Source organism: Plecotus auritus, assembly GCF_963455305.1.
Source record: "Plecotus auritus genome assembly, chromosome: 6".
Taxonomy (NCBI): Eukaryota; Metazoa; Chordata; class Mammalia; order Chiroptera; family Vespertilionidae; genus Plecotus; species Plecotus auritus.
The window spans coordinates 42,641,316-42,713,404 of record NC_137773.1 but is presented as its reverse complement, the minus strand read 5'-3'; the positions used below and the strand labels follow the sequence as shown (position 1 = coordinate 42,713,404).

Here is a 72,089-nt window from a genome sequence, read left to right as displayed (position 1 = left end):
AACTTCCCATGATTTTTCACCTCTTTAAAGTTTTACAAAACTGGGCAAAAATGCAGAAGAAATAAACTGATCATTTATCTTTTTTTAAGTAAAGGATCAATCAAGCAATCCCTAATTCATGTCCTAATTCAAGTTGTTCTGTAGTCCCTTTTTATAGTTCTTCTAAATTATTACATATCTTTTCTGAATATAAAGTACAGCTATTTTTCATTGAATCAAACATTTAATTACTGAGCTATATATTTGATGGGCACGAGAGATTAGCTTTACCACTCCATATTAGCTATAATATAGCATCTTTTGCTCATTGTAGTATAAAATAATACAAGTTTTTACTGACTCATAGGAGTTTGAGATTTTTCACTGATGCACTGTCTATTCTTTTAACTTTGCGTAATCTGAAAGTTACTTCTTTCCCTGATTTATCAAGAGTGTAAAGTGACATCAGCAAGGTGATGGGATAGGAGGTTTCTATCCTCTTCACCCCAAAGAACACCCATCTGACAATCACTCACAAACAAGAATACATCTCAGGAGTCTAAAGGCCCAGCTAAGAAGTTCCAGCACTCCATTGGAGAAAAAAAAAAAAAAATCTGAGGTTAGACACATTGAAGATGGTAGGAAGTAGCGTTTTACTTTACTCATGTCAACCCACCAGAAGGCATCGCAGCTCAGTGCCAAGAGAGATCCCCTTGCCTGCAATTTTCCTGATGGGGGAAGTGAGAGTGTGTGAGCATCTGGCTTCCCACTGTGTGGGATGCTGACCAAGAGGCTCACTTCTTTCTTGCTCCATCCAGGATACTGAGGTGATCTGCATGACTGGGGGTCAAGAAGGGGCTGGAACATAGCCTAAACCTCACTAATCATCAGATAAATGCAAATACAGAACACATTGAGATATCACCTCACATCTGTTAAGATGGCTACTAACAAACAGGTAAGAGATAACAAGTGTTGGTGAGGATGTGGAAAAAGGAAATCCTACACATTGTTGGTGGGATTGTAAATCGGTGCAGCCATTATGGAAAAGAGTATGGAGGTTCCTCATGGAAGTAAAAGTAGAACTACCATATGATCCAGCAATTTTCCTTCTGATATTTATCCAAAAGAAATGAAATCAGTGTCTCTAAGAGATATCAGCATTCCCTAGTTCATTGTAGCTAAGATATGGTGACAAAGTATGCATAGACAGATGAATGAATAAGGAAGATGTGATGTTATTTATATGAATACACACAAATACATAATGGAATATTCTTCAGCAATAAAAAAACAAGGAAATCCTGCCATTTCTGACAACATGGATAGACCTAGATGACATTATGCCAAGTGAAATAAGTCAGAAAAAGACAAATACTATATTACCACACTTATAAGTGGAATCTAAAACAAAAATATCAAACTCATACAAAGAACGAAAAGGTGGTTACCAGGGACTCAGGAACGGAGTAACTGAGGAGATGCTGATCCAGTGATACAAGCCTTCAGTTATAAGATGAATAAGTTCTGGGGATCAAATGTACAGCATGGTGACTACAATTAATAATACTGTATTGTGTACATAAAATTTGCTAAGAGAGATTAAATCTTAAGCATTCTCGATTTGGAAACAGCCTAAATGCCCATCAAGCAGATGAGTAGATTAGAAAACTGTGGTAGATCTAAACAATGGAATACTATGCTGCTGTAAAAAATAAGGAATTCTTACCATTTGCAACAGCATGGATGGAACTGGAGAGCATTATGCTAAGCGAAATAAGCCAGAGAAAGATAAATACCACATGATCTCACTCATTTGTGGAATATAAAGAACATTAATAAACTGATGAACAAAAATAGATACAGAGGCAAAGAATCATCGAACAGACTGTCAAACTATAGTGGGAAGACAGGGGAGGATTGGCGGGGGCAGGGGGGGGCGCGGGTAAGAGATCAACCAAAGGACTTGTATGCATGCATATAAGCATAACCAATGGACGCAAGACACTTCGGGGCGGGGGTGTGGTCATGTGCCGGGGGTAGGGGAGGCCAGGGGGAAAGTCAATGGGGAAAAAGGAGACATATGTACTACTATTTGTAATACGTTAAACAATAAAATAAAATTTTAAAAAATCTTAAGCATTCTCACTCCTCCTCCTCACACACACATACACTCACACACACACATACACACAGTACCTACGTTAGGTGATAGATATGATAATCAATTCACAATGTATATCAAATCATTACATTGTACACTATAAATATACATAAATTTATTTATTCAATTATACCTAAATGAAGCTGGGAAAAATATGAAAGAATAAAGTGATGGTAACTGTAAAAAGGAAGTACTGTGATATAGACATGAATAAAGTCTTAAGGAAATATAAGAGAGAGTATATTTTTAAACGTTAAAGGACATCTGGAACAAAAAGACAAATGAGTTAATGAGCACGACAGCTGTGTAAGGGCCATTAATTGCATGTTAGGTGGATTAGCATTTAGCTTATACACTAGGATTGGTAAACTTTTGCCCATGGACTAAATCTGGCCTGCCTCCTGCTTCTGTAAGTTTTATTGGAACACAGCTATGTTCATTCAAGTAATGGCCATGACAGCTTTCACACTCTGCACGCAGGGTTGGTAATTATGACAGAGATCATGTGGGCTGCAAATTCTGAAATATTAACTATCTGGCTCTTCACAGAAAAGGTTTGCTGACCTTTGCTATAGATGACAGCATCAAAGCGAAAAATGTTGAGCAGAGGAGTAATAAGATAACTTTTAATTTAATGTGGTTTTTTCCTTAATATTAGTTTTTAGAAATATAATATTTTTATTATTACTTTAGAAAGATAGAGAGGGGAAATATTGATATGTTGTTCCATTTATTTATGCATTCATTAGTTCGATTCTTATATGTGCCTTGACTGGGAATCAAACCTGCAATCTTGGTGTATCAGGATGATGCTCTAACCAGCTAAGCTACCCAGCCAGGACCCAAGAAAAAGAATTCTTCTAAATAAGTAAAATGTAGGTACAGTCATCCCCCTTTACCTTTAGGGAATACATCCCAAGACCCCCAGTGAATGCCTGGAGCCCTGGATAGTACCGAACCCTATATATACTATGTTTTTCCTGTACTAGTACATACAAGCCAATTACAACGTTTAATTTATAAAGTAGGCACAGTAAGAGATTAACAACAATAACTAAGAATCAAGTAGCACAATTATAACAACATACTGTAATGTTATAACAGTTATGTGAATATGGTTTCTCTCTCTCAAAGTATCTCATAGGATTGTATTCACCCTTCTTGTGCCGATCTGAGATGATAAAAAGCAAAACCTCTTCTGAATCTGTGTAGCCGTCCCTTACTTGCAGCAAATGCTTGGGCTCACCTGATTCAGGGCTCCCTTGCTGAAGTCTCTGTACCCGCTCATTGCTTTCAGGTGCAAAGCGTTGCAGTCAAGCAGAGCACATTTTCCGTTCATGTCTTCTACCCACAAACATAATGCCTTTTCCATTTTAACGAAGCATGTGTCATGCACTGTGGCCATGACTTTGGCAGTCTGAGGTGCAACAGCAAAATTATCATGAACTTCTTTTTCCTTAATCACAGCTTCATGAATAGAAGATTCATTCATGCCATAGATCTTAGCAACTTCGGCATACGACTTTTTTCCTTTCCTTATTAAGTAGAAAACTTTTCACCTTTCTCTTAAAGGAAGCACTTTACAGCTTCTCCTTGGCGTATCTGAATCCCCAGCACCGATGCTCTTACACATTGGGCCATTATGAAGTAAAACAAGGGTCAGTTGAACACAAGCATTGAGATGCCGAGACAGTCAATTTGATAACCAGGTGGCTACTGCGGGGCCAACAGCGCCGTGCACGCGAAAATCAGCGGGGAGACGCTGGCAAATGGGTGGGTCACGTCTCCGGAGGTCCTGCGAGATTTCATCACGCTCCTCAGAACGGCATGCGATTTAAAACTCATGAATTGTTTATTTCTGGAATATTCCATTTCATATTTTCAGACCATGGTTGAAGGCTGCTGAGACTGCGGAAAGCAAAATTGATGCAGGGAGGGGCTACAGCAGTGGTTTTATGTGTATTTTCTCGTTTAGAAAAACTGCAGAGCAAATATTAATTTATAAATCCATTACCTTGGAGTAGGTAGCATCTAATCCATCAGATAAATATAAATATATATATGCATTTACTTTAGCAAAAATTAAGACAATGAAGAAATCAAAGAGACAAATAATTTTTAGTGGAAAATGAATTGGAGAGGTGACAAGATAGAAGAGCAGGAAAATAGGTGTTACTTAGAGAAGGGAAGTTTCCCGCAGGTCCAGAAAGAAGCCAGCAGCAGCTAGATCCGCAGAGGAAGAGACTGGGAAAGAAGTTGCTAATGAAAATTGGATGAGTCATGAGAAAGAGGTAGGCTGCTGAAGAAGAAAAACCACCCACATCACAATTTCCCTCGAGTTTACACTGCATTTACTTTGATGCTTGAAAGCGTTGCCTGTAACAGCTGTAAAGTGTTAAAATTAATTAAAACTTCAAGAGCTGATGGTTGTTTTTCAATACAATAGGAAAAGCTCCAGTTAGCTTCAATGTCACGAGGAGAAAGAAGTTGATGAATCTTAAGAAATCTTTGGCAGAAAACTTGAAAAGCGTATTAATGCAGCTCAACAAACCATGACCATGAACAGCTTCTACAGAAACATCCCCACAAATACGGGGATAATATAATCTTGATAGTTATTATTTTAGTATTTGAATGATATTTTTATTCTGATAATAATAAAAGCTTACAATAAAAAATAGATGAATTTGAGCAAAACTCAATCACAGCATCCAGAAATATCACTGTAAACATTTTGATGTATATCTTACCAAATATATTTTTTGTATACAGAGTTGAAATTACACCATACAATTACATATCTCACTCTTTCTATCTGCCATTTTGCAAATTGAGCAGACCCCAAGTTTTATTTAAACCCTGTAATACCATTTGATAACACAGTATTTCATCGTCTCAATATACGAAGCCTTTTAACCATTCCCCTATTCTCGACATTTAGGTTGCTTCCAAAGTTTCACAATTATAAATTATACAACTTGGTAATGAACATCTTTATGCCTGAATCTTTAACAAAATTTAAAATTACCTCCTTGGGCTAGATTTATGGACGTGTGATGATAAGATAAAAGGCTATGGCCCTGGCCTACCTTGGTTCGAGCATAGTCCCATATGCTAAAATTTCGGGTTTGATCCATGGTCAGGGCACATTCAAGAATTAACCAATGAATGCATAAGTAGGTGGAACAACAAATCAACCTCTTTCTCTTTCTCTTTCTCCCTCCCACCCCCCACCTCCTCAATCTCTAAGTCAATAAACAAAATTTAAACAAAGAAAAGAAAGATAAAAGGCTATGGATATTTTTAAGCATTGCAATCCTTTATGCCAAAATGTTTCCCAAAAGAGGTGGATCATCTTACATGATCTCCTCCCAGCAGTGCAGGGGAGTTAAATAGGCAGCATTATGATGTGAGTGAAACCAAGTTCAAAAAAGGAAAGACAGAAATCGAATTCACTAGCAAATTTTAGCCTAAAGGGAAAGGTCAGAAAAAGGGAGTGAAGCTTCACCTTTTACAAAAGGGTTATAGAAATAGAGCCTGCCAGGAATTTTTCCAGATGCAGTAGAGAAGTTACCTGCTTTTTCCTCTGCTCACCAACCTGGGTGACTCCCTATTTTCACTTCTCTTAGGACAGAGGACTGATCAATGGCACCAGCCAGCCCCCCTGGGGACAGATAGCCATGCCCATTACATTCATCATCCCAAAAGACAGTAGGAAGAGACCTAAAGATTCGTCAATCCAATCCCTCACTTTATCAGATCAAAGCCTAGGAAAAATCATGGCAAATAAACATAAAAAGGTGCTCCACATCATATGCCATCAGGGAAATTTAAATGAAAACAACAAAGAGACACCACTATACATCTATTAGAATGGCCCAAGTCAGAAACACTGACAATACCAAATGCTGATGAGGAAATGGAGCAACAGGAACTCTCATTCATTGCTGGTGGGAATGCAAAATAGCACAGACATTTTGGAAGACAGTTTAGAGGATTGTACTAAACTAAGCTTACTCTTACCATACAATCCATCAATCACACTCCTTGGTATTTACTCAAAGTAGTTGAAAACATATGGCCACATAAAAACCTTCACATAGATGTTTATTGCAGCTTTATTCATATTTGCTAAAACTTGAAAGTAACTGAGATGTTCTTCAGGAGTGAATGGATAAATAAACTGTGGCATATCAGACAATTAAATATTACTTAGCACTAAAAATAAATGAGCGATCAGGCCATGAAAAGACATGGAGGAAACTTAAATGCATATCACTATGTGAAAAAAGCCAAGCTAAAAATGCTGTCTGATTCTTTAAAAGACAAAACTGTGGAGTAAGTAAAGGATTAGTGGTTGCCAAGTGGTTGCCAATGAATATGTAGATAGGAGAGAATTTTTAGGTTAGTGAAACTATTCTATATATTGCTATAATGATGGATACATGTCATTATAATTTTGTCCAGACTCACAGAATGTACCACACTCAGAATGAACCCTAAAGTAAACTATGGACTTAGGGTAGGCAATGTTGATAATGGGGAGACTATGCATGTTGGAGGAAGGGGTTTATGTGAAATACCTTCCTCTCAAATTTGCTGTGAACCTAAAAGTGCTCTAAAATATAGTCTTTTAAAAATAAATTGAAATAAAGTAATAAATCAAATTGCTTACCTGAGACAGGGGTATTATTGCATGGAGGGGCTATGATAGACCTTTCCAGGTAATGGTAATGTTTGTTCCATATTTTAATGGCGGTAATGGTTACAGGGGTATATACATTTGTCAATGTGGTACAATTAAGATTTGTGCATTTTATAATATGTAAATTATACTTTGTTAAAGTTGATTTTTTAAAGTAAAAGATGTAATTGCCAAATGAAGAAAAATTTAATAGCCTCTATGAGATAAAAGAGATAGATACTCTGAATAAGTAGTATATAATAGACAGAAAATATTAAAGTATAGGGGACTGATAAAAAAAAATACCTTTCCCTGGTACAAACCATGTTGTCAATATGGTAACTCTCCTCATAGAAATAGTTAATATTACTCAAAAATAAATAGGGACCGAGTCTTAGAAGGGGACTGTGCTAAAGGGAAGAATCCTGAAGCTTAAGAATCATAAGCTTCCATCTGGTATTTACATTTCTCATGAGTTGAAATGAAAATTCCATAAAGTTATATCCTGTGAAATCTAATTTAGTAGAACCTGCCTAGTTCAGGTTTTTAATTAAAGTATGCTTATGGCCCCATTGCTTTATAATGAGAATAATTCCAAATAATGATATTAAGTTTCATTTTATTTGTAAATAAAATTGAGAGTTAAAGGCAGGGAGAAAGGAAAAGTTTGCTCAATTAAATTTGCAGTGTTGTAGCCTAGGAATTAAAAGAAGTCAATGAGAACTGGTTTGTGATCTTTTTTTTTTTCCCTTTTCCAAACACATTGCATCATTCATTTAACCCCATTACTAATCCTACTTAAAGTGTTTTCTTGATGTGATGTTCAAAGGATTTTGGGTTTCTCTTTTCTAATCTAGAGAATGAAGTCTCTAACAATGATGTAACAAATATTTTCAGTGAAGTTCTAAAGTATGATAAGATAAATGTAAGTGTTATTTCACACAACAAGACCATCCCAATGTGAAAACATTTCTCTAATAGCATGGAAATTGCTTGCAGTAAAGTGGGAGCAAGAGGAAATAAGAAAACACAAACTACCATTTTAACCTCTCTGGCCTTTTCTCCACTATGTATTCAAGTCAATTAAAAAAGAGAGCAAAAAGAAGTCTCAATGGCATATCTCTTGTAAACAAATAAAATTAGCAATTGGGAACCAGGAAATGAGCCTCCCTAAGTTTAAGATGGGAAATGGTGTTTTATAACACAGACCTTGTAAAAAAGAAAAAAAAAAGCTAAACTATATTGAATAATCTGAATACAACTTGCAACAAAAAATAATTGATTGTATATCTGCATTTAGATCAGTTACTACTAAACTTTAAAGATAAAGTAAACCAGTGGTTCTCTTGGCAAAAGATGGCAATCCACATCACAGTCTTTGAAAATCCCCACCTACCTCAAGCTGTTTTCCACACTATCTTCCCTGGCTCCCCCAAACAACCTAGATTACTGGAAAGTCCTGGTGTTGGGTTGATGACATTGATGTATTTGAATGGAGGTTGGCACACAGGATAAACCTCTGTGCCAATGTTTGTTTCATTTTCCCCTTTTGCTTCCAAAAGCCACTATACGAATGGACACATTGTGCTGGGATAGAGAGAGAGAAAATATGATAACCCTAGAGATGGCCCTCGATTTTTAGCACATTGGCACCAATAGTTTAAATGTTATTCTTACTGTAGACATGCATAAATTAAAGAAATTAATTATAAAGCGAAATGGTTGACAACACTAACTGAAAAGTATGTCTGGCCCAGAATTGGGAGATAAGATTGTAGACATCAGAGCACCCTAGGAAGCTGCTTGAGCCAGGAGGAAGGAGAGTCATGAAGACCAAATGGGAACACACCACATCTTTATCTTTGAGTGGCTATGCTGTTTATGATGACATCACTTTAAAAGTGTTTTTAAATTTCAGTTGTATTTATAGTGTGTGGATCATATTTAACATGTTTCTTTAGAAAACAAAAATATGCTTATTGATGATGTAAGAAAATAGAGTTCAAATGCAAGAATAAGAAAATATTGAATTCCTGTTTTTACTATTAAGTACACAAAAGTCAGAGAATTTCCAAAGGAAATCAAGGAAAGATTTTGTTATAATGTTTTTAAAAGTGGCTGTAACTGAAAGCAAACTGGGCCTTGCATACATTTTCTTATTCAGAGCCTGTCCTGTGAAGCGTAGCTTTCATTGTTTTATTTTCTAAACCACTTATTTAATTAAATGCATCAGCAAACTAAAGGGAACTTTAAAATTATAAATACACATAATGGGGGAAACTCCAATGGTTCATCAAACATATTTTGCCATTTCCCCAGCGCTGTGAGTTTATGAAAAAAAAAAAACTACATCTGGGTGATTCATCTTCTAAAGTCTTATTGAGATATTATCTTTTCTTCTTTTTTTCCCACAATAGAAATACACATTTCTTAAGAATATATATATATATGATAGCATATTCTTTAGGCATGTATTCTGTGCAAAACTGTCACAACAAACCTCAGCACCATACAAGCCAGGTCACCAGAATAGTTCCTACAAGCTGTCCTTGCTGTCCTGAGTCCATTAGAATTATGAGATTTTACTTTTTCCTCAGTCAACACAGCTCACTGACTGCAGAATCTTTTGTTAGCTAAATGGGATTTATTTTTTTAAAAAGAATAATAGTCCTTTAAAAAAAAAAACAACCCACTTTATTCATAGGAATTAGCATAGTGATATGCCCAGGAGGTCTCTGGCCTGAGCAGGCCAGTCCTGGCCATGGTGTGCCACCATCTCCTGCAGGGGATAGTCTAGCAGGATGAAAACTTTATGCAGAGAAAATTACAAAGTAGTAATCAGAGGTTCAGTATTAAATATCACAGAAGAAAAGCAGAATGTGAAATGAACTTAATTTAGCTATTGTGTGGAAATAAAGCTTATAATTTGATGATAGTAAGATGTATGGAGTTTGTTAATATTCTGAAATTAAGAGTATTACTGGTCTATAAGGTGGGAACCACAGATAGGATATTGCCCAATTCAACAGTCATGGTATAAAATATATTCACTTTTTTATTGAAGTATAATAGTTCTTACTATTTGATATATTTTTTGTTAAGAACATAAATTTTGCATATCATCCCAGGGACAGACACTCCTTCATCCTTTCACTTTAACAGTTGCAGATTTTAAGAGCATTGGGATGAAAAAATAATGTTACTCATTATTGAAAAAAAGCCAGCTTATTTGTCCTCATCATTGAAAACAAACATAAATATGTTTCAAGGTGTCATATTTAGAAACTACAGAATGTTATGTTGTTTTCTTAATTTAGTGAAATAGTACATTTAGGCAAAATTTAGCATTCTATGTGTGGTGTTGGTTACAAATTTTACTTTTTATTACTAAAGGAAATTGAAAGTCTGGCTTTATTATTGTTAATTTATAGTCATTATTCATGGCTATTCCTTTGCAGTGAACAAAGATAATGTTTTTTATACCCCAAGAGATGATTTGACAATTGAATATATGAGTTAAAATTTAAGAAATAAAGAGGTTCATATCCTATAATTCAAATTAATTTATTCCTCAATTCATTTCCACAAGAATTTATCATGTGCCTATTGAATGACTGTATGAAATACATTTTGCTATATTCTGTTTTTAAAATTTATTTCTATTTTTATTGATTTCAGAGAGGAAGGGAGAGGGAGAGAGAGAGAGAGAAACATCAATGATGAGAGAGAATTATTGATCAGCTGCCTCCTGCACACTCCACACTGGGGATGGAGCCCGCAACCAGGGCATATGTCCTGACCAGGAATTGAACCATAACCCCCGGTCGATGCTCAACCACTGAGCCATGCCGGCAGGCCTCCACCAGATTCTAAAGGCACACATTAAAAAAAAAAAATCTGTGTCCCCAAAGGGTCTAATAGCAAAGTAGATAAACACAATGCAATTGCTTTAATGAGAAAGACATACACAGAAGAAGAGCTCAGACTGCTGGAGGAATCAGGAGTGGCTTCACAAACTTACAGCTGAAATGTAAGAGTTTTTCTGGTGAGTTGAAGATGTCAGAAGAAAGAATTCTACAGAGAATCCTCTGCAGGCATGGAAGTATTAAGAGCTCAAATAATTGAGTGTATACAAAGCATACATGGGAAAAAAGCCAAAAGATAATGTGGACTGCCAGTTAGGTGCCCTAACAGGAAGAGCTATAAATAGGTTAGGGGGAGCCAATTAAAAAAAAAATTAACAAAGGAGCAAGATGTCAGCTTTTTGTATTCCACAGATTATTTTGCAATAGTGTGGGAGATGGAATGCATGAGGTTGAGACTGAAGTAGGAAGACCAGGAGAGATGAGAATCTGAACTAAACAGTAACGATGAGAAGCAGAAGTGAGGACAGATATAAAAGATAGTAAGGAGAAAAAAACAGAGTTTAGTATGAAGAGTAAGAAAAGGAAGACGTGTAGGGTGATTCCTAGGTTTCTGTCTTGGGCAACCAAGTGAATAATGTAGCCAAACAGTAAGAGCAAATCCAGGACGAGGAACAGATTTGCTTGGGATGGGAAGATATGATCATTTGAATTGCAATGAAAATATCATGTTCTGGGTATATTAAAGGAGGTGGCTTTTTATAAAAGTAGTTATGTGGTTGTTTTCGTCATGGTACGTTTATGTATTTGACATTCTTGCTGAGGAATTACAAGCCAAGGGTAATGGGTGGGGGTGGACAGTACCATAAGCAGTGTGCATGGTCCCTGCCCGTCAGCAGCTTATCATTGGATGGGAGAGTGGCAGTAAACCACATGCATCAGCAGCTTGTATCAGAAGAGGTGTCCAAAATGGTGACTGTGAGAATTCAGGTTTTTCGTGAGTGGTGTGATCAGCCCCTGTTTCCTGCAGGAGACTGTGGGATGCTGAGAGTCTCCTTTTATGTCAGATGCTTTCTGTCCCTTTTTAGTCCCAGCTGGCAGTGCTCCTGGTGACAAAGTATCACCAAGCACCTTGTAGCTTTATGTGGATTTCAGGGGAGCTCACCCCCTTAGACAAAAGGCTCATCCACAGATTTTTTTGGGGGAAAATAATTCCATTTCTATTTTGGGCTTCAGCTGAGATGGCCGAGGGACACTGCCAATAAGCTTTTTGGAGGCTGCCTGCTTTGATTAGGATCTGTGAGGCACATCTTTAATCTCTTGTGATTGAATACCTCTGATTTTTTTTTTTTTTCTTTCTCTCTCTCCAGTATTGCAGCAAAAGGTTTCACAGCCACCTCACAGCTTTCACTCTGTCCCAAATCAAGTCCTGGTTCCTTTTGGTGTAACAGTTCTTTCTTCAATTTCTTTCTCTCTTCTCACATTTTACTAGAAGTAGAAAGAAGAAACCAGGTCTCACCTTCAAAACTTTGCTTAGAAACCATCTCAGCTCAATTGATATTCAAGTTCATCATTTACAAATTCTGCTCACTACCGCAGGTAATTTTTCTAAACTTCCCACTGCTACCTAACAAGAATTTCTCTTCCTCCAGTTTCCAGTACATGTTCTCACTTCCTTCTAAGCCCTCACCAGCAGTATTTGGAGTGTCCTTATTTCTACTAACAGTCTTTGCAAAGCAAACTACACTGCTTCTATCATGCTCTTCAAAATTCTAACAGCCTCTAACAGTTCACTCCCTGATTCCAAAAACCCCTTCTACTTTTGGGGGTATCTTTCATGTTAATTCTCTCAGTACCAAAATCTGTATTAGTTTTCTATTGCTACAAAATAAATGATGACAAGCACAGGAGTTTAAAACAGCATCCAGCCCTAACCGGTTTGGCTCAGTGGATAGAGCATTGGCCTGCGGACTGAAAGGTCCCAGGTTCGATTCCGGTCAAGGGCATGTACCTTGGTTGCAGGCACATCCCCAGTAGGAGGTGTGCAGGAGGCAGCTGATCGACGTTTCTCTCTCATCGATGTTTCTAACTCTCTATCCTTCTCCCTTCCTCTCTGTAAAAACTCAATAAAATATATTTTTAAAAATAAAATAAAACAACATCCACTTATTATTTCACAATGTCTGCACATCAGGAGTCCAGGCAGGCTCAAGTGGGTTTATGTATTCAAGGTTGAAATCAAGATGTCTACTGACTGTGTTTTCATGAGGAACTCAAGGTCCTCTTCCAGGCTCATTCTTTTTTTCTTTTTTAATATATTTTTATTGATTTCAGAGAGGAAGGAAGAGGGAGAGAGAGAGAGAGAGAAACATCCATAATGAGAGAGAATCATGGATTGGCTGCCTCCTGCAAGTTCCCCACTGGGGATCGAGCCCACAACCCGGGCATGTGCCCTTGACCAGGAATCGAACCTGGGACCTTTCAGTTCGCAGGCCGACACTCTATCTACTGAGCCAAACCGGCTAGGGGCGGCTCATTCTGGTTATTGGTGGAATTTAGTTCTCTGCAGTTATAGGAACTAAGATCCCCATTTCATTGTTGGCAGTTAGTCTGGGGTCACACTCAGCTCTTTGTGGCCACTCTCCTACCCTTGTAAAGGTCTCTCCATCTTCACAGTCAGCAATGGTGCATCAAATCCTTCAAAATGGAGTTTTTCATTTCAATTTAGTGTATAATTTGTGGACTTGGATTCTGATATAAACTCCCTACAATGAACTTTTCAAGAACTGTTTCTGCCTTGATCTGAGAGCATACATTGATTAAGATATTTTCCTCTCTCCAGACTCTGGGTCTTGTTATCAAACGGCAGCACCTTGTTGCTCTCAAATTTCAGGAACCCTGTGAGGGCTTCCTTTATGCGACCGGTGTACATATTTAAAAGTCTTGCTTTTATCTTATCAATGACAGATTATAGACTGAAATGCCAGGCACTTACTTATATGACATTTCTATCTTCTCTGAGAGCAAATAATAAATGTATATAAGCAAATACAAGTAATAAAATAAAATAGTCATCATTCATTTTAATTGGAATTTAGCCAAATTAAACTACCATTTGAAATGTGACCAAATATCATAATACAATAAATATTATATTAGATATATATTTCAAGAATATATTGCAGATGTCAGTTATTAAGTGTGAAATTATTTTGGAAATGTACATGTTGATGTACATTTCAATACACACTAGTTAATTTACTCATTTATTTATTAATAATTAACCAAACTAAGCAAAAACTCTACTTGACTTTCCTGTTTGAAGGAAAAAATTCCTTCAACCACCAATGACTAAAGAAGGCAAAAATTTGTTTTTAACCTCTTTAAAATAATGTAATCAGAGATAGAGTGATAGGCTAGTTAAAACCAATACTTTCTTATAGAACTAGAAAAGAGAATATTGTCAAAGTCAAACAAATGATCAATCTCTGTTCAACTATGACATTCAAATTTTCTGAACCTTAACTCTTGAAGGTCCCATTATGTTGAATAAAAACATAAATTTTGATAAACACAGAACTAATACTGAGAAGAGTATCAGTGTAAATGTATATATATACCTATATATATACACACACACATATATTTGGACTCTATTCCTATTTATTCATGTTAAGTAGCTCATTGAATTTAAGAGAAGCTGTTTCTTAATCTGGAGTTTTGTGACACAGAAGGGCATTATTCCTTTATAATAACACAGATTATATATGCTTGCACTTTTTTTTCTGGTGGAAAGTTTAAATTATGTGTCAAATCCTAAAAGGTTTCCATTTGTGGTACTTCAAAAACATGACCGTAATATTTTGCACCTCATTCCATCGAAAGGTGGAGTTTATTTTGCCCCTTGAGTCTGGCCTGTCCTAGTGAACTGCTTTGACCTACAAACTTGGCAGAAGTGACGCTGGGTGAATTCCAGAACAAGGCCTCAAGAGGCTTTCAGATTCTGCTTGGGCGCTCCTGGAGTTCTGAGACCACCTTGCTGTGAAGAAGCCATGGGGAGAAGACACATACACCTCCCTCTCTGCAGCCACCCCCCTACGCGCCCCCCCCTCCACCCCAGTGAAGCCAGCTGAATGCAAGTGCATGAGGGAGCACAGGGGAGACCATCTGGAGCCGCCCAGTCAATCCCCACATTGTGAGAAATAGTAAGTCAGTTTTGTTTTCAGCCACTAAGCTTTAGGTTACGCTATATGATGTAGCAACAGATAACTGGCACACCAAAAGCCTTATACCCCACAAGAGGTTGATTTAGAGGCAAAAAACAAGTTTTACTTCCAATACTACCGAGCCTTTTTGGCAAATATGCTAGAAAAGACTTTTGTCAACATTTTAATGATGCTTTCTTCTACTACTAAGTCAAAATGTGGTAATATTGATTTTCAAAAAAATTTGATTAGGACAGTTTCGGACTTTTAAAAATATTTTTAAATTAATTTTTATTAAACATTTAATTAATTTTACTAAAGATTTTGTTCTGTTTGTATAAAGTCAAAGTGTCCAGGATCATTTTATCAACACAAGTCATATTCAATTTCTTCAGATTAGGCAGCCACTTTTACAGATATATTTGCTCCACTCTATTACTGTCCGAAAGGTAGAAGGCGGATGCCATCCAGGCTTTTTATTACATAAGAGAAACAAGCCCTTATGTATCAGACCATTGGAAGTGGGTTTTGTTAAAGGTGCTCAAACATGATCTGGAACTGCATCCACTACCTTGAGACACTCTGGTCTGTGAAGTGCATCACAGTCCATTTGATTGGTGCCACCTGGGGTTGTGCAGTGCACAGCCTATGCAGGTGTATGTGGTGACTCTGGCCCAAAACATACTTTCCTAAAGCATGAACCTCCTAGTGTTGCCATGATTCCACCTTACAGACAAGATGTAGCAACAGATAACTGGCACAGATAAATGGGCGGGCGGGCGGCGGGGGGGGGGGGGGGGACGGGGCAGAGCCATAAATATGAAATGTAAGATAAACTTGAAATAAAAAAGTCTAAATGAGTCTGAAGATTAATTACAGTTTAGCTATTCCTTATGTTATTTAAAACAGCATTCGTGATGGTTAGTTAGCATTAAGAAAATAGCCCCACTTCTCTATTGGGCAGAAATGATTTTGATTACATTAGCAAATAGTTTTAATGGAAATAATATCATGTAAATATTTCTCATTTAATTTTTTTTTCTCTAAACATAATTTAACAGCCATGAACCGGAGGGAGTCAATGACTGTAAAGCTGCATGCAAACTAGGTGTATAAACAATTGACTTGGTAATGAAAAGTGCTTCAGTGAATGTAAATAAAAACTGTAGATTTTAAAAATTAATTTGCGTCACTCTAATTCTAGAGAATTAGTCTTCTGCCTTTTTCTGCTTGTGTTTTGGAAAACAACCCCAGAATTCACAGTAAATGAATTACAGTTAAATATTACGATCAATAGACAATGGATGGGGAGTAAAGAGAATGGGAAAATAAGCACACCCCGTTTTTCTAAATATGAAAGCTATACTTTGAAATTCCTAAAACCAGATGGAAAATAAAGCTTAATATTTGGGAAATAAACATTCAAATTAATGAAGAATTGGAGATAGAGCGCATGGTTTTAGCAAAATAACATAGTACATTTTCTACTCTATCAGTTGACAGTAAGTACATTTACTTTCCCAGCAGAAATCTGAAATCTGAATAATCAGGTCCACCGGAGTGCAAAGTCTAATCCTAGACGGCCTGCTTATGGTCCGGCCCCCTGGGGCGCTTCACCTAACTCTACCTCTGACCTCGACCGTGGCCTTTCTCCCCTAGAGCGGCCTCTGGAAGCCATCAAACTGTCCAGGAGGGCAGGGGCTGAGACCCAGCGACCGCTTCAACCTCCGTCTGGTGGAGGCCATGTCCTTTTCCTGAGGCGGTGGTAAGGCCACCGCAGACCCCTGCTGTTGTTATTTGTACACTTTCCAGTCTTTTGCTTTCTTCTCTTAGTTCCAGGCTAAGAAAGTAAAAGAATCACCGGAATTTAATGGATTGAAAGGCAACCCGACGACTGAAGAGGACGAATCTGGAGTGGCCCTTTGGGACCGGCGGCTGAGGGGCAATCCCCCAGCCCAGCTGCCCGTCCTGCGAGCGGATATGGCCCCCAAAGCCAGCACGTCCCTGGGGCCTGGAAGACAAAGGAAGGCTAGGGCCGAGCGGTGACGGGAGGGTGGGAGCAGCGACTCGCGTGAGCTCGGGGACGTGAGAGCGCCGCCCCCGCCCCCTTCCCCTTCCCCTTCCCCTTCTCCGCCCCGTCCCCGAGAAAGGAGGGGCCTCAAGGCCACCCCGAGAAAGATCTCCCCGCAACGCGAGCCGAGGGTCCCGGGCGGCCACACGCGTCCCGGCAAGGGCGGCGCCAGGCCTGCACGGTGCGGGAGGGCCGAGGCAGGGGGCGGAGCCGGCGGCGCAGACAGCGGCCGGCGGGGGCGGGACCTGAGTGGTGGGCGGGGCCTGGGCGGGGAGGGGCGGAGCCGGCCGGTCGGGGCTGCTTGAGACAGTCACTGCCCTGGCGGCGGCGGCGGCGGCGGTTGGCCGTTGGGGGCTGGGAGGAGCAGGACCCTGGCTGTCGGCGCAGCTGGAGCTGGCAGCTGCCGGGGCCAAGCGGAGGATCCGGCGCGGGGAGTGCGCCCCAGGCCGGGCGGAGTCTGCGGCTGCAGCGGGAGTGCCGGGCGCGCTGGCCTCGGCGGCGTCTCCAAGAAGCAAGTGTCTGAGGCTGAGATTCGGCGGCGGCTGGGGCGGAGGTAACCGAGGGCGGCGGCGGTGGAGGCGAGGCTCCTCCTTGGGTTGGAAGCCTGGGGGCTGCGGCCGGGTCACGGACCTGACCCACCCACGCGCTTTCAAGGCTGGGACCCCGGACGGCGCGGATCCCCTTGCTCCGCGGAGGGCCAGGCGGGGGCGGGATCGGCGCGCGGGTTGGGGGCGCAGAGCGGGACGCGGATTCGGAGGCGACCCCTCGGCAGGGATTGGCAAGGACGTGGGGCACCCCTCCCCCTTCGAAAGACACACCCCAATCTCAGGGCGGGGCGGGCTGCCGAGGATTTCCCAGCCTCTGCGAGGGAAGACCTCCCTGAGGAGGCTGCACCTCTGTCTGCGCCCCCCCGCTCCCTCCCGAGGTGGCCCCCTGTGGCTCTTTGGGGCTGCTTAAATGGAGGTGGTTCTGTCGCTGGGAATCCCGGAATTCCTTTTGTCTATCAGCCGAAACCAGCGGCCGGAACTGTAGGCAAACACCCAGCAGCGCTGAAGCACTCCACTCCGTATCCCTTTTCTGCCCGGGAAGGAATTCTCCCCGGCAGCCTTTTCTCCGTCCACAGTAGTAGATTGCACTCCTCACCCCCATCCGAAACCTTCCTCTTTGGCACAGAGCAAGGAAAGATTCACGTTGTACCTGTGTTTGGATTTATCATTCATGTGAGATCATCCCCCTCCGCCCCTCTTTTTTTTTTTTTTTTTTTTTAACCCTTTGCCATCCGGCCTCCGCCCTGGTAATCATCCCCCTAGATTTTGCAAACTATCAACAAAGAAGTGTGGCTAGTCGAGTAAACAGAGTCCTTGACTGGCTGGGCTGTGCAAGTTAATAGCGCTTCCTTAACTGGTGCTATTCTAACCAAGCTAGTGGAAAGATCTTTTTGGCTAGGCTTAAGGATGTTACTCTATGTGCACATCGTCTTTTTTTCCCCTCTTCAAACCTTTTACAAATCTAGGGTAACGATTAGACTGTAGGTCTTTGGGAAGCATGACCATAGTGGAAGAAAAATACAGAAAGAAAAATGTAATCATTATTTCAGGGTAATTGTCCAACTTTTTGAAAGTGCCAAAAATGAAAATATGAATTTTGGGAATTAGCTGGTAAATTGTATCTTTTGATAAGTAAGCTTTTAATATATATTTTGCACGGATATTTTTGTTTGTTTTATTTCATTTACTTGTGGAAATTGTCGATTACCCAGACACCTTATAGGAGGAACCTGTGAACAAGTTCATTAAGAATTTGTCTTGGAAAATGCATTTTATGAATGCTTAAGAGGTGTTAATAGTGGCTTGTCATTTATGCCATATAAGAGACCACAACCTACACAGTTGCGTCCCTGGCAGTTGTCCCTGTCCCTGAAAGTGGCAGGATCTAGTAGTTTGAGGGGCTATTCTTCAACAAGAAGTATAGAGCTACCTACCTACTGTATTACTATAATCTCTGATGACATTTACTATAATGGACACCTTTTCTGATCTAGTTCTCAGATACAGAATTAACAGTTTGAATCTGGAGAAGCATTTTGTACAAATTGAAAGATTGGGCTTTCTCTTTCGTTTTCCAGATGTATTGTCTCATGTGCATACTTGAAGGATCTACAATCACATAAACTCGCTTGTAACCATGGAGCCATGTGACCCATCAAGATATAGAAAAAGTGCTGCTGAGCTTGGGAACCAGGCACTTGTTCACCAGTTCAACCATTAAAACTAACATATTCTCTGCTGACAATCAAGAATAAAGAGCCAAGTAAAGTCCTGCACATTCTATTGACAAATGGACTCTGTGGCTGTTGAATTTTACTGTAACTGGTTACTCTGTCATTCCAAGTCAACTTACCATGCCAGTTATGTCCTAGTGGATGTAAAGACCTGTGTTGATGTATTCTGATGTTAGCAAATGTTGAAGATAAGAAACCTATTATGACTAATCCTTGGGAAGAGAAAGTCTGCAAAATGGCTCAAACGAGTTTACTGCAGGGGAAGCAGTTTTACTGTAGGGAGTGGGTTTTCCACAAGCTTCAGCATTGCCTCCAGGAGAAAACCAACTGCTGCAACAGCACTGTCAACACACCACCCCTCTTAGTGAATTCTGGGAGCAATGCTGGTGTTGTTTCTGGAAAAGGCGCTGCCTGGGGTGTGTTGTTGGTAGGAGGGCCTGGCAGTGGCAAGACAGCCCTATGTACTGAGCTCTTGTGGCCAAGTTCACCTACAGGCTTGCAGAGAGGTTTACATCGCCAGGCTTTGGCCTTTCACTTCTGCAAAGCCCAGGACTCTGACACGTTGTGTGTTGGAGGGTTTATTAGAGGTCTTGTTGCCCAGATTTGCCACAGTGGGCTACTCCAAGGATATGAGGACAAGCTAAGGGATCCAGCAATCCAGAGCCTCTTACAGCCCGGGGAATGTGAGAGGAACCCAGCTGAAGCATTTAAAAGGTAACAATAAGGATGTCATGGTGTTCTAGTTTCTATACAAAAATGAAAATTAAATTTTTTAGATTATCCTAGTTTTTGTATAAAAAACTTCGTGGAGTACCTGTACTTCTGCTATAAATTTGGGGATAATCTGTGGTTGTGAGTGAACATGTTTATTTGAATATTGAAGGAAACAAAATTTAAGCTCTGTTTGCACAGGATATGGACTAAAAATGTCTTTTATAACAGAATTTGAAGCACTGTAGAAACAAATTGTTTTTCAAATGTATGCCAAATATTTATTTGCTTTTCTAATATTACTTGTAATTGGTAAGAGATATCTGTTCTTATGGTAGTAAAGAACATTTAGCTACTTGTAGTGAAGAACATATAGCTACTTGGAAACTGGGCTGCATTTTTTGGAATGGCAAACTATACCTGGTCCTGAGTTTAGAGGAATTCTCAGCATAGAATCTACTGTCTTCTTTGTCTACAGTATTATTCCTTTAAATAAGAAAAGTTCTCTTTGAAAGAGACCATTGAGAATCTGAAGAAAATCTGCTAATATGTTTTGAAGTAAATGAAAAGTTGACTGATGAAATATGTGATCTTTATAAAATAATGGAAATTTGTCATCATTTTTAGTACTTTTAGTGAGTGATACAAAAAAAACAGCCAAAAAACAATTTTAAGTTCTTTTTCAGAGTGGTTCCAGATCCAAAATGTGTTTTAAAAAAATGATTACTTGAAATTTTTTTGCATATCACCCCTCTACTCATTGTAAAAGGAGGCAAATAGTTATTCTGTGCTTGCTGTTATTGCCTCCCTGCTGCTTTAGTCATTTTGTCATATACTTTTATTCCCTACACAATAAGTAGTTCTTAGCTGGCAAAGTTTGTTTCCCAAAGACAGGTATACCCTGCACTGAAGGTTAGTGTGCGTGTGTGTGTCTGGACTCATTTGAGCAGGCTTTGAATTGCTGTGAAAGTGATTTTGTTCTTTTGATGTCCTCAGATCTAATGGTATGAAATCTATTGAAAATAAGAATAATAGTAGCAAGCACTTTGTGTGAGTTGCTGTTTAAGTGCTATACCAGTATTAAATCATTCAATCTTCATAACAGCCCTGTGAGGTAGATACAGTTATTAGTCCCATTTCATAGATAAGGAAACTGAGGCACAGCCTAAGTAACTTGTACAAGGTTACAGGCTAGTAAAGGGCAGAGCTGGGATATGAAAGACGTGTGTATGTGTACAGGTTTGTAATCATAGACATCCTTTGGAGGACTTATGGGGAAGAGGAATAGTTTTGAAGTTAGTGGAGAATGGATGTTTGTCACAGTTGTGGTTTGAGTGTAGTTTTCAGATTACCCAATATACGTGATCAGTAGTTAGTCTGGAATGATCGTTATGAATAGAGGCACACAGTTCCAACAGGTGAGGGGTTTATGAAATTCAGCCAAAGGGTTGTGTCTTTGAGAAGTATGATATTCTTGTAGACCTTTTAATGTACAAGTGCCATCCAATCAAATCTATTATCTTTTGCTGTTAGCAATCAAAGTCTGGGTTGAAACTATTATATCATTCATAAATCAATGAGGAAATCTGCTAGCACAAATATGAGATGCCAGGTTTGATGGACAATGTTTAACATGGACTCACTATGTCCATATGGAATTAATAATGTAGGCTTTATTATAAAACTTTACTTTTTAAGAGACTGCAAGCCTCTGTACATAAACAACTCTTCTCTTAATGCTTTTTCTGAAGATACTATCACTAGTTGAAGAGGAACTGAATTTGCATTTCATGTAAGTCATTTCATAAGCTATTTGGATTTATTGACACCATAGAAAATCAGTTTTAGAGTATAGTCTAACTAAATTTAACTTAGCCTAACAAATATGTAATTTCTTTTATTGGAACTCATATTAAATTTTTGATACTTTTAAATATTTGAAATCATGTCTGATAACTGTATATTTTTATATATTCTGATCCTGAGCAGATCTTTATAGTATTACAGATTTTCCTGGAAAAGATCCTTCTACTCAGAGGATCCTCTTATTTTTGTTTTCTTGTGTGAATTTTAGTGATTAGCTAGTTGGAGAGAAATAAGAAGCAATGGAGCTGTGTGTAAAATCCACACCAGTACGGATTATCTGATTGGTGGAAGGAGCTAGCAGGGGTCCTCAAACTTTTTAAACAGGGGGCCAGTTCACTGTCCCTCAGACCGTTGGAGGGCCGGACTATAGTTTAAAAAAAAAACTATGAACAAATTCCTATGCGCACTGCGGGCCCGGGACGAGTCTGCTGCTAAGCAGGACAGGCAGCAGCACCCAGCGGGCGGGATAAATGTCCTGGCGGCCGCATGTGGCCCGCGGGCCGTAGTTTGAGGACCCCTGAATGAATGCTTTGTATTCCTAGTCTCTATTTTGGTAGAGAAAACCTAGTGTTTCTACTTGGGCCATTGTGACGCTCTAACTTAATCTCCTACTAGATCTTTCAGAAACCTGAGTCACTTTTTTTTATCATTAAAGTAATCAATCATTCAATAAATTAGGTAATTTTGGTATTGGAACAACTGTTTCTGATAATTCATTAGATATATACTTCCTCTATGATTGGGAGGCTGTAATATAATCATAGTCAAATGTAAACATGAGAACACAATTCAAAGTTAAAAAATACTTTTGCATAGTCTATGGCATTAGATGGTTGTAGGCCTCTACTTTTGGACAGATAGTCAAGGTTTTATTGTAGGTTCGGTTAGTGACTGCAACTGACTTCTTAAATAGGTCCTTCAGAGAATTTTAATCGGAATGTATTTTATTGAGGCTAGATAGAGGTAATTCAACAAGTAGACAATGGGGAGAAGATCGTTTGATCATTGTTCTCAAGGAGTTAACAGTATTTTGTGGGAGATGGAGATCCAAGTAGCTAAATATAAGGGAAGGATAGAGGCACCTGAGTTAGGGAATAAGGGGGTGGGGCAGTGGTTTTGGGTCCTGTACCTGGTTTAGAAGCACAAGTGAAGATGGTTATTTAATTCATTCAACCATAAACTCCTTTTTGAACCTGCTGTCTCTATTGTCATGCCTTGAAGCCAAGGGTCTTTTTGGAGATCTAGATGTATGTGTCCTAACTTTTATTTGTTTAACAATCTGCAAGACCAGGTGTGAGTTTTCTGTGTATGATGTCAATTTTCCCCACGTTGAGTAAAAGACTGTGCTCTGTGTGATGATAGGAATGGCTTGTTAGGATAGGAAACTGGAAGTCTGAACTCTGTTTTTTATCTTTAATAGGTATCCTTAAATGGTGGAATCTTTTCCATTCATCTCCTTCTCCTTGAACATTTATACTTATTCCTGCATATCTCTTTAGATTTTAACTTCTTTTGTAGTTATTTATGTATGTATCTTCTGTTATTTCCTCTATTTGGCATATGCTTCTTCATGACATTATTCATGACTAATTAATTTTTCATAGTTACCATTGTGCTTTGAACAGCACTTTTCATATAGTAATTGCTAAATGATTATCATTTGAATGACTGAATCACGCTACTTACCTATCTAGAATATGTTTGAATCTAATTGAAGGACAGCTGAAGTTCTTGCATATGAAAGGAAATTGAAATGTTTTATCATTTAGGTCAGTTTTAAATGCAGACCAGAGTGGTGTAGTGATTATTAATTTATTAACCTGCTGTCTGTTCCTTAGCACGTGTGTATATGGCATTGTTCCAGATAGTTTTAAGTGGCCAGATGTCTATCTTCTGTCTCTACTGGCTCCAGGTATTTTTGACAAACTCAATAAAGGGATGAAGAACAGAATGGGACTAGGAAGGGTGCTTCCTTCTTAACCTCACTGGTGGGGTATTTTCAAGGCAAAATAGTCCCTTTTAATGATCTGCCTTATATAACTAATACTATTTACGATAACTGTTATCCATTCTTAAATAATGTCAGATCAAAAGATCTTGTGAAAGTGTTTTTACTGTTCACATTTTGAATAAAATAAATGAATAAATATAATTTTCATAATCAAAATTCCACATTTCCTTTAGTCTAAGATTGTCACTTTTCAGTGAAATGTCTGTTGTTTCCAATATTTAACTGTTAAACTTATTTTAAGATGGACTTCCATTCATTCAGACTCTTCTTTCTCTTCCTAAAATCTTCCCTTTCTTCATTGGATGGGCTTTCTCTTTTATGCTTCATGTCGAAGTGCTGTTTCCTTTGGTCCCTGGTACTCTATTCTTCGCTGAACCAGTCCTCAACCTTTATTAATCAAGTCTGCATTATAATGGCACAACATATTGCTCCATACTTATACCGTGTAATGTTAGCCACATTCTTAGTTCTGCTTGGCCATGCTTTTATTTGTGTACTTCTCAATAACTCAGATTGTTTTTAGACCAGAGAGAGTAAAGTGGTGCCCTACAGGGTGAATATGTTTTTTACCCAATTCAGGAAATTTCACACACATATCCAGATTTTTGTTTTTTCTTGAGAAAAAAAAAAAGGAAATTTTGATAATATTAGGCTCTAATTTCTTTGGAGCAATAATCTGGTTGAGCTGAGTTAGCTGCTGTCTGTAGATGGGCTTACACACTAATTTGATCCAGTCGTCCCTCACCACCCATCATTCTATCCAAGACCATTTCATTTGTTTACATGTGCCAGCCAGGCTCCAATAGGCATTTTCAAATATGAACATGTTTCCTATTCCTTTGAAAAAAAGAAACACTATATGTTTATCTCCCCCTAAATTTGCCTTCATGTTATCACAAATTTGTGTATAGAAGTGCTTCTTCCCTATCACCTTGCTTCCTAACCTACTGAGACCTGACTTCTCTCTCTACATGTGCACAGAAAGTTGTTTAGGTATGGTAGCTTCTGAACTCACTGCTCTATCTTTAGCCTCAGATGGTATGTTTTAAAACAACTTTTCATCATCTGTACCTTGTTCCTTTCAGAATCCCCCATCCAACTGTTTTCTTTAGTGGCTGTTCCTCTGGATTGTGCCTGGGTGTTTACCCAGCAACACTTAGATCTTCTCTCCTCATACTCATTCCTTCAAACATTGTATTTACTTACATGGATACCAATGCTTGTATCTATTAAGATAGCAATCAAAGCTGCATCAACACTCTGATTAATATATATCTTTTTACTGGAGTGTCCCTCAAGTACCTTCCAGTGTTCAAATCAGCATCTCTTTCAGCATTTCTGTTCATTGACTCATTCATTCATTGCTTAAATAAACATTCAGTTCCTGCTATGTGCTCAATATGTGCTGAGTGACAGGGCTAAAGAGGTGAGCCAAACAGGACACTGAATTAAGTGTGTGTGTGGGGGGGGGGAGGGGGGGAGAGACAGGGATTGCATTAAATAAGAAATTATAGATATAAAAATTCAGCTTTGATACATGCTAAGAAGAAAGGATGATTTAAAAACATGTTATGAAGCTTGATCATTACTGGGAATTCTGGGAAAACTAATTATCTAAGTTGTTTCATAATTATTCTTATTTTTAAACCCTTTCTCCTTAAAAGTGTGATCTTAAGATTAACATGTTGGCAACTCCTGGGAGGTAATAAGAAATGCAGAATCACAGGTCTACTGACTCTGAATCTGCAACCTCAATCTCCAAGTGAATCCTGTGCACAGTGACGTTTGAGAAGCATTACCCTGGGCTAGATTTTAGGGTGTTCTCTATTTTCTATTATGTTAAATTTAAAAGTATTTAATCTTTTTCTTGGAATGTTTCTTGAATTCTTTTACCCTAATCTAGAATGTTTATTCATCTACTCCTACTTGGTCTACTTAATTTTAGCCCCTTTTTATTCTGATTCACTTGGTTACAGTTGGACAATTAACCACAGTAAAGCAGTGCTTTCTTTAGGTCATTCCTTGGAGCCTGTGATAATCTACACAAGTTCAAATTTCTCTGTCTGGCTTTAAAAGCTCTTGATAATTTGGTTCTGCTCCATCTAAAGTATGTATCATGTTTCCAAACTTCATCAAAGCACATTAAGCTCATTTATTCTTTCAAGAAATATTTCTAAGCATCGAAGATAGTATTAAGTTGATAGGGAGATATGACTAAATAAGAATATTCTTATTCTTCTTACTGTTTTAGTAAGACTTCACATATATAGTGAAGATTTGGCCTTTTGTTATATAGGTTGCAGATTTTTTGGTTTGTTTTTTAGCCCTTCACTTTGTTTTTAGCAATTTTGCTTTCTTAAAAGAGTTTTATGAAATAAAATGGTTTTTATACAGTAAAATAATTTGATTTTATGAAGTAAATACCTAAATACTTATTTTTCTGTCCTTAAAAATCTTTGAAGTGTATTCTGATTTGTGACCTGACTTTACCCTCTAGTTGATCTAGTGATGTCTTTGACCACATATAATTGTCTTAAATTTCAAACCACTTTCTTTCATGTCCCAATCTCAGAAATACTGCTAATGTCATTTTTCTGTTATATACATGTATAACTAGTCTTTTATTATAAAATACACTTTGAAAATGTTCATGTAATTGCTTAATTAAGATAAGCATCAGTTAAGAGAACTAATTATGTCTTACCTATGGTTATCTTGAAAAAGGATTTGGAGCTTTCCAGAAACCGGTGACCTTTTACAATTCTGACTCATTTGCATATGTAGAAACTAGTGCATGGACTCATTTGCCTTTGTTTTCATGGGCTCCATGCACCCTTACTCTTTGCCATGCACTATCGCTGGTCCTTGTGTAGAGAACTGTGCTGCTCTGCCTTTTTGTTTGGGCTCAGCCCTGTGGTTTCCTTTGGCCAGTGGGATGTTAGACAAGATTCAAACAGGTTTAACATGCGAATATGAGTGGTTGGGCCTGACCTCTGTGTTGCCATCATGTGAGGGGGATATGTTCTGGCGAGCTTGTTGGTTCAAGGAGGAGGAGGAGAGAGATGTGGAGCAGACAAGACCCATCCTGCAGCATGACTCCAGATCTAGAGTAGATCAACAACAGACACAGGAGAAAGCACAAATGATTGTTATTTTAAGTTAAGCCACTGAGTATTGGGATGGTTTGTGATGTAACAATAATGTGTAAAAAATTAACAATACAAAACCTAAGGAAATAATATTTTAAATAGGAAATCATTAATTTTCACAAAAGATTTAGGAGTCCTTATTGATTCCTCAGTTTTACTCACCCTCTACATTGATTCATCAGCTACCTTTGTTCTGTCCCGAGATAAAACAAGTACTTCCACTCTTCTCCATCTCCCTGGCTGCTGCTCCTATGATCTCTTGCCTAGACTCCTACAGTGGTTTCCAATTTGGTCTTCTTGTTGCTATTGTTGTCCCTCTTCACAGAGCAGTTAGAGTAACAGATCATGTTACCTCCCAGGCTTAAAACTTGCCCACAGCTTCTCACTGCCTTTAGAATAGTCTAAGCTTCCTGTTGTCCAGGCCTTGCCTAGCCTTTGACCTCAGCTTGTACCCCTTCCACCCTTGTTTATTGCTGCTCATCCACTCTGCCCTTATTCTATTCTGAAGCAGGTCAAGTTCTGGCTGGCAAATTTTGGGGTGGCTACTTGCTCTGGTATCACTTGGGTGTATCAACTTTATTATTACCTCCTCAGAGAGCTTCCCCTGTCCACTGACTCTTTAGAATACTCCATACCTGGTCATTTTTTTAAATCACATCAGCGCACTTTGTGTTCTTTGTTCCTTAATTTTCAGTGTCTTTCATGATTTGGAATTATTTTCTGCATTTGTTTAATTGGACTTCCTGCCTGTTTACTGAGCAGAGTACTTGCCTGTCTTGTCCCTTTGTATCTCCTGGCTTACAGGGGTGGGCAAACTTTTTGACTCGAGGGCCACAATAGGTTCTTAAACTGGACCGGAGGGCCGGAACAAAAGCATGGATGGAGTGTTTGTGTGAACTAATATAAATTCAAAGTAAAGGAGCAGAGGGGAGAGCAAGAGAACCAGATAGAACAGCCGGATCCGGCCCGCGGGCCGTAGTTTGCCCACGGCTGGTTTAGAATATGGTAGAGACTCCGTTTAATTTAAAACATGATGATTTGTCACATTGATAACTTGTATTTTATCATTTAAAATTCATATTCATTTAGAAAGGAGAAAAAACTTTTGTAGCTTCAGTCTTAGTTACTATGTTTGTTAAATTGTCTCTTTAAAGAGAAGCAGCTTCCAAATCATGGACTTCACAGGAATTGAAAGGGTAACACTAATGGCACCAAAGGGGAAGAAACAGTTGTAGAAAACTTTAGTTTATGGGGCTTAGGAATTGTTCCACCCCCAAAGTGTTTCAGTTAGTCAGGAAAGTAAATAAATAGGAAAACAAACCCATTTTGCCACATTTGCTTTAAGTCTGGATTTTCTGTTTTGTTTTAACGAAAAATAATCCACATTGCAAGTCCCCCAGTCCTCTTCCTAATTCTGACCTACTCACTCCTGATATGTGGCCTCTGCTATGGATTTATGTGTGGTTTGGTAGTCTATGCAGTTTGAGTACGCAGGGAGACCTGCGTGTTGACACACATACTTGTAATCTGCTCCTGTTTTGTATACTTTGGATTTCCTATCAGTAGTTCTCAAACCTTTTTATTCTAGGTACCATTTACACTCTTAAAAATTATTTAGGATCTCAAAGAACTTTTGTTTTGGGGGGTTATATCTATCAATATATGCTTATTTGAAATTTAAAACATAAATTTAAAATGTATATTAATATAGTTAATAATTATAAATTTATTATACATTAACATAAATAATATTTAATAAAAGAAAAATATCTTGTCCAAGACAAAAGAACACTTAAGAGTGGTATTGTTTTACTTTTTTTTTGGCAAATCTTTTTAATATTAGGCAAAATAAAAGACATGTGGAGTATCATAACTGCTTCTGCATGCAGCCTCTGGAAAACTCCATTATATTCTTGAGAGAGAACCAGAGTGAAAAAGGCAAATAACATCTTAGTTTTATTGTGATCTTGAAAGGGTCCAGAGAGTAGGAGACTCCTAGGATACCCAGCCCACACTTTGAAAACCACTATTCTGTGTGAATGGTGTCTATTCTGCAACATTTTGTGCCTAATACTATTCTTGTTGTTACCTATGGGTCTACGTGGTATGTAATTCATTGTGGTTGTCATATTGACACTCATTTAAGATGTATTTAGCTTTTTAACCTTACAGCAGTGCTGCTGAGAACATGTTTGGGTGTCCTCATGGTTACACTCTGGGGCAGGGAAAACTGACTCCCAAGTTGCATACTCACAAGTGAAATTGTGGATGATATGGTGGTATGTTTATCTTCAACTCTGAGACAGTACCAATTACCCTTTAAATCATATCAGCTTACACCATTGTAGTAGAGTGTACTTGGATTTACAGACTCTACTTAGGTCACCAACACTTGCTCTGTTACAGTCAAAGTTCTTTATGTTTTGGTTTATGCATTCATTCATTGGTTTATCAAATATAATTACCAGGAATATACCAGCTGCTATTAGTACTGGGATATGTTAGCAAATAAAAGTGGCAAGTGTAATCGGTGTTTGTTAGAATTTTAGGGTTGGTGTGTGTGGTTGGTAGAAAAATGAAAACTTAGCATATCGCTTGGCAAGCGGTGCTATGTGGAAAATGAAAGTAGAGTAAGGAGATAGGACTGAGGTGCTGGCTAGGTTGGGTAAAAGGGGTTGCCATTTAAGTAGGAGGGGTTAGGGTGCTTTGAAGGAAGTCTCTGGCAAGAGCATTCCAGTCCTGAGGTGGGAGTTGGCTTAATATTATCCAGGAAAAACAAGTAGAGCCTGTGTGGCTTAAACAAAGTGAACAAGGGTTGAGGAGCAGGAGACAAGTAGAGAAGTAGTTAGGAGCCATCCAGTGTGTGGACTTGGAGGCTGTGGTAAGGACATTCATTTTTATTTTCACTTTGAGAAGATTGGAAGCCATGAAAACTTTTTTTAAACAGAGGAGTGACATAATCTGACTTAAGATTTTAAGGCTCACACTGGCTACTGTGTTGAGACCTGTGGTGGTGAAGGTGGAAGCAAGGAAACCAGGAAATGGCTGGTTGGTGCTTGAACTTGGGTGAAGTGGTAGAGGTAAGCAGAAGTGTTGTAGTTTTATTTTTTCCTGTCTAATAAGGTTTTTTTGTTTTGTTTGTTTTTTAAATATATTTTATTGATTTTTTACAGAGAGAAAGGGAAAGGGATAGAGAGTTAGAAACATTGATGAGAGACAAACATCGATTAGCTGCCTCCTGCACACCCCCTACTGGGGATGTACCCGCAACCAAGGTACATGCCCTTGACCGGAATCGAACCTGGGACCCTTCAGTACGCAGGCTGACGCTCTATCCACTAAGCCAAACCAGTTAGGGCATGTCTAATAAGTTTTGATTTTATGTTAGCCAGTGTGTAAATGATTGTAGAGTTCCAGACAATGTATTTTCATCAGAGAAGGTTTCCCTTTCTTCGGCTGGCAGACAGGATAAGGGGATAACACAGTCAGGATCAAGCTAGGCCAGTGGCGCCTTTGTGGTCTTAGTGAGATCACTGGCTTATTTCTGTCATTTTGGTGTGGTCCTTCTGAGCTTGAGAGTTCTGAAGAGACTATTGATAATTCATTTCTTCCCCCACAAATATTTGTCCCTTGACATTAATCATATAGTAATTGTAGCAAAATTATTAGGAACATCTACCATCTACTAATTTTCTGGAATTTCAGTATTGAGGCAAGTGACTTTTAGTACAGAATCTGTGGCAAACAGACATGGATGTTCAATACTCTCAGGAAAGTAAAATTTGAAAAGTAGTATATTCAGTTAGAAGATCTTAAAATATATAATATTGCTTTTCTCATGAAAATGTTTTCAGGTAATTTAAATGCTAAAAAATTAGCCACTTACTAATTTAGTCAGGTTGCTCTAAGAACTTTACTGTTTAATTGGATCTTAAGCTCATATGTATATATAACTTTTTGATATTTTCCTAAGCAGTTTAACATAATAATTAAGAAGAGGAACTTTGAAACTTATCAAATTCTATTCCCACTCTGCCACTTATTACTTGTTTCACTTGGCAATCTACTTTCCTCTGTACCTGTGTTTCTTCATCTGTGAAATAGAAATGGTAATAGTATCTCTGTTATAGGCTTGCTGTGAGGGATAAACTGATAAATCCATAGAGATTACTTAGCATCATGCTTTATACTTAGTAAGCACTCAGTAAATGTTAGGTTTACTATGTTTTTTTGTTTTATTTATTTATTTATTTATTTATTTATTTATTAATAAATCTTTATTCAGATTATTACAATTGTTTCTCCTTTTTCCCCCCCATAGCTCCCCTCCACCCGGTTCCCACCCCACCTTCTGCCCTTACCTCCCCCCCACTGTCCTCATCCATAAGTGTATGATTTTTGTCCAGTCTCTTCCTGAACCCCCTACACCCCTTTCCCCCTGAGAATTATCAGTCCACTCCCTTTCTGTGCCCCTGATTCTATTATATTCACCAGATTATTCTGTTCCTCAGGTTTTTAATTCACTTGATTTTTAGGTTCACTTGTTGATAGATATGTATTTGTTGTTCATAATTTTTATCTTTACCTTTTTCTTCTTCCTCTTCTTTAAGAATACCTTTCAGCATTTCATATAATACTGGTTTGGTGGTGATGAACTCCTTTAGCTTTTTCTTATCTGTGAAGCTCTTTATCTGACCTTCAATTCTGAATGATAGCTTTGCTGGGTAGAGTAATCTTGGTTGTAGGTTCTTGCTATTCATCACATTGAAAATTTCTTGCCACTCCCGTCTAGCCTGCATAGTTTCTGTTGAGAAATCAGCTGACAATCGTATGGGTGCTCCCTTGTAGGTAACTAACTGTTTTTCTCTTGCTGCTTTTAATATTCTCTCTTTGTCTTTTGCTCTTGGCATTTTAATTATGATGTGTCTTGGTGTGGTCCTCTTTGGATTCCTTTTGTTTGGGGTTCTGTGGGCTTCCTGGACTTGTAAGTCTATTTCTTTCACCCTGTGGGGGAAGTTTTCGGTCATTATTTCTTCAAATAGGTTTTCAGTATCTTGCTCTCTCTCTTCTTCTGGCACCCCCATAATTCTGATGTTGGTACGCTTGAAGTTGTCCCAGAGTCTTCTTACACTATCTTCAACTTTTTGGATTTTTTTTTTTGCTTTTTGCTTTTTCAGTTGAGTGTTTTTTGCTTCTTTGTATTTTAGTTATTTGACTTGATTCTTGTGTTCCTCTAGTCTGTTTTTGGGTCTCTGTATAATATTTTTTATTTCAGTCAGTGTATGTTTAATTTCTAGTTGGTCTTTTTTCATATCTTCGAGGGTCTCATTATATTTATCGGCCTTTTCTAGGATATTCTCGAAAAGCCTTATAACCGTGGTTTTGAATTCTATATCCAGTCGTTTGTTTTCCTCCATTTCTTTCGTTTGTGATCTGTTTCTTTGACGCCGCATTTTCATTGATTCCCTGAGTTGGTAGGGTAGATTTGTGTGCTAGGTTTCCTATATGGCCCAGTGGGTCGGCCTCCCCAGTTAACCTGAGGTGGACACTCTTGGTGCATCCCTTTGTGGACTGTGTGTACAGCCTTGTTGTAGTTAAGTCTTGATTGTTGTTGGTATCACTGGGAGGAAGTGACCTGCAGGCCAGTTGGCTGTGAGGATCAGCTTTGTCTACACTGGGAGAAGTTCAGTGCTGGAGACAGCCTTATAGGATTAGACTTGCCAAATATCAATAGTCTCTGTGCTCAGCTTGGATGGGGTGGAGTCTCAGGGCGGAGCAGACAGTCTTGGCTTCCCATCTGCCTTGCCCTTGAGTGCACACGCGCGCCTTCAGACCTCTGCCTTCCCCGGCTCCCGAGTCTCCGCCCGAGAGTTCAGACTCCCCCCACAAGAGCGTGGGTCCCCAGGGGCTCACCTGGAACTGGGGTTCAGTGCAGTCAGAACTGGGGCTCAGTGCAGTCAGGAGCCTCTGACTCCCTTCCACTAGGGAAAGCCTGTGGCAACCTCCGCAGCCTTTGTGCGCACTGGCATGCGCGCGCCTTCAGACCTCTGCCTTCCCCAGCTCCCGAGTCTCCGCCCGATAGTCCAGACTCCTCCCGTAAGAGCGTAGGTCCCCAGGGGCTCGCCCGGAACTGGGGTTCAGTGCAGTCAGAACTGGGGTTCAGTGCGGTCGGGGGCTTCCTTCCCCCTTCCGCCAGAGAAAGTCAGCCAGGCTCTCAGCCGCCCTTCCTCTCTGCGCGCACAAAGACCCTTTGCCGTACCTCCAATTCTCTGTGAGCTTTTCTCTTTCCTTCTAGTTGTAGAATTTTCACTCAGCCAGCTTTCCTGTGGTTCTGGATGGTGTCCGTTCTGTCTTTTAGTTGTAGTTTTGAAATTGTTGTGCAAGGCAGCAGTTTAGGTGCTTACCTATGCCGCCATCTTGGTTTCTCTAGGTTTACTATGTTTATTTCCCATTTTTATATTTTAAATATTTGTTTTCCCAAATAAAACAAACATACATTATATATAAACTAGAGGCCTGATGCACGAAGATTCGTGCAAGAACAGGCCTGCCTTCCCCTGGTGCCGGCACCACCTTCACTTTGCTGGAGCTGCCTTTTCACCTTCCCATACTGCCCAGAGGCACGGAGCCGCTGGGGCAGTGCGGAATGCCTGCATCGTCACTATGGTGATGACGCAAGCGTCCCACCCCGCCCCTGGCCCCTTGGCGCCTGTGTATGAAAATTAGCCCTTCATCTTTGTTGGGTTAATTTGCATTCTCACTCCTGATTGGCTGGTGGGCGTCATGAAGGTACAGTCAATTTGCATCTTACTCTTATTAGTGTAGATATATATATTTGGTTCAGAAGACAGATGCATTATTACATCCTCTACCATCAGAAAGCCTTGCTGTTTTAACATAGCTAACAGTTCAGTCATTTCCAGACCTGGATCTTAGTTTCTGACTTTGAGTGTTAGTACCTGAGAATTTTGGTTTGTTACCAACTTCTAGAAAAAAAGCAGCTTGAATTAATATACTGCTTTCAAGTAGATGGGAATCAGTAATTTTGATTGCTGTTGTAGATTTATGATTAAAATTCCTATAAGCATTCATGTACAGATTGTTGTGTAGCCTTAAGTTTTCACTTCACTTAGGTAAATACCTAGAAGTGGGATCCCTAGGCCATGGGGTAGGTGGGGTAAGCGTACATTTAACTTTTTAAGAAACTGCAAAACTTTTCCAAAGTGGCTGTACCACTGGAAATGGCAGTATCATTGCTCCTTATCAGTGACAGCACTTGGTATTTTCAGGGGTTTCATTTACTTCAGCAATTCTAATAGGTGTCTAGTGGTATCTTCCTGTGGTTTTAATTTGTATTTCCCTAATGAGTTAATTGCATGATGAAAGACATGAAGCACATACCAGCAGAGGAAGCTGTAAATGAAAAGGCCTTTGTATAATTGTATCTGATAAAAGTCATTGAAAGAAGGCCACTGTGACTGGACTACCACTTTGAAAAGGATACTCCGGCTGCAGCAGGAACTCTGGAGGGAGCACTGGGAACATGTGGTTATAATGGTGGCCCAGGTGACAGATGATGGTAGTTTGGACTAAGGCAGCGATTTTCAACCAGTATATTGCAAGAATTTTTAAAACATGCAATACCTGATATTTAGTCAGGGGCACTGACCTCTTTTCTCTTAGATTGTCAAATAAACAAAGACAATAGCCAACACAACAATGGCTGTCCGGTGTGAATGAATCAAAATAGATCTTTTTTGTCAGATTGGCAAAAAAATAATGTTTTTCGCTGGTGTGCTGCAGACTTTAGTAAATAGTTTGTGTGTGCCACAAAATGAAAAAGGTTGAAAATCACTGTTATAGGCTGAAGTGGGCTTGAGAGATTTTTATAAAGAAATATTGATAGGACATAATGATAAACTGGATCTTGGATGCTGTCGGATTGAAAGATTAAAAAGACAGTCATGGAAAGGATTATCTAAGTTTATGGTATTTATAATTAGATGGGTTATGACCTCCACTATGTATATTTCAGCACCATACTCAGCACAAGGCATGTATAAAGTAAATATTTGTTGAAAATGAATGAGCATTGTTTTAGTTATGAACACATTATATTCAACTACAATATAAGTTATGAGTAGGAAATATATTCAGCAGAATTATACCCAATAATTTATCCTTTACATTGAAATTTAAAAAATACACTGTACATCCAATGGGACCTAGACTATAGTTTATCTTAGTATAGTTTTTCCTAACATTTGTGTGACAAGCTAGTATGCAGTACAGTCATTTTATAAGAGAAATGATGATGATAAAACACTTCAAACTTATACTGAATCTTTACTATTTTTCTTATTATTACAGTGGTTCCCAAATTTGTTCTCCCCATGCAACACATTTTAGCTTTGTCATAGACAATTCTAGCTTTTTACCAATTCAAAAAATTAGAAAGAAAATATTGAAATCTAATTTCCTCAAGTTGCTTCTGCTCTTCTCCTCAGTTATGCTGAGTTACTAACACACACGCACACACTCACACTCACACTCACACTTTACTGTGGAAAATGTTATTGGCACTGCAACTATTTTGGACAAGTATTCTCCTTAAAGTAAGAAATTGAAACCTGTACAATATTTTTATTCTAAAACCTTAATTCATTCGGTAAAGCATATTTGTCACTAGTTTTATCAGTGTTTGAATACTAAATGTTAACATCACAGGCGACAGTGCTCACACTGCTTGTATGGATATGCCTTGCAGGTGTGTTCTGCTCCCGCTTTTGGGAATGAAGCCTCCCCAGCAAAGCCTGTATCTGCTTGTGGATTCTGTTGATGAAGGCTGTAACATCACTGAAGGTGAACAGACGTCCACCAGCTTATCGGGGACTGTGGCAGAGCTTTTAGCTGGTCACCATGAGTTCTTTCCACCATGGCTATTGCTTCTCTGTTCTGCCCGAAAACAGAGTAAGGCTGTCACTAAAATGTTTACTGGTAAGCATGATTCCTTCCCGCTATCCTCCAGTGGTTTTCGTTGATAAACTGGTCTCTGTGGCTCCTCAGGGGAGAGTGTGCAGTGGAAAATCTGGTGGTTGCTTCCAGTAGCTCTTCGCAACAGTACTTCTTTAAAGTTGTGTTAAAAATAAGCCATGGAATGTTTTCAGATCCTTTAATATTACCTTTTCCAATATTTTTTTCCTAATTTTCTTAGTGAAGATTACAAGTATTTCATGCCATGGTAGCTGCTGTACATCTATAGAGCTTCATTTATTATGCTGTTATGTCATTGTCAGTTTGTGATATTCTAACTAGACTAAGCATCTTGAGAGTTGTGAATATGCCTTTTAAAAATCAGTGGTAGCCCTGGCCAGTGTGGCTCAGTTGGTTGAGTTGGTTGAGCGTCGTCCCACGCACCAAAGGGTTGCTGGTATCAGGTCAGAGCACGTGCCCAGGTTTCGAGTTCAATCCCCAGTTGTGAGTGTGTACAGGAGGCAACTGATTGATATTTCTCTCTCTCTCTTCCTCTCCCGCTCTCTCTAAAATCATTAAAAACATATTAAAAAAGTAAATCAATGGCAGTTACCAAGAAGGTTTTCCTGGTGTGAGAGGGGAGACAGAGGCAACAGCTTTTTAGGATACCTCTTGAAATACATCCTTTGTAAAAAAATCCTCTTCTGATATGTGAGTAAACAATTGATATAATGTATAAAAGTACACGATCAGTTGTTTTTTCTTTTTTAACTTTTTCTCTGACTCAACTGTTCTACTTTTCTTACTATCACAATAAAGTGATCCTGTTAGATCATGTAAAGCATTCTTTGTGCTTTATGAAATAAAAGAGTGTAAAACAAGGACCACTCACAGGGTTTATAGTTGGAAAGAAAATAATTAAGTTATTGTTTAAGTAGCCGTGTCAATTTTAAATATTTCTATGCACTTTACAGTAAGGTGAAACCTTATTAATTTGTTCAAATGATTTCCTCCCTCTATGGGTTGTCTCTTAGATTTCCTTGCTGCTAATGGCAGCACTTTTAGTTTCTATGTATAGTACTTTTTGTTTTTGATAAAAACATAGTTGATAAGTTTGGGGTTAAAATGACAAGAGTGAACACTGATGGAGCACCTCAAGCCACCTCATCATGTAGGCGTTGTTTCATCTCACATTATCACAAGAGGAGAGAGACCACATTCACATAACTTTCATTACAGTATATTGTTATAATTTTTCTATTTTATTATTAACTATTGTTGATCATCTCTCTGTGCATAATTTATAAATTAAACTTTATCATAAATATTTATGTATAGGAAAAGGCAGTGTATATAAGGTTAGGTACTACCCATGGTCAGGGACCCACAGGAGGTCTGGGAATGTATCCCCTACACATAAGGGTGGAAAACTGTCATTCTTTTGAAATCTATTATATATAATCTATGTATTGTCTTTGCTAGGATAATCTATCAAACCACAAATTTATTTTCAGCACTATTTATTGACTCCCTTTCATCATACATTAAGTTCAGGTATGTGTGCATAGATGTGTGTCAGTGTGTAATTGATGTATTTCTAAACTATGCTCTTCTGAACTGTCAGCATTTTTATGCCAGTGCAACATTGGTTAAATATTTTTAATATTTTGGTACAGTTACTTCCTAGATCTCTTTGTCATTAATGTTATTCTAAATTATATATTTTTACCTGTATTCCTCCAAACTGAGTTTAATAGCATATTTTCAAAAATTAGAACTACCCATGATATAAACCAAAAATATTAGATTTGGTTTAAAATTTTATTTTAGTTTAGGAAGAGTCTGACATTTAATATATGCTTTTGTTCCATCTATGAACATAGCTTATATTTTAATTTATTCAGCTTTTTTCTTAGATTTGTCCTTATTTTTTATATATGTTCTATGCACCTTCCTGCTTATTGCTACTGTTTTAAGTTGAAATATGTAGTTTTTAAATTGAGAAATATGCATTCAAATTTAAAACTTGCAGGTGCCTGACCTTAGGGCAGTAACATTAAGATTTTTACTGTGTTCATCTACTCATATCTAAGCACTTAACATTTTGTGAAGAGAATTTCTTTCTTCATGTATATACTGTACTGACCAATAACATTTTTATTAACAGCTTCAGATTAATGTAATGAAAAATCCCTTTGGCAGTTACCAAGAATCTTGACTAAATATGAAGGTATTATCATAAGCTACTAGCTATTGATACTTGTTATGGGACTAAAAGAAATAGCAGTCCATTTGAAAACATTTTGTGTATAAAAAATTAAACCTCAAAGTTTTTTATACGTATTTTATCTGATTAAAAAAATAATACACCGGACTAGTGTTGTTCAGTGGTTAAGCATTGACCTATGAACCAGGAGGTCACGGTTTGATTTCTGGTCAGGGCATATGCCTTGGTTGTGGGCTCAGTCCTCAGTAGTGGGCGTGCAGGAGGCAGCCGATGAGTGATTCTCTCTCATCATTGATGTTTCTATCTCTCTCTCCCTCTCCCTTCCTCTTTGAAATCAATAAAAATATATATTAAAAAAGTTTAAAAAAATACATGCTGCCTATAGGTAATGTTTTAAATGACATCATACTCAAATACTACATCATTCAGAGATAAAGTAGTAATTAACCACTCTTGACCACTTTAGATTAAATTCTGTGTATGTTACCCTACCTAGTTGAAATCATGCTTTCTGTCAATTCAAATTCGATTTTGTAAATTTAACATTTACAAGCCTTCAGTGTCACTGTATTATCTTTCTAATAGTTATTTTAATGGATACATAATTTACTATGCATCAATATGTCAGAGTTCACTTAACTTTCTTATTATCATGCTGTTAGGTTTTATTGTTATACTAGAGGCCCGCTGCACGAAATTCGTGCACTGGGGGGGGGGGGGGGGGCGGGTCACCCAGCCTGGCATGCGGGAGCCCCACGATCGATTGCCCCAAAGAGATAGGCTCCACCTACCCATCCGGGGCTCCTCAATGGATTGTCCCAAAGAGGTAGGCCGGAGCTGGGGGTCCCTGCCTCCGTGCCCTGCGGAGCTGGGAGGAGGGACACCTAGGGCCCCCAGGCAGGCCTCGCAGTGCGGGGGCGGGAGGAGGTGGGACTCCCAGGCAGGCTCTGTGCTGCGCATGCAGCCTCAAGCCCAGCCCTGCCCACCTGCGTGCGCCCACTGTGCGCACAGCCATCTTGTGACAGTGTGAGGGCATCATGGTGTGACGACCACTTAGGCTTTTATTAGTAAGGATATTCTATCCCCACAGATTCTTTAGGATAATAAATAATTGCATTGAACATCAGTTTATAAATTTTGGCACAGGTGCTATCATTCTTCTATCATTCTACTTTCACTAGCACTGAGTAATCTCACATCCTGAGAAATGTCTTAAGTAAGAATATAAAAGTGGTCAAACATTTCAGTAAATTGTGTTTATATTCGCCTAAAATTTTTGAGCATTTTTCAGCCTTATAAAAAATTTTAAAGTGTTTTTTAATATAATGTACTAAAATTGTGCATGTTCCTAAGAAGGGAATTACATGTATAATGGTCAGAAGCTGCACTGTAATAAAAGCAATTATTTTCAGTAACTTTAACTCAAGATATTCAAATTGTTAGTTAGATATTCTTAGTTCTGCATTAATGAACAAATAACTATCATTAATGATGAACACATTAGTTGATTCTATGTAAATTCATATTACTAAGTATATTTAGATTTGGGAGTGCTTTGTTCTTTTAATTGCAAGTATTTTATATCTATACTTGATGAAATTTTCTCTGCTTTATTTTAGAATTAAAATGGCTCTATCCTCTACCCTTCAATCCCCTATCAAGCACTTGTACTTTCTTTCACAACTTTCTCTGCCCATCGCCATCTTAATGTAAAGAGCAAAAACTTCAAAGTCAAAATAATCAGAATCCTGGATCTATGATTTACCAGCTGGGCTACTTTGGGCAATTAACCTGACATTTCTGAGCTTTAGCTTCTTCACTTTTATTTTCTTTAATTTTTAAAAATATATATTTTATTGATTCCAGATAGGAAGGGAGAGAGAGAGAGAGATAGAAACATCAATGATGAGAGAAAATCATTGATCAGCTGCCACCTGTATGACCCTACTGGAGATTGAGCCCACAACCCAGGCATGTGCCCTGACTGGGAATTAAACCGTGACCTTCTGGTTCACAGGTAGAGACGCTCAACCACTGAGCTGCACCAGCCAGGCAGCTTCTTCATATTTAAAGTAGGGTAACTTATCTCACAGGTTTGACATAAAAAAAAGTTAGGTATGATAAGTACTTGAAGTGCTGCTTTAAAACTAGTTGACTCAGTAATTGTTGATCTCTCTTATTTGTTTCTCAGGAACTGAACCTGTTACTATGAGGTTTAGCCTGTTTTAATTATCTCAGGTTTCAGTTGTGATATCTTAAGTTAAGTAGATTTAAATTATAAATATTTATTCATAATAGGTACTGTAATCTTTTATGTAAATCAGTCAATATCTACAAGATCATTTTGGAAACTTTAAAACACTTTATAATGTAAGATAGTTATTATTAAAAAAATTTTTCATTAGCAACATTCCAGGTGTTTTTCAACTTAAATTGTTTAATGATTTTATAAAGCCAAGAGCAAATGAACACACAGAAAAAAGTTAAGAGACGAGTCCCATGTCCTTGGTAAATGTAGATTGTTATAAATTTCAGTGCACATTTTAAACTCTTCCTTGGATCAAAAGTGTCTTTGTTATAATCAAAATTTACCTTTTAAAATTCTGTTGAAAAGCATCTATTATCTGTATAGATAATCAGTTGTACATATATATAATTACAGATTTTTATTTTTATATAGATTTAAAGCTATGAAAATTTATTTCTTCATATGTCATTCTTAGTAGGTTGTGTTTTCAATAAATTTATCTATTTCATGTAAGTACTTCAAGCTTAGTATCACAAAACTGAATTTATAATCAGTTGTACATATATATAATTACAGATTTTTAATAATCAGTTGTACATATATATATGTACATATATATAATTACAGATTTTTATTTTTATATAGATTTAAAGCTATGAAAATTTATTTCTTCATATGAATAATCAGTTGTACATATATATAATTACAGATTTTTATTTTTATATAGATTTAAAGCTATGAAAATTTATTTCTTCATATGTCATTCTTAGTAGGTTGTGTTTTCAATAAATTTATAATTAATAATCAGTTGTACATATATATAATTACAGATTTTTATAAATCTACAGATTTATAAAATAAATAATCAGTTGTACATATATATTAATAATCAGTTGTACATATATATAATTACAGATTTTCAATAAATTTATAATTAATAATCAGTTGTACATATATATAATTACAGATTTTTATTTTTATATAGATTTAAAGCTATGAAAATTTATTTCTTCATATGTCATTCTTAGTAGGTTGTGTTTTCAATAAATTTATCTATTTCATGTAAGTACTTCAAGCTTAGTATCACAAAACTGAATTTATCAGCTTTCTCTCCAAACCTATTATTTATCCTTCAGTAATATCTTTTCCATCCTGATCTATCAAGCCAGAAATTAAGTCAATGTTGACTCCTCCTCTCTTTCCTTCTCCATACTCGCTCAGATCCGTGCATCTAGCTCTTACTAATAATTCCCAAACTCACATTTCATTTGTATCTGTTCTGCTGTGGTTGTTCAGGCCCTTAGTGATTCTTATCTAGACTGGATCACAGACTTTGAAAAGTCTTGCCTCCATAGTAACAGGTGACCATCTATAATCTCTGCTCAATTTCTAGTGTTGTTTCTCTTAAGGGAATTAATTTAATCAGCAGTTTTTTTCTTCTGTAAGATGAATACATGTGTTTAATAAATTCCTGTCTGTAAATCAGGATATCATCTCCCTTTAGAAAATGAAATTATGGTTCCCTTTAAAGAAGTTAAAAGTGAATTTCAGATAGCTTTAACTAGTATGTTATGTTGGTTTAAATATATTAAGCTGCTTTATTTTTACAATGCTGAAGTTTTGTTAGCAAATTGCATCTTAAGGTTCAAGCTATTTATTGACAACCTGACATTTAATTTGACAACATGTAAAATAATTTTATTTAAAGGCCATGACAGGTGATATTCTAATTGGATATGAATATTCAGTCCCCTAATTAAAGCTAGTATATATTTAGTTATGCAGGTGGAAATATATAAAATTTTTATATGAAAAAGATCAGCTGTAGAAACAAACAAATCTTATTTGTTGCTTCCTGCACTTTTTTTCCTAATCATTTGAGAGTTCAGAAAATCTTAACATGCCTTTATGGATATGTATGTAAGACTATCTAATGCTTATCATTGAAGTTAAGAGGGGCACAGAGCCACTACAATATGTCCCATTTGTAAACTGGAAAATGAAATTGTTTCTCTGCTATCAGTGTGTTATAGAAGGAAAAGAAAACTGATTTCTATACTAACAGGTATGGATTTCTTAGTATTAGTTCATGTATTATTGATTTATTTGCTTATTAGCTTATTATGTACTGAAGACATTTCTCTGAGTGTATGGCATCTTCTACAATTGTTTTCAAATGATGACATCTATTTTTTTGTCTCTTCTCTAGGTTTTCGAAAAATAAGTTTAGATGACCTTCGGAAGGCATATATTGTTAAGGATGTGCAACAGTACATCCTCCATCGTTTAGATCAAGAAGAAGCTTTGCGACAACACCTCACAAAAGAAACTGCAGAGATGTTAAATCAACTGCACATTAAAAGCAGTGGGTGCTTTCTTTATCTAGAACGGGTTCTAGATGGAGTTGTAGAAAATTTTATTATGTTACGAGAGATCCGTGACATCCCAGGAACTCTAAACGGTCTCTATCTCTGGCTGTGTCAAAGACTTTTTGTGAGAAAGCAGTTTGCAAAGGTTCAACCTATTTTGAATGTGATTCTTGCTGCCTGCCGTCCTTTGACCATAACGGAATTATATCATGCAGTATGGACCAAAAATATGTCATTAACCTTGGAAGACTTTCAACGCAAGTTAGACGTGCTCTCCAAACTCCTTGTTGATGGACTAGGAAATACTAAAATCCTGTTTCACTACAGCTTTGCAGAGTGGCTTCTGGACGTGAAACACTGCACACAGAAGTATTTATGCAATGCAGCAGAAGGACACAGAATGCTGGCTATGAGTTATACCTGCCAAGCCAAGAATCTAACACCACTGGAAGCACAAGAATTTGCATTGCACTTAATTAATTCAAACTTACAGTTGGAGACAGCTGAGTTAGCTCTGTGGATGATATGGAATGGTACACCTGTCAGAGACTCCCTGTCAACCTTAATACCCAAGGAACAAGAAGTGCTACAGCTGTTGGTTAAAGCTGGTGCTCATGTGAACAGTGAAGATGATCGCACATCATGCATAGTCCGTCAAGCCTTAGAAAGAGAGGATTCCATTCGAACCTTACTAGATAATGGAGCTTCAGTAAATCAGTGTGATTCAAATGGGAGAACATTATTGGCTAATGCTGCATACAGTGGCAACCTTGATGTGGTGAATTTACTTGTCTCTAGGGGAGCAGATTTAGAGATAGAAGATGCTCATGGGCACACACCACTTACCCTGGCTGCTAGACAAGGACATACCAAGGTGGTTAATTGTTTGATTGGGTGCGGAGCAAACATTAATCATACTGATCAGGATGGCTGGACAGCATTAAGATCTGCTGCTTGGGGTGGTCACACGGAGGTAGTTTCTGCGCTACTTTATGCCGGTGTAAAAGTGGATTGTGCAGATGCTGACAGCCGAACAGCTTTGAGAGCAGCAGCTTGGGGAGGACACGAGGATATTGTACTGAATTTGCTACAACATGGTGCTGAAGTCAACAAAGCTGATAATGAAGGGAGGACTGCTTTGATAGCAGCAGCATACATGGGACATAGAGAGATTGTGGAACACCTTCTGGACCACGGAGCAGAAGTGAATCATGAGGATGTTGATGGCAGGACTGCACTCTCTGTAGCTGCACTTTGTGTGCCTGCAAGTAAAGGACATGCATCAGTTGTCAGCCTTTTAATTGATCGAGGTGCTGAAGTAGATCATTGTGATAAAGATGGCATGACCCCACTGCTGGTGGCTGCCTATGAAGGACACGTTGATGTGGTTGACTTGCTTCTAGAGGGGGGAGCGGATGTAGATCACACAGATAACAATGGTCGTACACCCCTCTTAGCAGCTGCTTCTATGGGCCATGCTTCAGTTGTGAACACGCTTTTGTTTTGGGGTGCAGCTGTGGATAGCATTGATAGTGAAGGTAGGACAGTCCTCAGCATAGCCTCAGCCCAAGGCAATGTTGAAGTGGTACGTACTCTACTGGATAGAGGGTTAGATGAAAATCACAGAGATGATGCTGGATGGACACCTTTGCACATGGCAGCTTTTGAAGGTCACAGATTAATATGTGAAGCACTTATTGAACAAGGTGCTAGAACAAATGAGATTGATAATGATGGACGAATACCTTTCATATTAGCTTCGCAAGAGGGTCATTATGATTGTGTTCAGATATTACTGGAAAATAAATCCAACATTGATCATAGAGGTTATGATGGTAGAAATGCACTGCGGGTTGCTGCACTAGAAGGACACAGGGACATTGTTGAACTACTTTTTAGCCACGGAGCTGACGTTAATTACAAAGATGCTGATGGTAGGCCTACCCTTTATATTTTGGCCCTAGAAAACCAACTTACAATGGCTGAGTATTTTTTAGAAAATGGTGCAAACGTAGAAGCGAGTGATGCGGAAGGAAGGACAGCACTTCATGTTTCCTGCTGGCAAGGCCATATGGACATGGTGCAGGTTCTGATAACCTACCATGCTGACATCAATGCCGCAGACAATGAAAAGCGATCTGCCTTGCAGTCTGCAGCGTGGCAGGGCCACGTGAAAGTGGTGCAGCTTCTGATTGAGCATGGAGCTGTTGTTGACCACACTTGTAATCAAGGTGCAACTGCCCTCTGCATTGCAGCCCAGGAAGGGCACATCGATGTTGTGCAGGTTCTCCTAGAGCACGGTGCTGACCCCAACCACGCAGATCAATTCGGACGCACTGCTATGCGCGTGGCAGCTAAAAACGGACACTCTCAGATAATTAAATTATTAGAAAAATATGGTGCATCTAGTTTGAATGGCTGTTCCCCCTCTCCTGTTCACACAATGGAGCAGAAGCCTCTACAATCAGTGTCTTCAAAAATGCAGTCGTTAACAATTAAATCAAATAGCTCTGGCAGTACTGGCGGAGGGGACATGCAGCCTTCACTGCGTGGTTTACCGAATGGGCCAGCGCATGCATTCAGTTCTCCTTCAGAATCTCCAGATTCTACAGTCGATCGTCAGAAGTCATCCTTGTCAAATAATTCCCTGAAAAGCTCAAAAAACTCATCTTTGAGAACGACTTCGTCTACAGCAACGGCTCAAACAGTGCCAATTGATAGCTTTCACAACCTGTCGTTTACTGAGCAGATCCAGCAGCATTCGCTGCCCCGCAGTAGAAGTCGACAGTCCATTGTGTCCCCGTCTTCCACAACACAGTCCTTGGGACAGAGCCATAACTCCCCCTCTAGTGAATTTGAGTGGAGTCAAGTAAAGCCCAGTTTGAAGTCAACTAAAACAAATAAAGGGGGGAAATCAGAAAATTCCAGCAAATCTGGGTCAGCTGGGAAGAAAGCTAAACAAAATAATTCCTCACAGCCAAAGGTTTTAGAGTATGAAATGACTCAGTTTGATTCAAGAGGGCCTGCAGCCAAACCCGGGTCCAGCACACCCCCTAAACAAATACCCGCAGAATCTCAGTGCAAGATTATGATACCGTCTGCTCAGCAAGAAGTTGGTCGATCTCAGCAGCAGTTTCTCATTCACCAACAAAGTGGGGAACAGAAGAAGAGAAATGGAATAATGACAAACCCAAATTACCATCTTCAGAGCAACCAGGTGTTTCTTGGTAGGGTTTCAGTCCCGAGAACAATACAAGACAGAGGGCATCAGGAAGTGTTGGAAGGGTACCCTTCGTCAGAGACGGAATTAAGCCTTAAACAAGCCCTGAAGCTTCAGATTGACGGTTCTGACCCTAGTTTCAACTATAAGAAGGAGACACCATTATAACAGGTAACATTTCATCAACATTAAGAATAAAATGCAAAAGTCTGGTTCCCTTTACTTAAGAATTTGAACTTTCCCAGCTCGAGCACTCCCTTTCCTACTTTTATTGTCCTAAGAACTTACTATTTCACATACTTTATATGTTTTATTTATTATTGTGTTTGTTATTTGTCTCCTTCCAACTTAAGTGTAACCTTTTTGAGGGTAGGGATTGTTACCTGTTTCACTGCTGTATTCCATGCATTGGGGATACTGCTTGGGTTTATAGTAGTTTCTCAGTAAAAATGTGTTGAATAAGTGAGTGAATGAATGAATGTACTATTTATGGATCTCAGATTAAGAATTCCTTCTTATACAGTCATTTTCCTTCTTAAAATTTCTTTGATGGTAACAGAGAGAGGGGCTATTTCTCTAATACTCCTTGGTTTGAATAAAATAGTGTATGTAGTGCTTAGTAGATAGATAGTAAATATTAATTTCCTAACTTTTCATCCAAGGAGTCCAAGATTTAATCTGCAAAAGGTAATTTTTAGTAGGACAGATTCTTAAGACTCTTCAAGTAAAGTTTGCACACACCAGGAATGGGGGTGGAAAGAAGATTAATGGCTATATTGGCAAGCCAGTGTTTAGGTCCCACTATATTTAGACATAAGAATTATATGCTTAAACCTCAAAAATAAATTCATATTTATTAAATAAAAACACTTTTTTCTTCTTCCCACCTCAGTGGATGATTCACTAATTATATAAGGGAAGTTAATGAGAAAATAGATAACATGATTTTATATTATCAATACTTTTTTAAAAGCACATTTCTGATATTGGAGATAGATCAAAGATTTCATTAGGAATATTTTCCTACTTTTATTACAGGTATGTTTATCCCAGTTTGCTTAATTATTTTTATCCTCTATTGTACTCTTTCCTTTTAGCAAATGGAAATCTCTTTCTTATGCTTCTTTTGTCTTTGGAGATATAGTATTTTAGGTGACACATTTTCATAAATTTTGCTATACCTTCTAATAATAAACACTTCCATGTGAATCTAGGAACAACTGGTCAAAGCTCATTAAAAAATAACATGTACAAAGTAGTTAATTCATTCCCCATTGTTGTTTAGTTTAAAAATACTTAGTTCTGATAGTATCGCTCTCCAACTCTCATGATACCTTTTGTAAAGGCCAAGTATAAATATGTATATTAAACAGCAAAACACATGAATTAAGGTAAACATTTTGTGGAATCTTTAAAAGTGGTTTATAAGTTAAATAATGAATCTCAGATAATCTACTTTGTTCTTTACATGGTAAGTTTATATAGTCTTATAAGGTTTTAAAATTATATGTAGTTAAATAATAAGTATAATGTAGAAATTAATATATTTTTTTAACTTTTGCATTAGTTTCCTGTTCTGTGAGACAGAAGACATTGTGATTGGAGTGGTTCTTCAACTACTGGATGGAAACATAACATGCCTGTTGATTGCTGGAAAAAAAAGAAGAATGTGATATTTGCAGTTCAGTTACCTTAATTACTGTAATGTGCCTAAATAGCAAGGCTGCCTTCTCAATGTAACACTCTGTGCTTAAAAGTTTCATTCAGTGTGCTTTGTATTCACCACACAGAACAAGCACTTTTTAAAATGCAGGTGTATACTGCAGTTCCCTGATAAAAGCTGAACATTTTTTGAGTATTTTAAGTTAAGATTTGACAAATGTGCATGTGCCATGATCAAATATATATGAAAGGCAGTGTTCCTTGTATTTATTTTTTTTTCTTTTTGTGGCAAACAAAAGTTAAGCCTACTGTTTCAGTCACATTTGCATTGCTGTAGTGTGTGGCTTGTTTCCTGTATCTTTAAAAATGTCACTCATTAAAATAAATCATGCAACTATTTATACTCACTACACCTTCAGCATTGGTTGAAAATGAGTTTCTATTTAATGCCATTGAGGTGAAGAAAAATGGTTTCTTCGTAGATTTAAAAATAATTTCTAGTATTTTAGGGAGCTGCTCTAAGTAGTTTAAATTTGGATTTCCCAGTAGAATCCTCCTAATCTCTGGCTAAATGTGTCAAAAAGAAAAAAGAAAAAGACTATAGGCAGAACAAAGTTCTGTTTCATTCAATGGGGTACAATTTCACCTTTCATTCACTCTTCATTCCACCGCCAAGAAGACAGACTGTCATTCTCGAGGCCTGGACCGTCTCAGGACAGAGCCACGCTGCAGCCGCATGTGTATGTGGGACGACATATGCCTGTCTCTCTGAGGGTAGATTTTTGATCCCTGCACAATTCATTGACTACCCTTATCTCAACCGTCCAGTTGAATCAAATACAATTTACCAGTGTGAATTTTAATGCTGGCTTCTCTCTCAGTTGCCTCTATTTTTGTAAATCACTGCATGATGGAAATAGCCCCCACTCAAAATCAGATGGATCAATTTTAGTCGTTAGTTTGATGAATATTCTTGAATGTAATAAGTATTGTCCTTCACAGATGATACCACTAACCTGTCAGTCATAACACGTGTATTTTTTATTGGTATTTGATAAACAGTAATTTTTTGTCCACACACTCTTTCCTGCTTTCTTCTTTGAACAATTGTCTGTGGGATGATTGAAAGCTATGGTTAAGGGTGAGGTCTGTGACCAAGGAAAACAAAGTTGACCAGCTCAGAGGAGCATGCGACCCACAGCCTTGGCCTCCTAGATGGACTCTAACCCAGTGGGACAGTTGAGTGGGTGGTTGTATGTCTGGAAAGATTAGAATGTACTTAGAAGCCAAGGGTGTGGGTTTGATATTTAAATAAGCCCTGAAAAATCTCACAAAATCCAGAAGTTCTGTTCTTTCCATATACTGTTGATAAGGAGGAGGAATGAGGAAAGAGAATTTGGAGATTTAGCACAAAACTTACTATTGGAAGAGAATATTTAGAAAATGTCTTAGTAACAAAGGTCAGTAATGTCATCTTCAATGAAGGATACATATGTAGTGCATTGTTCACAGAAACAGAAACGTGGAATTGGTTGTGATAAATGTTTCACTTGGATCTTTGTGTAAGGCTTTTAATTTTGCTTTTGTTTTTTAAAGTCAGCAACACTCACTTTTTTTATGTCATCAAGTCATAATCAGGAGTAGGAAATGCATTAATAAGTTCACTCGCTATTAAGGTGACATGGCAATATGGATAACTCGAATGTGAATGTTTCAAGTATTGAATTTTTGTCCCTATGGGACATTTATTAAATACACTTAATAGGACTCTTGCAAAGTAGCCTTAGAAGTGTTAATAATTCTATTAATAAATATGAATATACACTATTATGAGAACCAATCTTACTCATATCTCAAATACAGTACATTTACATTACTGTAGAAGATGAAGCTCTAATGTTTTATTAGGTGTATTTTTTTTAGAAAGAGAACCCTGAAAGCTGCCAGTTTTTCTATTAACCTTGAATTATTGGAATTGTATTTATTTAATTTTATTGTTTGTTTTTTGTTTTACAAAAAATGCACCTTGTGGCCAAAGGGCAAAGATATGACTCATTACATAAGGGATTTATGTTTTTCAAAGAGCTAAATGTTTTCATGTACACATTATATTACCACTTGAAACAGTTGGTAGGAAGAGAACCTATTGGAAAAATAAGATTTTCAATATGATGTTTTTATATTATGTTTGGAATAGGACAAACACGGCCTTTAGTCAGGCTGAGGACGAGAGGGTGCCGAGATGCCTGACTGCTCATTTCTTTCTGTACTGATTTAATACCGTGATTGAAAATGGCTTTTAATCCTTAAGAAGAGTAAAGATAGTCCCCCAAATTTAACTCCTAAATAGCTATTTTAAGAATTAAAATGTTTAAATTTTGTAAATCACTTGATGTCACTACACACCTATGATGCCATTTGCTTATAACATTTTTATAATATTCCATCCGTGTCCATCCCTAAAAGTCATGAGGTGGTAAAAAGGGAAGTGATAAAAAATACAGTACTGAAGAATGAAAATCTGAATGCTTGTAGGAAAGGTTTGACCAGAACTCTGTGTACTGTGTAGCACAGTGTCTTTTATCCCTTATCCTTGCCCCACTCCTACTGGAATCTTCACCAAAAATAATTCCTACTTAGAAAACAGGAGTAAATACTTTTCTCAATATTGTCTGGCTATGCAAATGTTTGTTTTGCTTCATGTCTCCATTTACATGTCTCAGCAAATGTAGTTACAAATACTTTTTTTTTTCCATTGGTTTGAGGTATGTAAATAGCCTAAAATGTACATTGAACTTCACAATGTAAAAGTTTTATTTTATTCCTTGTATTATATTAAGCAAAAATCCCTATGTATATGAAAGTGCATAATAAATATATTTGCTTTACAGAGGATATCTTGTTTTAATTTTATTTTTGAACCAATAGAACATGCATGACATGTTTACAGTAAAACAACTGTTACTTGTTTTACATTATTAACTTATTTTAAATAAATACTGAGCAAATGAATTTGGAACTATTTTTTAAAAATGAGACACGATTACTTTCCAAAGGAAGGCAGAGAAAAAGATCTAGCCTATAAATCTTCCTAACGCTTCTGTAAGGACTTACTGTTTGTTTCTCCTGACTTATGTCTCACCATGTTAGGTGTCATGCCTGTGAGATTGCAGTAATCCAATAAATTGTGTGCATGTATGCTCCTTGACCGTCAGAATATTATGGCCATCTTGCATTTGATATTTTGGAGTTTTATTGCAAACATGGTCATTCATTTTCCAAATAAATTTCTGTGTATTCTTCACTCAGTAAACTTGAGTCACTTCTTCACGACCTTCTGCTTCCCCAACCAGAGCACAATGGTGTATGTGTATGTGTGTGTGTGTTCTATTACTCCAAAGAAAGGTTTCTGAAAAGGCCAGCAAGGTCTTTTTTGTTAGGTAATTTTACAATAATTACAGGGTTCAGTAATTACCTTATATTCTTTATAAGTTTGTTGAATTAATAGGAACCTTATTTTAAATGATTTAATGCTTAAACACAAATGGTTGATTTACATAGAAAAATTTAAAACAGACTGGTTGACTAAATAAACATGGAATTTTCTAGCTGGTGGTCCAAAAAAATACACTGAGAACTTGGCAATGACTAATGTTTTCACTCCTTTGCTCTAGTACTTGGAAGGATTCCAACTAATAGTACTGAGATACACACTGAAGGCTTAGATTCCTGAATTTCTGGGAAAATTTCGGTCATCATGTAAAGATATGCCACTAATCTTATTTTCAGGAGAAGGCCTCTGCTTGCCTATTTTGCTATTATAATAAAATTAAAATTATCCAAATTAAAATGGAGTCATTTGAAATTTATTGTATGTTTAGATTTCTACTCTTATTTTTACTTTTTTCAATTACAGTCGATATTCACTATTATTTTGTATTAGTTTCAGGTGTACAGCATAGCAATTAGACAGTCATCTACTTTACAAAGTGATCCCACCAATATTTCAAGTACACACCTGACACTATAGTTATTACAATACTAGAAGCCTGGTGCACGAAATTTGAGCATGGGTAGGGTCCCTAGGCCTGGCCAGTGATCAGGGCCGATCAGGGCCTTCCAGCTGCCAGCTGGGGCCTTCCTTTGTTCTGCGCCACCCTCTGGTGGTCAGCGCACATCATAGCAAGCAATCGAACTGCCAGTAGAACTCCCCAGAGGACACTTTGCATATTAGTCTTTTATATAGAGAGATTATTGACCATTTTCCCTATGCTGTACTTTACATCCCTGTGACTATTTTTGTGATTATATTGATATACTAGAGGCCCAGTGCACGAATTCATACACAGGTGGGGTCTGGCTGGCCTGGTCCCAATTGGCGGATCGGGGCCAGGCCTGTCGGGAAGAGGAGATGGCAGGAGGTTGGCCAGCCAGCCCACCCCGTTCAGGGTCCAATCAGAGCTGGTCTGGCCGGGGGGAGAGGCCACGGGCAATTGGCTGGAGTAGGGGGTAGGGGGGCCAGTTGGGAGAGGGGCCGGCAGTGGGGAGGAGCTGTGGGCAGGGGAGGTTGGGGCCTGGGGAGGGGCCGTGGGAGGTTGGCCAGCCAGCCCCACTTCCAATCAGAGTGGGGAGGCCAATTGGGGGTGGAGCTGGCTGGGGCCAGGGGCTGCGGGCCAATTGGGGTGGTGGGGGCACATCAAGGGTGGGGCCAGCTGGAGGAGGAGCTACAGGAGGTTGGCTGGCCAGCCCTGCCCCCTTTTGGGGTGGGGGGCAATTGGGGGTGGGGTGGCTGGGTGGAGTGGTCACAGGAGGTTGGTCGGCCAGCCCCATCTCCCAATTGGGCGGTTCGCTGGCCACAGTGGGCATCATAGCAACCGGTCGTTCTGGTGTTCAGGTCGATGGCTTTTTATATATATAGACTAGAGGCCCAGTGCATGAAATTCGTGCATGGGGGGGTGTGTCCCTATGCCCAGCCTGCACCCTCTCCAATCTGGGAACCCTCGAGGTAGGATCGGGCCTAAACGGGCAGTCAGACATCCCTCTCACAATTAAGGACTGCTGGCTCCCAACTGCTTGCCTGCCTGCCTTCCTGATTGCCCCTAACTGCTTCTGCCTGCCAGCCTGATCACCCCCTAACCACTCCCCTGCCAGCCTGATTGATGCCTAACTGCTCCCCTGCCAGCCTGTTTGCCCCTAACTGCCCTCCCCTACAGGCCTGGTCACCCCTAACTGCCCTCCCCTGCAGGCCTGGGTCCCCCCCCAACTGCCCTTCCCTGCAGGCCTGGTCGCGCCCAACTTCCCTCCTCTGCCAACCTCGTCCCCCCTAACTACCCTCCCCTGCAGGCTTGATCACCCCCAACTGCCTTCCCTTGCAGGCCTGATCCCTCCCAACTGCCCCCCCCTGCTGGCCTGATCACCCCCAACTGCCCTCCCTTGCAGGCCTGGTCCCTCCCAACTGCCCTCCCCTGCAGGCCTGGTCCCTCCCAACTGCCCTCCCCTGCTGGCCATCTTGTGGTGGCCATCTTGTGTCCACATGGGGGCAGCCATCTTTGACCACATAAGGGCAGCAATCTTGTGTGTTGGAGTGATGGTCAATTTGCATATTACTCTTTTATTAGATAGGATTTGTACTTCATAAACCCTTTACCTTTTTCACCCAGCCCCCCACCCCCTCCCATATGGCAGCCATCAGTCTGTTCTCTGTATGTGATTTGGTTTCTGTTTTGTTTGCTCCATTATCTTATTCTTTAGATTCCACATATAATGAAGTCAGATGGCATTTGTGTCTTTCCCTGTCTGACTGATTTAACTTAGCATAATAACCTCCAGGTCCATCCATGCTGTCACAAATGATAAGATTTCATTCTTTTTTATGCCAAGTAACATTCCATTGTATATGTGTACCACAATTTTTATCCACCCATCTAATGATGGGTACTTGCACAACTCAATACCAAAAAAATAATTGAATTAAAAAGTAGGCAGAGAATCCAAAATGACACTTCTTCAAAGAGGACATACATATAGCCAATAGGCATGAAAATATGCTCAACATCACTAATCATCAGAGAAATGTAAATTAAAACACAATGAGGTATCACCTCCTACCTGTCAAGATTGTTATCATAAAAAAAATCAACAAACAAGTATCAGTGAGGATGTTGAGAAAGGGGAACCCTCCTGCACTGCTAGTGGAAATACAGACTGCTACAATATTGAGGGTCCTCAAAAATGAAAAATGGAACTTCCTTGTGATCCAGCAATTCCATTTCTGGGTATATATCCAAAGAAACCCAAAACACTAATTTGAAAGGACATATGCACCCTTATGTTTGTTGCAGCATTATTTACAACTAGAGGCTCAGTGCACAAAATTCATGCATAGGTAGGGTCCCTAGGCCTGACCAGCGATCATGGCCAATCTCGAACAGCAGGGCAATAGGGGGGGCCCCCACAGGTACCCACCTTGGCTGGCCTGGGGCCTGCGGTCTGGGGGCAGCTCTTGCATTGAGCGTCTGCACCGTGGTGGTCAGTGTGTATCATAGCGACTGGTCGTTCTGCTGTTTGGTCGATTTGCATATTAAGCTTTTATTATATAGGCTAGCCAAGATAGGCTTTTACTCAAATATATATTGTCATTACCACATTGCAAAATTTAGCTAAGTTCTGAGAACCATAGTCTTTAAAAAATGTATCTGTAACATTTAGAAGAAGTCCCCTAAGTATTTATAGCTTTTACTTATTCTTGATTTACATGTGTGAAAATTGATATAATGGTATGTCCCTAAAGAATCGATGCTATATTTTTAATGAGTGTCTGGTACTCTGATTTTGTTTATAAATTTATAGCAAACAATAAGGTATATGCAGGAAAATACACAAATCCTAAGCTACTGTCCTATAAATTTTTACAAGTTGAACATACCCATCTAACTGTCCACCCTGATTAAGATGTGGGCCATAACCACACTCAGAAACCTCCCTTACCCTTTGCCAGACATTACCCCCAATAAAGAAAACCCCTATTTTAATTTTCATCTCCATAGATCAGTATTAATTATTTTAAAGTTCATATAAATGGAATCAAACAATATGTCCCTTTTGTGCTGGTTTCCTTAACATTATGTTTGTGTAACAAAGATATGCCCTTTTCTATTGCTATGTGATATTGTTTGTCCTTTTCAAATTGTATTGTATGGCTTTGTGTGAATACTTTTAAAAATACATTTTACTACAAGTGGACATTAGGATTGTTTCCAGGTTTTGGCTCTTAATACTGCAGGCAATAACATTTTTGTACATGTTTTTGGTGCCCATAGTATATATTTATTTTTAACTAGAGGCCCAGTGCACAAAATTCATGCACAGGTGCGGTCCCTAGGCCTGGCCAGTGATTGAAGAGTGATTGTCTGGCATGAAAAGGCAGGTCCCAGTTGACCTCTAGGCCCTGGGAAGCACATGGGCCCCCAGGCCCCCATGCATCCCCCTCTGTCTGAGTCACAGCGTCCAAGCCTCCACATGGAGATGCGGTGAGCATGGCTGGATGCCACAGCGTGGGCCTCTGGGCTGCCCAGCAGCGCTGCACAGAAGCCGAGCGGGCAGCGTGCTCTCTCCCAGCCACCCTTGCAGACCGGCTCCTGCATGAACCCACGGGGAGCCCAACAGGCTCCTGCGGTCTCGGCTGCTGTGGCCCGGCTCACCCGGAAGAGGCTGCGCAGGTGTGGGGTGGGTTCCTCATGGGGCCCAGCACCTGAGTGCAGGGGCTTCCCTGGCACGTGAGCCCTGGCATCCTGTGGGAGGGTAACAGGGGGAGTGAGAATGAGCTTTAGCAGACACCCAGCATTCTCACCACACCTCCATCCCCATCACCCCTGCCCCCAGGTAGCCGGTGAGAGGTCACAGCGCCCCTGCGGGGGCACCACAGGAGCTTGGTCACTGCCACCCACCCCCACTACCCCCTCCCAGCCCAAGGCCCTGATTGGGTGATCAGGGCCTGCCCACCACTGGTCGCCATCTGCGGGGCAATAGGTCGGGGCCGCGCCCCCACATGGCTCCCTCAGCTCCTGGGAGCTGGGCTTCAGCCCCACCTCCGACTGCCGCGGATCACTGTCTGTGGGGTGATTGCCGGGGCTCGCACCCGCCTTGGCCTGGCGCCACCCGCTCACTTGCTCCACCATCCCATAGCGGTCCTACACTTGTTGGGGCCCATCGAGGCTAGCAGTGCCTCCACTGCCGCCTGTTGCCAGTGCCACGTCGCCAATGCCTGCCATGGTCTGCGTCACCCCCTGGTGGTCAGTGCACGTCATAGCGAGCGGTCAAACTCCAGGTCGAATGACCAACAGAGGGGACAATTTGCATATTAGGCTTTTATCATATAGGATAATATGAGTAAAACTACTGAGTCTTAGGACATGAGTATGAGTAGCTTTAATAGATAATGTCAGTTTTCCCAGGTGGTGGTATCAGTTTTATTCACACCAGCAGTAGAAGAATCTCAGTGCTCTAAATCTTTGCTAATGTTTTGTCACTTTGTATTGCTTAATTCTTTTTTTCTTTGTGTAACTCTGTTTGGTTGTGCACTTGTATTGAGGTTTGAATTTGTATTTTTGAGATGACTGATGAAATTGGGCACTTTTACATAAGATATTTGTTTGTTTGTATATCCTGTTTTTTGAAGAAATTTGCCTTCTTCCCCCCTTGGGTTTCTTGGTTTGTAGACTTTTTTTTTACATTTTGGATATAGGTCCTTTATAAAATATATATACAGTGCAAGTATCCTCTCAGGTCCTGAGCTTTGTCCTCTCACGACAGCATGTTTTCATAGCAGTTCTTCTTGAATAAAATCTAATCTTTTTTAGTAGTTACAGTTTTTTGTGTTCTGTTGTGGAAATACTTGCCTATCCCAAGGTCATGATGCTAGAGTCTCCTTTGTTTTCTTCTAATAGCTATTGTTTTACCTGGATTAATTATCAAATTAATCCCATATTTATCAGTGTCTTTTACTATCACCTTTGTCATAAACCAGGTACTCTTATATGGATGGGTCTTTTTGTTCATCCTTGGGCCAATATTAGAGCCATTAAATTACTATGGCTTTATTATACTAGTAAGTTTTACTATTAGGGAGTATGGCTCCTCCAACATTTTTCTTCAAGATTGCCTTGGCTCTTTTTAGCATTCTGTATTTCCATAGAACTTTTAAAATTGGCTTCTCATTTCATTTAAAAAAGAAACTTGCCTAGATTTTGTGTGAGATTGAATTGAGTCTACAGATCAATTTGGAGTTGGGTGAATTTATTTGTTAATACATTTAGTATTCCAATCAATGAACTTGCTATATCTTTCATTTATTTAGATATTCTTTATTTTAAGTAATTTTTTTTTATTTTTCTGTGTAGAGGTAGGTGCACCTATTACATTTATTCCTCGGTAAGTTGTTTCTTATTGATGTTGTTGTAAATGGCATTTTTATTTCATATTCTATGTGCTGCAATATAGAGAAATAGCTTGTCTCAGTTTATTGATCATTTATGCAGAAGTCACCCTAAATTTGAGGAGAAACCAAGATGGCGGCATAAGTAAACATCTAAACTGCTGCCTCGCACAACAATATCAAAACTACAACTAAAAGACAAAACGGACACCATCCAGAACCATAGGAAAGCTGGTTGGCTGAGTGGAAATTCTACAACTAGAAGGAAAGAGGAAAGCACATTATGACTCAGAGGAGCTGCAAAAGGCTGAGGTATGAAGACATGTGGTGCGGAGAGGACGGGCAACGGAGTGCACTGGCGGCTGAGTGTGTGGCTGGCTTTCCCAAGCGGGAGGGAGAAAGAAGCTCCCGACTGCGCTGAACTCCAGTCCCGGGTGAGACTCTGGAAAACCAGACTCATTTGGGGGGAATCTGGACTGTCAGGAAAAGAGAAAGCACACTGAGACTCAGGGGAGATACAGAAGGCAGAGGTCCAGAGGCGCACGCACAGAGAGGACTGACTGCTGAATGCATGGGAGGCTGAGTGCGCGGCTGGCTTTCTAAAGTGGGAGGGAGATGGAAGCTCCCGACTGCGCTGAACTCCAGTTCTGGGCGAGTTTCTGGGAACCTAGACTCATTCGGGGAGACACTGGACTGACAGCGGGCGAAACTCGAGGGCGGCTTTCTCTCAGAGGAGCTTGCAGCGATTACCGAGGGACACTGAGACCCAGGGGCCTCATAGGGCAGGGCTGATGGGAAGCCAAGGCTGCATGCTCCGCCCTGAAACTTCACCCCATCCAAGCTGAGCACAGAGTCTTTTGCAATTTTGCAAGTCTTGTCTCATAAGGCTGTCTCTAGCACAGAAGTTCTCCCGGCATAGACACAGCTGATCCTCACAGCCAATTGGCCTGGAGGTCAATTCCTCCCAGGGATACCAACAACAATCAAGACTTAACTACAACAAGACTGTGCACACAGCCCACAAAGGGGTGCACCAAGAGTGTCCACCTCAGGTAACTGGGGAGGCTGAGCCACTGGGCCCTATAGGACAACTAGCACACAAATCTACCCTACCAACTCAGGGAAGCAACAAAAATGCAGAGACAAAGAAACAAATGACAAATGAAAGAAATGGAGGAAAGCAAATGACTGGATATAGAGTTCAAAACCACGGTTATAAGGTTTTTCAAGAATTTCCTAGAAAAGGCCAATAAATTTAGCGAGACCCTTGAGGATATGAAAAAGGACCAACTAGTAATTAAACATACACTGACTGAAATAAAAAATATTATACAGAGACCTAACAGCAGACTAGAGGACCGCAAGAATCAAGACAAAGATTTGAAATACAAAGAAGCAAAAAACACTCAACCGGAAAAGCAAAAAGAAAAAAGAATCCAAAAACTTGAAGATAGTGTAAGGAGCCTCTGGGACAACCTCAAGCATACCAACATCCAAATTATGGGGGTGCCAGAAGAAGAGAGAGAGCAAGATACTGAAAACCTATTTGAAGAAATAATGACTGAAAACTTCCCCCACCTGGTGAAAGAAATAGACTTACAAGTCCAGGAAGTGCACAGAACCCCAAACAAAAGGAATCCAAAGAGGACCACACCAAGACACATCATAATTAAAAAGCCAAGAGCAAAAGACAAAGAGAGAATATTAAAAGCAGCAAGAGAAAAACAGTTAGTTACCTACAAGGGAACACCCATACGATTGTCAGCTGATTTCTCAACAGAAATTATGCAGGCCAGATGGGAGTGGCAAGAAATACTTAAAGTGATGAATAGCAAGAACCTACAACCAAGATTACTCTACCCAGCAAAGCTATCATTCAGAATTGAAGGGCAGATAAAGAGCTTCACAGATAAGAAAAAGCTAAAGGAGTTAATCACCACCAAACCAGTATTATATGAAATGCTGAATGGTATTCTTTAAGAAGAGGAAGAAGAAGAAAAAGGTAAAGATAAAAATTATGAACAACAAATACATGTCTATCAACAAGTGAACCTAAAAATCAAGTGAATAAAAAATATGATGAACAGAACAGACTGGTGAATATAATAGAATCAGGGGCATAGAAAGGGAGTGGACTGACAATTCTCAGGGGAAAGGGGTATGGGGGGTGCAGGAAGAGACTGGACAAAAATTGTACACCTATGGATGAGGACAGTTGTGGGGAGGTAAGGGCAGAGGGTGGGGTGGGAACCAGCTGGAGGGGAGCAATGGGGGGGGAAAGAGGAACAATTGTAATAATCTGAACAATAAAGATTTATTAAGTTTAAAGAAAATAAAATAAAAATAATAAAATATATTAAAAAAATAGATCGAGAGACAAAGAAGCATCCAACAGACCGTCAAACATCAGAGGGAAGGCAGGGGAGGATAGGTGAGGGGGTAAGAGATCAACCAAAGAACTCTTACGCCCATAAGCATAACCAATGGACACAGACTATAGGGGGGTGGGTCCTGGGCTGGGGGCAGGGGCGGGCAGGCTGGGAGAGGTCAATGGGGGAAAAGGAGGACATAGATAATACTTTCAATAATAAGAATTTTTTTAAGTACAAATTAGCAGGCACATAATAGTTCTGGGGATGTCAAGTACAGCATAGGAAACAGTCAATAATATTATGCTAACGAGGTCTGGGGTTAGATGGCAGGAGACTTATCGGATGATCCCTTTGTGAGTTACATAAATGACCAATCACTGGGTTGTGCACCTGAAATTATACTGTACCTCAATTCTAATTGAAAAAAAATTTTAATATTATTTTTAAATGTTCAAAAAAAAAGAAGTCTCCCTAAATTTATTTTTAAGTGAAGCATAACTTTTATACAATAAAATTCATATTTTTAAAGGATAGTTTGATGAGTTTTGACAAGTCTGTGCAACAGAAACCCCATTGCAGTTGAGATATACAATATCTCCATCACTTCACAAGATTTTTTTATGCATGCCCCTTAAAATCTATTCCCTCCTCTCACCCCAGCCTCTGGCAACCACTGGTCTTGATTTCTGATAGTTCTGCCTTTTCAGAATTGTCTATAAGTAAAATCATATAGGCACTCTTGTGACTGGCTAATTTCACTTAGCCTAGTGTTTTGAGAGTCACCCATGTTGCAGCATATGTGGGTGGCATGGCTTTTCCTGCTGAGTGGCAGCCAGTTTTCCACTCTAATGCTGTACCACGATGTTTAGCATCACACGGTGATAGATACTTGAGTTGTTTCCCGTTGTTGGTGATTATGAATAATGCGCTTATGAGCATGTGTGTTTAGGTATTTGTCAGCATATGATTTCATCTGTCTTGGGTGGGATTACTGGGTTGCTGTAAATGTATGTTTTCATTTATAAGGAACTGACCAAACACTTTAAAAGGTGGTGGTACCATTTTGTATTCTCACCAACAATGGATGAAATTTCCAGTTTCTCAACATTTTCACCCACTTTTGGTACTGTCAGTCTTTTTGATGGAAATTTTTATTGAAACGATTGTAAACACATATGCCGTCAAAAGAAATGATTCAGAGATCCTAAGTACCCTTTCTGCAGTTTCCTCCCATCGTCACATCTTGTGAAACTGCAGATCAAGATCACAGGCAGGATACTGACATGGACACCATCCACGTGTTACTTGGATTTCCCATTTCACTTGTACTCATTTCTGTGTGTGAGCACACACACACATATTTAGTTTCATTCGATCTCAGTACATGCATAGGTTCCTGTATCCACTACAACAGTCACAATACACAACAGCTCCATGACTACCAGGAGCCCTCCTGCTGCCCTTTTATAACCGCACTCTCCTGCTTCCTGCCCAGCCCCTCCATTCCTACCTCCTGGCAACCACTAATCTAGTCTCCATTTCCATAAGTTTGTTATTTCAAAATTGTTATGTAAATGAAATCATAGAGTCCGTATCCTTTATAAACGGGCTTTTTCACCCAGCAGCATTCCCTTGAAGTTTATCCAGTCGTTTGTATCATTGGCTTTTTTTTTTTTATTGCTGAGTAGCATTCATGGTATGTATGTACACAGTTTATTTGTTTACCTATTAATGGACACGCAGACTGTTTCTAGTTTTGAGCTATTCTGAATAAAGTTGCTATCAATGTCTGTGTGTAGGTTTTTGTTGAACATCAGGTGTAATTTCTCCAGGATAAATGCCCAGGAGTGCAATTGTTGGGTCACATGGCAACTGCATGTTTAGTTTCATAAGAAACCACCAAACTTTTCCAGAGTGATGTGCCATTTTATATTTCATCAACAATGTATGTGCACCCTGATTTCACCCATCCTTGCCAACAATCGGCATTGTCACTTTTTATAGCCAGTCTGATAAATGTGTAGTAGTTCTCCTTGAACCCTCTTAACCAGGACTCGTCTCCTCTGTGCTGTGCCTTCTCCAACCCCACAAATCAATGGTAGATAAATTCTCTTAAAGCATGGCTGTGATCACAGTGCAGACTCCAGCTGGCCTTCAGTCTGTCTCCTTTGTGGTCTGTCCTTCATGGAGCCACCAATTATCTTTTCAGAACATCACTCTGATTACGGTATGCTTCTCCCTCTACACCTGCAATAGCTGTCATTCCTTATAGAATGGCACTGTGATTGCATCATAGAAAGCCCTTCACAGACAGCTTCTCACCTGTCTTTCCACCTGCTGCTGCTTCTATTTCCCCTCCCCATCCAGCCCACTGGACATGCACCCCAACCCCTGCTCCCATTTCGCACAGACCACTTCCTATTGCTAGAATGTTCCGTGCTCCTTCACAGCTATATTTTGCTGCTCACGTTGATTTCTGTCCCAGTCTCCAAGCCAGAGAGCACTTCTTTTTAATTACTATTGTATTTCATATTGTCGTTTATGGTTCTTTTCCGGCCTTGTGCTAAACACATTGTTTTCTTTTCTCCCGAGTTAGTCTTCGTGTAGACAGTAATCGAATCTTACTCATGTTTGTATCTTTTAAATTGTCTTGTTCATAATAAGTGTTCAAGACTATTCTTTTTATTGCACTTTCTTTTCATTCAAAAGGAGCTGTGTAGTGAGAAACATTTAAATTCTGCTATTTTAGGCCACTTGTTAAAACATACTCTTGGCTTAACCAAGCTCAAAGAGGGATCAAACTTAGTACAAAAATAGTATATATTTTCTTATCACTGATTCCTCTCCCATCTATTCTATTGACTCAGTTTGTGTTGAATATAAGAGAAAAACAGGCAAATTAGCCATTGCTTATTAGTTTAAACATATGTGGTTGACTGCTTGATTGCTCTTGCTGAAAACCTAACCTGACCTCTTTGTCTTAGAAACAATTAAGTTGAATTCAGTTGATTCTTTTAAGACAAACTTGGTAGCTGTCACTAAAGTCAAGAAAATATATCCATTTGTCCTTTAATAATCCAGCAAGCATGGACAACCAGCAGTTTTCAGGGATGCAAAAAGAGTAAGTCTGGGCTGTCAGCCCCATGCCACATCACAGATACATCCCTGCTTGATCAACCCTTTCTCTGAGAACCCACCATAACTTCTTCTGGTGCAATAACAATAGGCATTTGATCAGAGACCTAGGAATAATTCACTTGATATAAATTTTAATAGAAGTTGAAGTGGAAACTGTTGGATCTGTAGCTCACTATAAATGAAATAAAAATGGTGATATAAAAGTGTACCAGGCTGAAAAATAAAATAAAATGTGATTTTTAAAACAAAAAAAAAGAGATACTCTAAAAGAAAAAGAACCCAGTTGAGATGACAAAAAGCAATCAAGACTATGATTTTTGCCTTATTTTAAAGTTATGGGTTATATCTCATTTGATTTGTACAAAAAAAATTTCATTAAACTGTGAATTAAATTCTATTCCTATATATTTTTTAATTTGTATTTTTCACATTTATTAATTTTTCTATTTAATTGTAATCACATTTACTTTCTAGCTAAATTCTTATTTAATAAGGAATGATTTTCAGTGTCCATTGACTACTGAGAATTTATTACGTTGATACTGAGAACTATTAGACTTGCTTCACATTAATGCAAAGAGAACTTATTTCTTCATCCCCTTGGGTTCTAATGTTTTTAATTTTTGTCTTGGACAATTGTTTGTGGTCAATAATGCAGATATTCAGTGGCAGAAACTTCTCATTGAAAGTAAGATCATTTATTTAGCCAGTAAATTTTTTTGAATACTTAATATCTGCTAGTTACCATAATAGAAAATAATAAACAAGAAAAGCAAAGTTTTTGCCCACAAAGCAAAGTTTTTGCCCACAACTTGTGAGGTGATAGACCTAGACTGGCTGTTTATTTTAGAACTAGAGGCCCAGTGCATGAAATCGTGCATGGGTAGGATCTCTAGGCCTGGCCAGCGATCAGGGCCGATCAGATTCCCTGCCTCCCCCTTCCCTCACTCCCTCAGTGCCCCTCCGCTGCCGCTGGTCACCCACCATGTTCCGCACTGCCCCCTGGTGGTCAGCACACATCATAGCGAGTGATTGTACTCCTGTTCTCCCGGTCAAACTCCCAAGGGGACACTTTGCATATGGGCCTTTTATATATATACTAGAGGCCCGATGCATGAAGATTCATGCAAGAATGGGCCTTCCTTCCCCTGGCTGCCAGCACTGCCTTCACTCTGGCTGGAGCTGCCTTTCCGCTCCGGCACAGAGCCGCCTTTCCACTTTCCCACACTGCCCAGAGGCCTGGAGCAGCTGGGGTGGTGTGGAATACCTGCATCATCACCATGGCATCCCGCCCCACCCCTGGCCGCTAGGTGCCTGTGTATGCAAATTAACCTTCCATCTTTGTTGGGTTAATTTGCATACTAACTCCTGATTGGCTGGTGGGCATCGTGAAGGTACGGTCAATTAGCATGTTACTCTTTTGTTAGTGTAGATATATATATATATATATATATATATATATATATATATATATACACACACACACACACACACACTAATATATATATATATTCTTCGGTTAAAGCAAACAGCAACCAACTGAAGCTAAAGGAAATGTATTCTGAGGATATTAAAAGTTCACAAAATTCATGGGAAATGGTTGGAACCTGGTCTGGTCACAGGTAGAGTTCAATTAAAGTATAGATTCTAGATAAAGGATGGGCAGAAATAGTGGGAAATATTTGTTTAGGGGATTGAGATTCACCCATGTTGTAGCATGTATGAGTGGCATGGCTTTTCCTGCTGACTGGCAGCCAGTTTTCCACTCTTTGTGTCATTGTGTTTAAGTTCCAGTGAGGTTAGCTCAGATCATGCCCCATCTCTTACCTAGGAAAGGACAGAATACCTAATTACATTCATGAGATACTATTCAATAGGGAATATAGAATTCTCAAAGCAGGGATCAGGGTTCAATTTGGAAAGGGAAATAAACGCTAGAAAATGTCAGCTATACTGCTTATGTCAACTGAGGCATATCAAGAATTGTGACGACTCTGATTTCATCTCACTCACAAGCTCACAAGTCAGCCTGTCAGTTTCATAGATGCCAGCAGAAGAAATGAGACTTGGGTCAGAAATAAAGAACTTTATCACTCAGAGCAGGTAGCATCATGACCTTCATGTTTGCATTACTCTTGTTCACAAGTTCTACAGCGATGATGCAGAGGCAGGCCCAGAAAGATGCTTCATGCACCACAGTGATTGTGCATCACACCTAAGGAACTCAGCCTTGGAAACTCTCAGTCGTATAAAGGGACTGCTAGCAAACTTGCCCAATCTTTGCCTTGAAGAGAGCCATTGTCTTTATTATCTTGGATGGTGGGAAAAAAAAAGTCTTCCCTTGGCACTGAAAGGGGATACTATATTTCTAGGGTTATTTACTACAAAAAAAGATGTCATAAGATAGGCAGAAACATGAGACCTCCATGAAGAATTGTCTACCAATAAGGTCAGAGGATGAGTTGAGAGGGACAAAGAGACATTGACAGAGGAATGTCTGATACAAATCAAAGATGAAGAAAAAGGTCAATGTCCAAAACATTAGAACTCAAGTTCAAAGGGACTAGCAGAGAAGATAAGATTAGGGACCCAGAGCTGAGAGAGTTGAGTTTTACAGGTTCGGAGAGAACAGGTGGTCATGCTGGTGCTGACTTTAGAGGAGATCTCAAACCCTGATTGTTGTTTGTTGCTGGTGCGGGTCAGGCAGGCTTGCAACACCAATGACAGGGTGAGAATTGTGTCAGTTTGTGCATCCATCTCTTTGGCAGAACTTGAAGAATTACATAGATGTACTTATAAGAGAAGATGCACGAATATGTGTAAATCAGGCAGCGCTTAGTTTGGAATTCAACCAAGAGACCAGCTTCATGCCACCGCCTTAGTGGCAGAATAGTCACTGCACACAGTGAGCTATTCTTTGGAATGAATTCCCACAACACCTGGGCCTTTCCCTGTTTCCTAAGATGGAAGAAAACTGGCCATCATGCTTTGGAATATTTTCCCCATCAAACCGCATTATGTTTGATATAGGCACCTTTCTCTGTCCAAGCTCACAGGTACTTCCTGGGAGAAAAGAAGCCAATCTTTGTCCTTGTCAGTCCCGGCCCCTCCCACAGGGCAGTGATGAAAGTGCTGTAAGTGTGGGACTTGAGCCAAGAGCAACACCCTAGAACCTTAATGGGAAAAGATGGGCAAGTGAGTGAATGTCCCTATATCTATTTCTCCTGTAAAGTGCCTCTCAGGAATATCCAAAGGAATGGTTCTTGGTTTCTGCTTTAAAAACATATCAGTTGGCGTAAGGGTAAAAGTTAAGTATTAAAGAAAAAAACAACAATCTGAAGGTAAACTTTTTTATTAACTGAAGCTTATGTTAATATAGACTAAAGTGAAAGTCAGGTCTTCAAGCAGTTAGCCCATGTAAATGGATGCTTCTACCTAAATAATTTAAAACTATTCTATCCAAACAATTCAAAATAGACATTTTAAGGGAAAGAAAAATTACTCAGTTATTTTTGAAAATTAAGCAATGAAAATCTAACAAGAAAATAAAACTTTCTGTTAAGCAAGATATGTGTTATCACTTATAAAGTCATATAGAAGCTTTGTCTAAAGGATTTCATCCATTTTTTTATAGTGGCCCTATTCAAATCTTGAATAATGAATTATTTCATATTAATGAAATTCTTCACAATATCTAAAAGAAAATTTTAACTTTTTGCATGAAAATTGCAATTCAGGATATATTTCAGTAAAATACACTCTTGAGGGAATGCTTAAGAACAAAGATTTAAAGGTGATCCAAAATTTCCAATGGATAAAGAGCAATAAAAAAAAAAAAAAACTCTCTCTAAAGTTTGGAAATGTATATATAGGTTTATTAAAGAGCTCTCACTTTATCAGTGGATTGTTAGCTGGAAATAGCATTTATCTCTGAAATGGATGTTGTTACAGTCCTGCTTAAAACAATAATTTCGCTGTAAAATTTACCTTGGATCAGTGGATTTCCAAACCCAGCTGGCCATCATATCACTTCCTGGCAGTTTTGAAAATCAGCCCTGGTTGTGACGCATAGCTTTGGGTCATCTAGTTCAACTTCTTTAATAGAATGACTCAGTACATTTAATCTCATAAGATAGATCTTAATCCAAGTTGAAGGATTTCTATCCCTTCCTCAACCGATAAGATTTTACATTCTACTTTTCCCATTGATTATTCTAACATTCTTCCTTTCCCACAAGGGAATCCACAGTGAAGTTTGATTATTTCAAAGGAAAGTGGATCATATTTATTTCTTCAACCTGTCACACTACCAAACGAAGATACCTGTTTTCCCGTCAGAGGTCAGTACAGAAAATAGTAGCGTATATCCCAATTGTGAGCAATTTTTATCAAATTTTTCAAGTGGAGATAACAATGCTGTATGAAAATAGAACCACAACACGTATGAAACAGACATGAACCTTGAATGCGCACAGACAAAACAATATTATTGAATTTCCTATTATTCATAAGCATATCTTAATATCTAAAAGGTCTAAGTTTCTATATGAAGAAGTAAATCCTATATAATCAAAGCCTAATATGTTAAGTGTCCTGTCGACCGGTTGGCTGTTCAACCAATCGAAGTGTAATATGCTAATGATATGCTAAGACCGCTCAACTGCTTGCTATGACATGCACTGACAACCAGGGGGCAGACAAGTCGACCGGTCGACCAGTCGCTATGACGTGCACTGACCACCATGGGGCAGATGCTCCAACTGGTAGGTTAGCTTGCTGCTGGGGTCCAGCTGATCAGGATTGAGCGAGATGGGCCGGACATGCCCTAGAGCCCTCCTGTGGTCCCTCCCTGGCTGGCCAACCTCCCACGTCTCTCCCTGGCCCCAATCATGCACTGGTGGGGTCCCTTGGCCTGGCCTGCACCCTCTCACAATCCAGGACCCCTTGGGGGATGTCAGAGAGCCAGTTTCAGCCCAACCCCACAGAGGGAGCTCCGCTCAGCCGGAAGCCAGGCTCACAGCTGGTGAGCACAGTGGCAGTGTGAAGGATGTCCTACTGCTGGGCCTAAGCCATCAGTCAGATATCCCCTGGGGACTCTCGGACTGTGAGAGGGCACAGGCCAGGCTGAGGGACCCCTCCCCCCGCCCCAAGTGCACAAATTTTGTTCACCGGGCCTCTAGTCTAAGAATAATCAATCTCAGGGTAAGAGTTTGCTCAAATACAAGCAAACTTTTTATTTCACTTATAATAATGGTGTTGAGTTCTCATGTATTCTTTACCTAAACTCACTCTATTTAAAAGACGATAGACTCTTTGTGTTTCCCAAGTTTTTACACACACTCTTTTTCCATTTTTTTATAGTTCTGTGAAAACTTCACTGCTCTCCCTTCAGTCTACAAATCTCCAAGCACATACAACTATGCATGATGATCAGTGATCATCATGTCACCTCTCTCAGGGCCTGTTGGTGATGGTCACTGAGTACCTGTGATTTATTTCACCCACAGACAGCAGAACATGTCATTGTACTGTTTCCTTGTCTCCCAGTGACAAACCCCTGTGACATTCTACAAAAATGGATGATTAAATGCGGAATGCTTAATGAAGAAATATGAGCTACATCCCATGAAAGCCAAGAATTAGTCAAGAAGGTTCACTGTCACCACTATTATTTAATACTAGAGGCCTGGTACCCAAAATTCGTGCACGGGATGGGGAGTTGTCCCTCAGCCCAGCCTGCACCCTCTCCAATCTGGGACCCCTCGAGGGATGTCTGACTGCCCGTTTAGGCCTGATCCCAGTAGGATCGGGCCTAAATGGGCAGTCGGACATCCCTCTCACAATTAAGGACTGCTGGCTCCCAACTGCTCGCCTGCCTGCCTTCCTGATTGCCCCTAACCGCTTCTGCCTGCCAGCCTGATCACCCCCTAATCACTCCCCTGCCAGCCTGATTGATGCCTAACTGCTCCCCTGCCAGCCTGTTTGCCCTTAACTGTCCTCCCCTGTAGACCCGGTCATTCCTAATTGCCCTCCCCTGCAGGCCTGGTCCCCCCCCCAACTACCCTTCCCTGCAGGCCCGGTTGCCAACTTCCCTCCCTTGCAGGCTTAGTCCCTCCCAACTGCCCTCCCCTGCTGGCCTGATCACCCACAATTGCCCTCCTTTGCAGGCCTGGTCCATCCCAACTGCCCTCCCCTTCTGGCCATCTTGTGGTGGCCATCTTGTGTCCACATGGGGGCAGGATCTTTGACCACATAGGGCAGCCATCTTGTGTGTTGGAGTGACAGTCAATTTGCATATTACTCTTTTATTAGATAGGATAGAGGCCTGGTGCACGGGTGGGGGCCAGCTGGTTTGCCCTGAAGGGTGTTCCAGATCAGGGTTGGGGTTCCCTTGGGGCATGGGGCGGCCCGGGCGAGGGGCCTGTGGTGGTTTGCAGGCCAGCCACGCCCCCCGGCGACCCAAGCAGAGGCCCTGTTGTCTGGGATTTATTTATTTTCTATAATTGAAACTTTGTAGCATGGAGTAGAGCCAAGCCTCCTGCTCGCTCCATGGCCGCAGCCATTTTTGTTGGGATTTATTTATCTTCTATAATTGAAACTTTGTAGCCTTGAGTAGAGGCCTGGGCCCACCAGGGTGTGCGGAAAGCTTGGCTTCCTCCATCGTTGTGGGCAACCCAAGCCTCCTGCTCCCTCCGTGGCCACAGCCATCTTGGTTGGGGTTAATTTGCATATTCACTCCTGATTGGCTATTGGGTGTGCTTGTGGGTATAGCAAAGTGATGGTTAATTTGCATATTACTCTTTTATTAGTTAGGATTGTTCTAAAGTCAGTAGCCACCACAATTAGAAAAAAAATGAAAAGGTTGAGTTTGTAAAGAAGGTAAAGTTATCACTTTGTGCAGACACTGTCATCACCTACTTGGAAAAGTCTAAGTAAATTAACTGAAAACCACCATAAGCAATGAGAGATTTCAACAAAGCAGTAAGGTACACATTAATATGTACTTACAGTAGTTTTCACATATACAACCCATAACCAAGTACAACATATAGTGGAAGAAATACACTATCAGCATTTTTTTGTGCTCTATCAGAATGGCAAAATTCCCCAAATTTGATTTTTTTAAAAATCCTCTTTTTTGAAAGTCCCTGAGAAAATCACATGCTCACACACTGCAGGTGGACATACAAGCAGCTCCAGCCCCTAAGGAAAGCCATTTACTTATTATGTAAGAAAACTGCAAATTCATTTACTCTTTGATTCAGAAATCCCTCTTTGATATAGTTTACCTACAGATATGCCTAAACATGTTGGAAATGGCCAAGGAACTAGTTTAGTCATTGAAAGAGAGAGTTACCCAACAAAATGTGAATGTAGAGCAAAGAAACCAAAATTGAAATGGCTTGAAATTGGAAAGACATGTCTATCGGTAGGAGACTGATTTAAACAATTTATTCACAATAAAAGATCTCCAAGACATTTTGTCATGTGAGATAAAAAGCTTGGTGCTGAGCAATGTGTATCTTATTACCTTTTGTAAAAATTACATTGAGGTCTGCATGAAACAAGGGTTTACATCTGAGAGGAGGAGGAGGGTGAGGACTGAGCACAAGGGTTCAAGGTGGAGGCAGACTTTTCCACTGGATACCTCTTATTTATTTACTAAGTGAAATTATTCCCGATTCAAAAAGAAAAACCAATGAAACACATTAATTTGATTTTTTGAACTTATTGTCCAACTCAATATTTTAAAATATTATTTATTCATGGGGGCCCATTTAATCTTTTTCCTGCATGTAAGTAGACCTCACCTGCCAATGTGTACATGGGCTGGAGTCAGGCCACGATGACTCATCACAATATCACTTTAGGGACCCTGGTTGCAACCCCATGAATTAGCTAAGGATGCGAAACTGCTTCCTGCCTGGGCGGCAGGCCACAGGGAAGGTATGAGCTTTTTAGTCAGACTTAATTTCGAATCCAGTATCTACCATTTCCTAGCATTATGCCCTTTGGCAAATTACTTAACCTCTCTTAGCTTCAGTTTCCCTTCTGCAAATTGAAGATAATAATACCTTCACTACAAGGTTGTGAAGATTAAAGGAGTTAACATGTGAAACACCTGTTGAGGCACAAAACAAATGTTAGTTGCGTTTTTCTTTTTCCCCCACATGACTTGCTAAGTTTAGCAAATTATATTCTAAACTAAATGACTTGAATCAAATAAACGCTCTTTATTCACTCATTAATAATTTTTGTAGTCATTGATGATCTGAGTAAGTGTGAATAGTTTTGATTTAACTCTTTAGTCTGAAGGGGACCAAGTTTTGCCACCTTAAAACTGTCTTTTGAGATATTGATTTTAAGCTGCTTATTAAGAAACAAAACTCCAAAAGAACACTTGACCCTCCCCCTTTCCTGACCAAGAGATTCTTATAGAAAAACCTGCTCCATGAAGGAAATCTTAGCTTATTCACCTTTGCCTAATTGAAATTAAGTAGATGGGAAGGCTCCAAGCAGGGGCCTGTTTACTGGATCACCCGCATGTCCCACTGTTTCTGAGTTGCCTCATAAAAATTTACCTGCAGTAAGTTTTGCTCTTCCTCCACTACTTATTGCCTATTCCCTATTGCCTATTCCCTTTGAAATCTTAGACCCCTGACTCCTCTCCCCCTCCTTCTCTTTCAGCCAAAATGACATACTGGTATATGCCCATTTTTACCTCACTATCTTTGGAATGTTCATGCTTATGTAAATTCCGTGGACCTATGCATTCAAACTTGATTTTCTTCTGTTAATCTGCTATATGTCTTTTGAATTATTAACCCAACTAAATAAAACTTAGATGGTGGGAAGAAAAGTACTTTTTTAGCCCTCAAAGTTTATACAAATTTTTTAGCCTTTTCTGGTATCTTGTCCCAGCCTATGTATGTTCAATCTATATTCAGTTTAACTGATAGCATATTCCTTCATAAAATGCAGACTGATTGATGGTTTATGGATTTCTTAGGACAGTTAATTCCATCAAACAGCTAAATGGATTTTTGTGTGCAGACAACTTTTTCTCCCCTGACTAAGCAGAATCAATTGTAGTGCATACAGCTATACAATTTTACACTTGATGGGTGACATGCTGGTGAAAGGAATTTTAGGGATAACATAGGCAGGTTTAGGGAGTTTTAGGAATAAAGAGGGAGCTTGGGGGAGAAAGGCATAGGTGAGGGCTTGGAACCACCAGAAGGCATATATTTGCAGAGAATAAAAAAGGTGCCACAGTATAAGGGGAGAGGAAGACATCCATTCACAGAAGATAAGGAAAAGCCATAGAGTATGGCGAAAAAGGAAACAAACTTTCACAGAAGTTAGAGAAATGCTGACAAATGGTAGAAAGAGGAAAACAGATTTTCATGAGAGGTAGAGAAATGTTACAAGATAAGGGGGAGAGAGAGAGGGAGCACCACGT

The 72,089-nt window shown here is 39.4% G+C and overlaps 1 protein-coding gene across 1 annotated transcript; it reads left to right on the top strand.

The window, feature by feature from the left end:
- Positions 1-17,259: 17,259 nt before the first annotated feature.
- Positions 17,260-50,578, top strand: ANKRD50 (ankyrin repeat domain containing 50). The gene is made up of 5 exons (XM_080675354.1): positions 17,260-17,519; positions 19,092-19,961; positions 35,752-35,981; positions 42,642-46,192; positions 47,589-50,578. Exons 2-4 carry the CDS (start codon positions 19,417-19,419, stop codon positions 46,187-46,189), a joined length of 4,323 nt encoding a protein of 1,440 aa, XP_080531480.1. The 5' UTR covers positions 17,260-17,519; positions 19,092-19,416; the 3' UTR covers positions 46,190-46,192; positions 47,589-50,578.
- The last annotated feature ends 21,511 nt before the right edge of the window (positions 50,579-72,089 follow it).

Bases quoted from the DNA above. Each gene is read 5' to 3' on its own strand.
- ANKRD50 (XM_080675354.1), top strand. From the start codon at position 19,417: ATGTTAGCAAATGTTGAAGATAAGAAACCTATTATGACTAATCCTTGG. The intron at 19,962-35,751 runs GTAACAATAAGG...TATGCCTTGCAG, and splicing joins CCAGCTGAAGCATTTAAAAG to GTGTGTTCTGCTCCCGCTTT. The intron at 35,982-42,641 runs GTAAGCATGATT...TCTCTTCTCTAG, and splicing joins TGTCACTAAAATGTTTACTG to GTTTTCGAAAAATAAGTTTA.